The sequence below is a fragment of the Bolinopsis microptera genome, chromosome 3, assembly GCF_026151205.1.
Source record: "Bolinopsis microptera isolate Bmic1 chromosome 3, MBARI_Bmic_1.0, whole genome shotgun sequence".
Lineage (NCBI taxonomy): Eukaryota > Metazoa > Ctenophora > Tentaculata > Lobata > Bolinopsidae > Bolinopsis > Bolinopsis microptera.
The window spans coordinates 18,698,875-18,770,963 of record NC_087074.1 but is presented as its reverse complement, the minus strand read 5'-3'; the positions used below and the strand labels follow the sequence as shown (position 1 = coordinate 18,770,963).

The 72,089-nt window shown below is 38.4% G+C and overlaps 4 protein-coding genes across 6 annotated transcripts in view; 3 read left to right on the top strand and 1 right to left on the bottom strand.

The window, feature by feature from the left end:
• The first annotated feature begins 14,686 nt into the window (after window positions 1–14,686).
• LOC134812740 (E3 ubiquitin-protein ligase MIB2-like) lies at window positions 14,687–48,844 on the top strand. 2 transcript variants are annotated; one of them, XM_063820285.1, is made up of 21 exons: window positions 14,687–14,732; window positions 23,938–24,134; window positions 24,290–24,354; window positions 24,585–24,803; window positions 24,943–25,070; window positions 25,785–25,947; window positions 26,125–26,339; window positions 26,623–26,781; window positions 26,975–27,101; window positions 28,993–29,252; window positions 29,469–29,617; window positions 30,054–30,210; window positions 36,364–36,515; window positions 41,703–41,826; window positions 43,731–43,841; window positions 44,489–44,587; window positions 44,973–45,157; window positions 45,308–45,506; window positions 45,662–45,734; window positions 46,022–46,093; window positions 47,457–48,844. In XM_063820285.1, exons 2-21 carry the CDS (start codon window positions 23,968–23,970, stop codon window positions 47,660–47,662), a joined length of 3,030 nt encoding a protein of 1,009 aa, XP_063676355.1. In that variant the 5' UTR covers window positions 14,687–14,732; window positions 23,938–23,967; the 3' UTR covers window positions 47,663–48,844. The 2 variants fall into 2 exon arrangements, with proteins under 2 accessions (XP_063676355.1, XP_063676356.1); XM_063820286.1 differs by having other exon boundaries at window positions 14,700–14,728; window positions 23,933–24,134.
• Window positions 48,845–51,846: 3,002 nt separating this feature from the next.
• On the top strand, window positions 51,847–54,111 carry LOC134813626 (zinc finger protein 771-like). Its single transcript, XM_063821505.1, has 5 exons — window positions 51,847–52,170; window positions 52,220–52,311; window positions 52,493–52,702; window positions 52,873–53,060; window positions 53,188–54,111. The coding sequence occupies exons 2-5, from the start codon at window positions 52,238–52,240 to the stop codon at window positions 53,985–53,987; spliced, it is 1,272 nt and encodes a 423-aa protein (XP_063677575.1). The 5' UTR covers window positions 51,847–52,170; window positions 52,220–52,237; the 3' UTR covers window positions 53,988–54,111.
• Window positions 54,112–61,007: 6,896 nt separating this feature from the next.
• LOC134812805 (solute carrier family 22 member 15-like) lies at window positions 61,008–61,785 on the bottom strand. The gene has a single exon (XM_063820375.1). The coding sequence runs from the start codon at window positions 61,783–61,785 to the stop codon at window positions 61,066–61,068; it is 720 nt and encodes a 239-aa protein (XP_063676445.1). The 3' UTR covers window positions 61,008–61,065.
• Window positions 61,786–70,799: 9,014 nt separating this feature from the next.
• LOC134812744 (protein downstream neighbor of son homolog) overlaps window positions 70,800–72,089 on the top strand; it is a 17,213-nt gene continuing 15,923 nt past the window's right edge. For both annotated transcript variants that reach the window (XM_063820306.1, XM_063820307.1), the window contains exons 1-3: window positions 70,800–70,958; window positions 71,112–71,249; window positions 71,560–71,613. In XM_063820306.1, coding sequence (XP_063676376.1) covers window positions 70,806–70,958; window positions 71,112–71,249; window positions 71,560–71,613 — 345 coding nt within the window. In that variant the 5' untranslated portion in view covers window positions 70,800–70,805. The remainder of the gene's footprint in view (window positions 70,959–71,111; window positions 71,250–71,559; window positions 71,614–72,089) is intronic.

The following is a 72,089-nucleotide window of genomic DNA, read 5'->3' as shown; positions in this document are numbered from 1 at the left end:
TCTTACCTGTAAAGGGAGTCCATTCCACAGTATATGGGTTCTGTAGAAAAATGATTTTGCCAGTGGGCTATTTGAGGTACATGTGGTGTGTGAATTCTGACTTAACTTAGGTAAAATTGATGACACAATAGACAGACTGTCGAGGTGGCAACGTCTTAGTCGAGAAGTGCCCTGATATAAAGAGAGATAGTGAGGCAGCGATACAGGAATTAAATTGTTAAGAACTTTGTGGAAAAAAATAAGATCATTCAAGTCAAACTTTTGAGACAAAGGGAGAATGTCGACAAGCTTGCACTTTTTGACATATTGCTCAGGTGGATAACTGCAGCCCTCTTCAGACAGAATCCATTTAATAGCTCTCTTTTGGAGACTTTCTAATTTATCACTAAGTGATTTATTACAAGGGCGCCAGATTATGGAACAATTTTCGAATTGGCTACGAACCAGGGAGAGGTAAAGCGCCCGGCGACGTTTCTGATCAATGACAATATGGCCATCTCTTCTGACCATACCAAGTTGTTGGCAGGCCTTAGTATAAATTCTGTCGCACTGACTATTCCAACTTAGCTTAGGAGTAACATCGACTCCAAGATCTTTTTCTAACTCTACATACACAAGAGGAGAGCCATCAAGATTATATGCGAATGGAGGAGATAAAGATGGTTTTCCTGAAACAATAAGCACTTTACATTTTGCTGGATGGAATCGCATTTTGTTTCTTAGTGCCCAGTCAGAGAGATAGTCTATATCCATTTGTAAATTAGTATTATCAGAAGATGAATGTATTTTACGCCAGATTTTTGTATCATCGGCATACAAAACAATATCAGTATTATCCGAAAGGCCAAGAGGAATATCATTGATAAACAATACAAAAAGTAAGGGACCAAGAATAGAGCCCTGGGGGACACCAGAATTAACTGAGAGGGTAGATGACTTTTAAATTTTTTCCAGTCAAGAATATGACCCTCTTCAATAGCTTCATTTAGCTTCCTAAGAAAGGACCTATCTCGAAATTCTAAAAAGAGTGAAATCTTCTAAATGGTCTTTAGAACATATCCTGAAAGTTTCAAGGTGATTGCTCAAAAACTGTAGGAGAAGATAGATTTTTAGACTCGATTTTCAGGGCGCGCGATTGAAAATCGCACTCAGGCCACTCCCAGGGGCCACGCCCATCCCAAAATCAGTGGCGTAACGTAAGGCCCCGCAGACCCCGCTATGCGGGGGGGCGCCGTGAGAGGGGGGCGCCAAAATTCTGCCGCCCCTCCTCATAATTTGGCGCCCCCTAGAAATATGGCGCCCCTGGTAATAAAATACTTGGTATATAAGGTACAAAAGTTGTTAAATATCGTGCTACTGTTTTAAGATTTGTAAAATTCTAAAATTAAATATAGTGCAAAGCAAGCAGCCAGCGCGCGCTAAAAACACGTGGTAAGTGATAACGATATTGCAATTGTTATACAAACGTGGTATACAAAATTCGCGCGTGAGAATGTTTTGATTTTGTGGCAATTTTAGATATCAATGTTTACTTTTAACTTAGATCCCAATTTCATCGGCAGTCACTTATTGTAGTTTTAATGATCCTATACAAATAAAACACCAACATCTAACAGGTAGCAATAACAGATAAAAAACTGGAAATAAAAAACAATTTACATTTTTCAATACTACATAATATTTATATTAGCGTACAGTTCATATTCCAAGCAACTCTCTTAGGTTTGGAAACAGCATCAAATTTGGCCAGCTCTTTCTTGTCAAGTTGTCTTGCTGTTAAGTTCTCGATTGAGATGATGGCTAAAATGTAAACTGCTTAATCTATCGTTTAGTTACCCATTGTGCTTCGGAATTTTTTAAATAGCTTCAGTTTGCTAAAGGATTTTTCAGCACTGCACTGGCTGTACAGTTATTCAGATTGGCACCAAAATCAACTTGAAGGCTGACAAGCTACGTAGCGAAATATTCACAGACAAATAAGATTTAATTCTTCAGTCAGGTCGTGCTTGTGGAGCTGGCTCAGTTGTTTTGCAGCTTTCGTCAGCGTACAATTGACTCCACATTTTGCATAGTATGTACTATGTACATGAAATCTTCCAACGGTAACGAAACCTGATTTGGGAAATTTGATGTTAATTTACAAATAAATCTGTAAACCACTTCCTTCTACAAATTTCACCACATGGCATAATACCTAACATAACTCCACAGATGCCACAATATTAAAGCTATTTACATGATTCAAAATAAACCTCAATACTTACTTCAATGTTTCCAGTCACATCCCAACTCTGCATATACAGTGAGCAACCACACTCCACACATATTGGCATTCGGCATGTAGTTCATATAAACACATGCTATATCCTGGAATTTCATTAATGTAAAGGTTTGTTCATTAATACATTTTTTTAACGTACGGAAACAATTCCTACAAAAAAAGGTCACTCTTTGTAGTTACTAGTTGTGACACCATAGTACAACAGCCATTTCAAATCATTACTACTTCTGGCAGCAAAACAAAGTCGGCTACAACTGCAAGTTCTAACAAATAACAATAATCATTCGAACAACTACCAATAAATAGAAAAGTATACATTTAAATGTTTAACATCATCATCTGGTAACAACCATACTACCATAAAAACTCGCTAACAGCATTAGATAATGGACAATCAGTACAGTGAGTACAGCTCACACACGCACTTTTCAATTGTATAATATATAAGATCACCATTCCCCCGTATGTTGCCATGGTAACTGTCCCAACGGAGCGTCAAGGATATGATCGGTTATAAATCGGTTATTAAGTGTTTCTAAGGTGTGTCCCTTACATTAGTTTACTGTTACACTCAGTGTGTAAATTGTAATATTTGTTTCCTCGACGATTTGCTTAATAACACGAAACCATTTGTGTAAAGATTACATTTGATCATACCAACTATTTAAGCGCCTTTTATCCCTTGAACATGGATGTTAAAACGAAGAGGTCAGTTGATATATTACATCTGTGGAGTCTGAACACCTACCCAGTTACCATGGTGATAATTCCAGAGATATCACGTGATTTGCTAACCAAGTAATGCTATAATTGAATGCGTATAAAGTGCACTGATCTATCTCATTGCCTTGAAATGACGTGGCATACTTGTAATCTAGCGGCAGTAATGTTTTACTGATCAAGCTTGTCAGTAGAATTCTTTAACCATTCCCCGAATCCCCCGTATGTTGCCATGGTAACTGTCCCAACGGAGCGTCAAGGATATGATCGGTTAAAAATCGGTTATTAAGTGTTTCTAAGGTGTGTCCCATACATTAGTTTACTGTTACACTCAGTGTGTAATATTTGTTTCCTCGACGATTTTCTTAATAAAACGAGTAACGTTCTATTATATCCTATTATAGCTACATTATGTTTCTGACAAACTTACCTTCAATGCAGAACGAAATTAACTAACAACCAACATTACATAATTTCTCAGTGTTTCTCAACACTGAAACGCAAACAGTTTAAGAGTACTACCAAGTTTAAGAGTAATACCAATCATGATCAGTACCTATAATATTCAGTATTATTCTATCGATGTACTCATCTACAGAAGTACAGACTACACACATCTAGAAGACACCAACCAACACTCCTCATTGTCATTATCAATAACATATGAATAATATTAACCTGCGACAACGGACAAGTAAGAAACGGCATCGTTGCCTAAACTTCGACTAAAATGAGTCCTACAAAATTGACTTATCTCCACTGAATCAGTTCCTCGTAATAAAGACTGAGCTAAAAGTAGAAACTGCTAAAACAACTCAGTAGTAAATATTGATTGTACACCGCCCAGACTCCCAATGCAGTTCTTCATATTCGACCAGCTGTGAGGATATTTATAATAACATACATTCGCATAATGTTCGCGTAAACTAAGTACAGCATATTTGATATTTTACCCCATTGATGATTACAATTTACATGAACAACCGGTAACCTTAATATAATATAAATTTTTGTAACATATACAGCAGCTTAAAACAGTTCTCCTCGTTAGACTAACAATATGAAACACACAATTCACAAAATTGTTTCATTGTTTATCACAAATTAACAGTAACACCACTAATCAGACAAATGACAAATTACCTAGCGGCTGTTTCGAATGTAATGTCTAATGTCAAACGACAATGAATTATGAAACGCGAACAAGATTCTGACATTGTGTAACCGACTTATCATTAGTGTCCCGTACATGATACATTTATTATTACCATAACGCGTCGTCCCTCTGCATAGTCCAATCACAACCGTTAACAGGTATCACGAGATAATATTTTATCCAACGCGAAAACAATCATGCGCAAATTACTGGCGATTTAATTACAAAATCGCGCGGCTTACATGTAAAATTATTTGCGCGCGGCTTCTCACTTTCCAAATTTAAATTTTATTGGCTCACATTTATATTCCGTTTTAAAATTTAAAAATTGTGATGGCAACGGCCCTCGGACAAATCTAGCGAGCGAAGCGAGCGCGCTCCAGAAAGGGGGGCGCTTTTTGAGTTGAGCGGGGGGGCGCCAAAAAGTAACATTACGCCACTGCCCAAAATTACTGAAATCCAGGTCAAATCAGGACACAAGACTGAGAATCCTTACCCCTGTACGTAGGGGATTTATGTTTCGGGGTATTTGGAACATTTTCAGGTGGTTTAAGGGGGCATACACTGCACCAAAACTAAACAGTGGTTTGTGCCGTCCAACCCAAATGACCTCATAGGCAGTTCAGTGACTATCTAGCGCACCGTTTCCACATCAAAAAAATTATCTTGAGAATACCCATTTTTGTAATCGAGCATTTCCTGGTTAGAGTGGAATTTCCGAAAAACACAATTTGTTTCGTGAAGAGGCTATAAGTTAATCATTTCTTGCGGTATCGGGTTGAAATTTTGCTTGCCGTCTATTCACATCTATTTCAAGGTGTGTGTAAAATTTGATATCGTATCTAAAAAGGCTGGTGTGTTATAAATTTTTTAAAGTTACAAAAAGTTTTTCTTTATTTTTGTTAGTCGGCTGACATCTTGGGTTGTACTGGATGTAACAAGTTTATTATCGGATGTCTACTTATATTTATTATGATATAAATAAAAAATTAAAAAATTAAAAAAAGTCAAAAAGTTGAAATTGTCCTTTTCAGACTTATTTTAACCAATAAGTCAGTCAGGGAAGATTGGATTGATTTGATGGTTGACATAAACTTGTTCTCTGGATTCTGGCGCAGTTTTTTATGCCCTCAAATATGTTTTTACTCATTTATCTTCAGATCTATTGGACTTCAATGCCAAACAACAAATTTTGAATTTAGGCACATTTTTTGTTTTTCATATTAATCCTGGACCAGGCAAAAGTCCTGCTCACATTGGGACACTGGCTAAGTTTCTCGATGTAATCCGACTTATATGACCCTAAATAACACAATTGACTCGGGTACACTTTTTCACCAGTGGGGCATTTCTCGGAATCACGCCCTTTTTGACCGCACCCATATCGCGTCCCCCACTATAAATTATCTCGGCTTCTAATTGAGATACAGACCTCAGCCATGAACCAAAATGTGCCTAAGATGCATGTTTATATTAGTGCTATGAAGAGACTTAAGGCCTAAGAGACTTAGTTTTTGAGAAATCGCCAAAAATCCGATTTTACTATAATACTATCATGATCAGTCTCAAGAGTAACAATTATCACACTTATTTCAAGATATCTCCGCTTCTGATTGGAGCTAAGCGCTCATCTTGGGCATTAAAATGGTCAGAATCATCATATTGAGTGGGGTAGAGCATGGTTTCAAAGTCTTCAGACTTCAGGTTGTTGAGTTATTAGGTCAGATCCAATTTTTACGCTCTCGCGAATAGCGATAGATGCACTTATTTAAAGATATCTCAGCTTCTGAGTGGAGCTAAGCGTTCATCTTGGGCATTGAAATGATCAGAATCATCATATTAAGTGGGGTAGAGCCTGGTTTCAAAGTCTTCAGACTTCAGGTTGTTGAGCTATTAGGTCAGATCCCATTTTTACGCTCTCGCGAATAGCGATAGATGCACTTATTTAAAGATATCTCAGCTTCTGAGTGGAGCTAAGCGTTCATCTTGGGCATTGAAATGATCAGAATCATCATATTGAGTGGGGTAGAGCATGGTTTCAAAGTCTTCAGACTTCAGGTTGTTGAATTATTAGGTTAAATCCCATTTTTAGTTTTACGCTCTCGCGAGTAGTGATTGATGCACTCATTTCAAGATATATCAGCTTCTGATTGGAGCTAAGCGTTCATCTTGGGCATTGAAATGGTCAGAATCATCACATTGAGTGGGGTAGAGCATGGTTTCAAAGTCTTCAGACTTCAGGTTGTTGAATTATTAGGTTAAAACATATTTTTACACTCTTGCGAGTAGCGATTGACACACTTATTACAAGATATCGCAGCTTCTGATTGAAGCTAAGTGCTTATCATGGGCATTGAAATGGTCAGTATGATCATATTAAGTGGGGTAAAGCATGTTCCTAGTGCTAGAGGTTTTAGTGACATTTTACTGATATTTCTTGGCAAACAACTTTTCCCTGGCGATTAATTACAGTTCATTTAATAAATATTTTCACCATTGCAGTGACCATTCTTGCGAGAGCATAAAAATAGGGTTTAACCTAATAATTTAATAACCTGAAGTCTAAAGACTTTAAAACCATGCTCGATGCTACTTAATTTGATAACTTTTACTATTTTAATGCCCATGATGAACGTTTATCTCCACAGCTCCACTCAGAAGCTGAGATATCTTGAAATAAGTGCATCAATCGTTATTCGCGAGAGCATAAAAATGGGATCTGACCTAATAACTCAACAACCTGAAGTCTGAAGACTTTGAAACCATGCTCTACCCCACTTAATATGATGATTCTGATCATTTTAATGCCCAAGATGAGCGTTAAACTCCAATCAGAAGCTGAGATATCTTGAAATAAGTGCATCAATTGCTACTCGCGAGAGCGTAAAAATGGGATCTGACCTAATAACTCAACAACATGAAGTCTGAAGACTTTAAAACCATGCTCTACCCCACTCAATATGATGATTCTGATCATTTCAATGCCCAACATGAGCGTTAAACTCCAATCAGAAGCTGAGATATCTTGAAATAAGTGCATCAATCGCTATTCGCGAGAGCGTAAAAATTGGATCTGACCTAATAACTCAACAACCTGAAGTCTGAAGACTTTGAAACCATGCTCTACCCCACTCAATATGATGATTCTGATCATTTCAATGCCCAACATGAGCGTTAAACTCCAATCAGAAGCTGAGATATCTTGAAATAAGTGCATCAATCGCTATTCGCGAGAGCGTAAAAATTGGATCTGACCTAATAACTCAACAACCTGAAGTCTGAAGACTTTGAAACCATGCTCTACCCCACTCAATATGATGATTCTGACCATTTTAATGCCCAAGATGAGCGCTTAGCTCCAATCAGAAGCGGAGATATCTTGAAATAAGTGTGATAATTGTTACTCTTGAGACTGATCATGATAGTATAGTAAAATCGGATTTTTGGCGATTTCTCAAAAACTAAGTCTCTTAGGCCTTAAGTCTCTTCATAGCACTAATATAAACATGCATCTTAGGCACATTTTGGTTCATGGCTGAGGTCTGTATCTCAATCAGAAGCCGAGATAATTTATAGTGGGGGACGCGATATGGGTGCGGTCAAAAAGGGCGTGATTCCGAGAAATGCCCCACTGGTGAAAAAGTGTACCCGAGTCAATTGTGTTATTTAGGGTCATATAAGTCGGATTACATCGAGAAACTTAGCCAGTGTCCCAATGTGAGCAGGACTTTTGCCTGGTCCAGGATTATATTTACTGATTTTTCTAAAATGTTGATAGGAATGTGCTAGTGACTTTTTGAAGGGCGCAAAATAACTGCAACTAGCACATTTATATATGAGTTATGAACAACAAAACAACCTAAAATGTTTCCCTTTGAAGTTATGGGAGAAAATGTGATTTTTTGGCTTTGCAGATAAAAAATAAGTCTGAAAAGGACAATTTCAACTTTTTGACTTTTTTTAACTTTAAAAATTTATAACACACCAGCCTTTTAAGATACGATATCAAGATTTTACACACACCTTGAAATAAATGTAAATAGACGGCGAGCAAAATTTCAACCCGATACCGCAAGAAATGTGGAACACAGGAGGAGCAAAGTGCAAAGAAACTGCCACAAACTGCTACAAACTGCTACTAACTGCTACAACTGGCACTAACTGCCACAAACTGCTACTAACTGCTACAAACTGGCACTAACTGCCACAAACCATGCTACTAACTGCTGCAATCGCGCCCACGCATTCGCGCGCCGTTTACAGCAGTTTGTTTGTTCACCAACTGTGCTAATGTGAGTGGCGGTGTGGTAAAACCCATTTTAACAGCGTGAATATTTATTAAATACAAGCGCGCTAGCTGCTAGCATACTTGTATCATTTAATTTTAAATCAAATTTATTCGGATATATATTTATTGATTATGTATTGAATTGGTGATAAATAATAAAATTGTCTTTTCTCAAAAAATTGTCTTTTCTGTAGCAGTTTGTAGCAGTTAGTGCCAGTTTGTAGCAGTTAGTGCCAGTTTGTAGCAGTTAGTAGCAGTTGCGCGCGTGTCTTTACTGCGCAACGCACGCTGCGCGCAACTGCTACAAACTGCTACAAACTGGCACTAACTGCTACAAACTGGCACTGACTGCTACAAACTGCTACTAACTGCTGCAAACGGCGCGCGAATGCGTGGGCGCGATTAGATTGCAGCAGTTAGTAGCAGTTTGTGGCAGTTAGTGCCAGTTTGTAGCAGTTAGTAGCAGTTTGTGGCAGTTAGTGCCAGTTTGTAGCAGTTAGTGGCAGTTTGTAGCAGTTTGTGGCAGTTTCTTTGCACTTTGCTCTTCCTGTGGGAAAGGTGCACAGCACATCAAATAATGTTTCTCGCAATGTTTCGTTTATAGATCGGCAATGCACCACTGGGCCACACCGAGCAGCAAAATACTGCTAGCGCTCCCACTGAGTCGATAGCCCAAATGTAAATTACAAAAAGAGCCTGTTTATAAAATTTTCAAAGCATTATTTTTTGATTTTTACTCAGATTCTTACAATTTTATTAATTAATGAAACTATATTTTTTGAGGGTGTCTAAAGAGTTTTAATCTTTTATTTAGAACTAGTGAAACAAATTTTAGTGAAACAAATTTAAAATTTTATCCTTTATTTTACAATCATAATATAATAATATTTATAAGCCTCCGTTTTGAAAGTTTTAAATTTTAATATATTCACATTTCTATTTAAAATTCAATTTAATGTATAAGTCAATAACTGGCCGCCAAAGCCGCGCATTCTTAAAAACATGATTAAATTGTTTATGATTATACGACAAATAGAAATAAATTTAAAATTATCCGTGGTTTAAAAAAAAATAAATTATAATTGATAATCTTACCTAAATCCAAAGCCAGCTTTGTAAAATTTACTATTAGATCAAAATATATCGTCAATTCTAAATATTTACAATGCAACATTTTATTAATTTACATACAAGCGTACTCCAGCCCCTGCACGCATCCGTTCTTATGCGGCGCGGCTCAAGCCGCGCACGCACGTATTATTTTATACTTTTTGCTTTCTAATAAATATCGTGTCAATGTGTACGTCTAAATGTTCATGCTTTGTGTAAACCGAATCCAATTGAGATTAGTGACAAGGATAAGGACCCAAGTGCCTGTACGGCTTTTTCGGACCCATGTGGACCACTACTCTTGAAATCGCTCTACAACTATTGAACATTTATAACTGTTATATAATATATAAGGACACGTTCATTGAAGTTTGAGGATATTGGTAAATTTCTAAAATAGCGTTTTCGACGATAGTGGCTTTATTTTAGCATCTATTAATCTAGCGTGTTCATAAGTTCTGAACATTAGCCACGTGACCCATACTCCCATATGCACTGCTCAGAAATAAAATGTATTGCTTTTAGGCACTATAATGTAAAAAATGTCACATTTTTGTGACATTGTTTACCATAGCTGCCCAATTATCATTCCTTGGTCTGAAATATAGTAGATTAGGTCAATCTAACAATTATGATACAACATTGGTTAAAGGGCACGGATCGAACGGCGTTAAGGCAATATTTCGTAAACTTTGTCACACTCAGAATACGAGACCTCTTTTCTACTGTGAGGTGTCCTCAAAACCCTTTCAACTCATTATTTGATGGTTCTTCTGCCAATCATAGCCCTAAAATATGTTGTTTTGAAAAGTTAGCAAATACATGCACTTGGTTATATTGGGAAATGATGTAAATTCTGTCACATTATATGGAATTTGAAATCCTGGGTGAATTTCCGAAATCATTTATATCTGATTTTGGTTTGGAAGGCGGGAAAACTCTATATAAGGACGATACACGGATACAGTTGATTCAAGTATAGGGCAGTTGATGTAAACATCGTCACAAAATGATACGACATCGTAAATAAGTTAAATTTTGCGGGAAAACTCTATATAAGGACGATACACGGATACAGTTGATTCAAGTATAGGGCAGTTGATGTAAACATCGTCACAAAATGATAAGACATCGTAAATAGGTTACATTTTGCGGGGAAACTCTATAAGTCTATATAAGGACGATACACGGATACAGTTGATTCAAGTATAGGGCAGTTGATGTAAACATCGTCACAAAATGACATCGTAAATAGGTTGAATTTGGAAACAATGATTATAGAATGAAATAGTCTGTGATTAACATATTACATACATTATAAAATGGGCAGGGGTTTTTATATTTCCTGTATCTCTGTATTAATCATTTCGGACTGTAATTAGGACTGTTCACGTGAAAGAAATTGTATCTAAATTTTACAATGACGTACTCGTATGTGACGAAATTTACATTTCTTGCCCCTATTTTGAAGAACCATACCTCGGTTAAAATTCAATTTTCTTCCAGGAATTATTGGTTGGTTATTGTTCAGCAAATTAGAACTCAAGTTTAACAATGCTGAGTTTAATTTTACTAAGTTACTGAAATGTGACGAAATTCGCTTTTTCCTGCCCCAACAGTATAGTTTCAATGTGATGAAAAATTGGCATGGGTTTCTACATTTCTTGTATAAATCCATTCCGACTATAATAAGGACTATTGGTAGGAAATAAAATCTATCTAAATTTTAAAATTACGTATGTGACGAAATTTACATTTCTTGCCCCTATTTTAAAGAACCATACCTCAGTTAAAATTCAATTTTCTTCCAGGAATTATTGGTTGGTTATTTTTCAGCAAATCAGAACCCAAGTTTAACAATACTGAGTTTGATATCACTAATTTACCGAAATGTGACGAAATTTACTTTTCCTGCCCCAACAGTATAATTTCAATGTGATGAAAAATGGGCATGGGTTTCTATATTTCCTGTATAAATCCATTCTAGCTATAATAAGATCAGTTGATATGAAAGAAAATCTATCTAACTAATGCTATGGCTGATGTGACAAAATTTACATTTCTTGCCCCTATTTTGAAGAATCATACCTCAATTAGTATATAATGTTACTTTATCACCATCACTATGTCGATAAATTAGTTATTTTGCCAACACGGAGCAAATAAAGTTATAATATTTTTTTTGTGACGAAATTTACAAATTTTTACCCTGTTCAGGTGTTGAAATTTTGCCAATGTTAACATATCACTGCCATATAATAATTTATATGACCGGCGTATGGTTAAAATATTGTTAATTGATCCATAGTACGTAATATAGGGTGTTTAAGTTGGTATACTAATATTTACTCAATTTCACACATGTTGAGATTTCATACAAATTTATGTGACTAAATTTACCTATTTCTGCCTTCTGTATTTGTATTTGCCTATAACAATGAAATATGTGAACAATTCCAAACACATTCAGCTCACAAAATAATGCTAGACTCTTCGGCATTTCTTGTCAGGATGTCATAAACATCCCTCATATAAATTTCTTAAATGTGTGACGGAGTTTACATGGTGCTACCATTTAACGAAAAAAGTCGCTAAATATGTAGATAATAGTCATATGCAACTATCCTATAAATTTGAAATTCGAAAATTTGGTCAAACACGGCAACAAGGGGTCCATATAAACTCTGTCACATTTTTATAGTGTGACAAAGTTTACAACTCACTGCCGGCCGGATTTAAGCGATATATTATCGTCTGATAAAGATATCGTTATGCGACAAAGTTTATCTAGAGGATGAAACGATTATCCTAACCATTGAGGGTTTATATAGTTTTATAGTGTGACACATTTTACATCATCGTGCCATTTAGTAGGGTCACTAATATTTACCAATATCCTCAAACTTCAATGAACGTGTCCATAACGACATTTGACAATTATTATCATTAATCTATAATCTAGCTGTCTTGCTGAGGGGGAGGAGTAAACGCTTCACAAACTAAAGTACTTACAACATACAAAATTTAAAACCATCAACACGGTTATAGTTCATATCAAGGGCCAATTTGGTATACCTCTATTTCGTTGTAATATCTAGTATATCTTCACATCTTAATACTATAATGAAATACAATAGGATACATGTTTCGAGAAAGAAAGGTTGGTCCGATTATTAACAAAAGTAAACAAAAGTCCATCAGGGACTCCACGGAGTCGAAAAAGGTACACGGCTGCTGTCTGGTGCTGCTAGGCATTTATTGATCAAGATGTTTTATTGTATTGGTTTTTGATGATTCTATTGTTCGTGACTAATCAAGTTCTAAGTGGGGGTATAAAGTGCTGCTTAAGATACTTCGTCATCTCATGTCCAGTATAATGAATAAGATAGTAAAAAATATAGTTTCAGTAGTTTTTTTTTTTTTTTTTGAAACAAATTTAAAATTTTATCCTTTATTTTACAATCATAATATAATAATATTTATAAGCCTCCGTTTTGAAAGTTTTAAATTTTAATACATTCACATTTCTATTTAAAATTCAATTTTATGTACAAGTCAATAACTGGCCGCCAAAGCCGCGCATTTTTGAAAACAGGATTAACTTGATTATAGTTATACGACTATGTAAATTTAAAACTATCCGTGGTTTTTTCTTTTAAATAAATAAGTTATAATTTTACCTAAGTCCAAAGCCAGCTTTGAAAAATTTACTATTAAATCGTAATATATCGTCAACTTTAAATATTTACAATGCAACAATTCATTAATCTGTAAACACGAGTACTCCAGCCCCTAAACGCATAAATTGTTATGCGGCGCGGCTCAAGCCGCGCACGCACGTATTATTTTATACTGTTTGCTCTCTAATAAATATCGTGCCAATGTGTACGTCTAAATTGTAAACGTTCATGTTTTGTGTAAAGTGAATCCAATTGGGACTTGTGACAAGGATAAGGACCCAAGTGCCTGTACGGCTTTTTCGGACCCCTGTGGACCACTACTCTTGAAATCACTCTACAACATTGAACATCTATATCTACTACGTCATTTGGCATTTTGACCCATACAGTTAAGTCCGTCATAACTCACAATTGTTTAATCATCTGTCAATTGTCAAAGTCGTTGTGTGTTTAGTCGCTGAGTTAGCAGTAAGATAAGTTGTTACGCGCGCGCGCGTTTAATCCCGTCGACGTGAGATGAGACAATGAAAACGCTACAGAATTATTGTTTTCGCGCGTTACGTAGAATTTACTAGTGTGTAATACTGGTTAACACTGGGTGTACACTGAGTGTAAGTCGCTAAGTTTCATATACGAGCCGAATATTTCTAATTTTGAGTGTATCGTGAGCATGTTTTACAGTGCAATTGTTCGGTACTAGTGTGTTTGTGTGTATATATATAAATATATCATCTGTGGAGTATGGTGTGTGGACTGTGGTAAATAATGTGTTTAGTTGGAGTGCAGTGGTTGCATGTATGAGGAAAGATAAGTGGTTATTTTAGTAACTCACATTAATCAAAACTTGAGCTTATTCGTGGCAAAATTAAGCTCACACCAATCAAGTGTATCATGCTTGAATTGCAATTCTTGTAAAGCAATTTTCAATGTATTCTTAAACCCGTTTGTCGGAGTATTAAAACTTATCTTACTTGATGTTTGTCGACAGCTGTTCCACATGTAGGATGATTGGTAGATGAATTGTGAGGATGGTTGTGATGTGATGAAATAATCCTCTCGTCGTGGTGACCTGTTAAATGATGAGTACAGTGATAATGGTTCCTCTAACTTATTAATTTTGAATAGTTCTAAGAGACAAGTGTACTTATACAGGTTGTGAACAGTTAACAATTTCTGATTCTTAAACAAGGGCTTAGAGTGTTCTTTTTTGTAAAAGTCCACACCTAGTCTTTGCTCACCAAATGGTCGTGTCCGGGCACAAGTTCTAAATTTTTCTAAGTAAGCTTCTTTATCCCCAAATAGAATTCTTATACACTTTTTCTGTGTTTTAAAGAGAGGTTCGAGTCGGTTGTTGCTAATACCACCCCATACAGATATTCCAAATCCCAAATGTGATTCGAATAAAGTATGGTATAAATCCTTATAATACTGTTTAGGGACAATAGGGACAATTTTAATACTTTCAACACTACTATATAACAAATAATTTGAGGAATGGTATGTTACAACTCCCCCGAAGGGGCGTACTAAGCTAAGGGTCATCTACACTCTATTAGGGTCATCTACACTTTACTAGGGTCATCAACTCTGAAGTCCTAATCCCCTCCAAAACAAAACACTTAACGGGAGCCGACCCCAAGTCGGATCTATTTGGTCAGTATTACTTATATTCGATTTGAGAATGGCATCAAATACTAGGAAGAACTCAGGTACTCCTAAAACATCTAATAGCTTGTCTCGCAACATTTTAGTCGACTCTACAGTGGACAATGAAGATCAGGAAAACAGGAAACATAGGGACAAGAAGAAATGTCCATGTCAACGCTCTTTTAACGGTAAAGTTTACCTCATTGACTGTTCTAAGTGTCATCAAGAGTGGCATGTGGACTGCTTGTCTATGAAAGGTATAGCGAGGTCAGCTATCAACTCCATGGTAGAATGGCTGTGCCCATACTGCTTCGTGGCACCAGTATCAACACTGAAAAAACAGAGAGTTGAATTTTGTTACAGCTGCAGGAACACAAGGGCTTTGCAACAGGCCAACTCAGATTTTGAAGCATCTACAGCTGTTAAGAATCTTGAAACTGTCAGTGCACTCGTGGCATCAGCAAGCTCAGCAGGCTCAGCTCTTGAAAAATTTGACTTCGAACAGTTCTCTAAGAACCTTGACACTCTCTCCCAGTTCGACGTTCACCTTCAACACCTGCTTCTTAAAGAGAACTCCCTTAATGGGCTAAATAATGAAATAAAGCTTCATGATAAATCATTAGAATCAATCAAAACTAATATTGCCGAACTTCAGAAGGACCTCAAACTTCTGTCATCCAGACCATCTACAGAACCCTCCTCACCCTCAGCTTCATCTGAGCAGTTTCTGAAGGACATCTCTGAACAGCTCACTGTACTCTGTGCCAATGAGCACACTGCAGCTGCAGGCATAAGTGATTTGAAACAATCCTTAGACTCATTACAGCCATTGCATAATCCTGGCCCCTGCATTCCTCCCACCTCATTGCAACCAGGACCTCCTACTCAGCACCTTCGGTCTCCAGTGCCTACAGTCCCTGTGCAGCTACCCAATCATGAGCAGAAACCTGTGGAAATGTTCAAAAATGACTACATTGATCAGCAAACAGCAAATGATTTAGGAGAACTTTTTGTTAAGGACAGTGGTCACTTCAAAGTTGAGAACGACCGCTCCTGCCTAACATATGGGGAAAGGTATGATTACCCAGGTTCCAAGTCATCTGAAAAGCCACAGGCAATACCATCGGTTCTCAAGGAACTCATTGACAAAATCAATAATGAGTTCTGCCAGGGTGATCTACCTCAGATCAACAGCTGCTTAGTAAATCGGTTTGAAGGAACAGACAGCAAGCTACCTAGACACTCTGATGATGAGCCAACCATCCATCCAGAGTCTCAAATATTCACTGTTTCGCTTGGTTCTGCATGTCAGGTTTCTTTCTCTGACTCTCACACAGGCACTGATAAGCACAAGCAGCAATGTGACCCACGTTCCTTGTATGTTATGACACGTCGTAGCCAAGAACTGTTCAACCATCGTATTGATGCAGGTGATATAGAAGGGCTACGTTACAGCATCACACTTAGATCCGTGAATTCGTTGAACAGAAATGCCACATGCATCATCGGGGATTCAAACACTGGAGGCTTGAAATTTGGTACTGATCCTGCTAAGTCATTCGGCAAGTGGTTACCTGGCAAACGCATCTTCGCTCCGGTCATTGATAGTATAGATCCTTATGTCACGTTGGGGTATAGAAACTGTGTAATATTGTGCGGGGTCAACGACCTCAAAAACGAAGAGGTCAAGAACCAACATGACATTGAAATTATTTATAATGCATTAGCTTCAAAGATTGCACAGATACAATCTGTCAATCCGTGTGTACATGTTTTTGTTTGTCCAGCAATTCCCTCTAAACGTGCTGACTTAAATAGAAAACTTATATATTTTAACAGTTTGATTCGACGTAGGCTGCTCCCGTCCAATTTTGGTGTCAGTTATGTGGATGGATTTGATGAGTTCTGTGATAGAGATGGTCTACTTGACCGCTCTCTCTCTCGCGACCTCAACAAACACCAAAAACCAGACTTCCTTCACCTCAACTGGAGGGGACTAGCAAAGTTAGGTCAATTTATTCGTAACACTGTTCTTCTCAGGATTAACGGTGGTATCGACAAAAGGAAGAGGAGGTCCACAAGGGTAGACAGTAGATCCTTCAGGGATGTGACTGCTGGAAGAGAAACTGGTCCTGTTGTTCCTGCTGCTGCTAGTCAGGGTCACGTGGATGGCTACCAACCACATGACTCCCCTCATTAAGGAGGTATGTCTTGTCTGTTCTAAGAACATAGTCATCGGCCAAACAATAGTTGAATGTTTCCACTGTGACTGCATAATGCACCATAAATGCTATCGCAAATCCAATACAAATAGCCAATCTAATGAGTTTTACTGTACTCGTTGTATCCATTTAGACAAGGTTAAATATAACCCATTTAAACTACTCACTGACAATGACGACGACGACAACAACCTAGACGAATACACAACCAAAATCTCGAATACTTTAAATAATTGTAACTCATACACTGCATCTGACCTTACCAATATTCTCTGCAACCAAGTAAAGAAACAATCATCTATTCTCTTTCAAAATATTGATGGAAATAAATCAAATTTTGACAACCTTGCCATTGAAACCTGTAGGTACAAAACAAAATTCTCCGTAATAGCCCTAGCTGAAACCAACACTGGGAAAGAATTAAGCAATCTATTTCAGCTCGACGGTTATAATAGTTACTATCAGGACACAGCACCCAACAAACAAAAGGGCACTGGAGTAGCCCTTTATGTTGACGATAGATTAAATGCTACAGTAATTGAAAATATATCACAAGTCACAGAACATTTAGAAATACTTGTCTTATCATTAAGTAACGAAGATCAACCTGTTAATGTAGGTGTTTTGTATCGTCCACCAAGTGGCTGTATTTCCCAAGCTCTAGTTGAACTTTCTAACCTTCTTGATCACATGCCGAAGTTCAGTTATCTAGCTGGAGACTTTAATATCGATCTTCATGATAAAGATAACAAAAATGTACAAAAATATGAAGAAATATTGTTCAGTAAAGGATTTTGTCCGTTAATATCTATTGCTACTCACGAAAAACCAGGCTGTAAAGCATCTTGCATAGACAACATAATTACCAACGACATTGAGAATGTTATTACTTCAGGCACCCTAAAAGAACGAATAACTCACCACTCGCCTATTTTTAACACATTTAACTGGAATGTTGAAGTCAACTCTGGAAAAACTCCTATTAAACAGTATTACGATTTCTGTCAATCAAATGTTAACGGCTTCCTAGTGGATCTTGAAGATGAGCTTAAAACTAAAATAATCCATAACTTTACTGAATTCCATGACACTTACAAAAACTGCATCGAAAAATCGTTTAAACTAGAAACCCCGAAAACCTCTAAGAGAACTGTTAAGGTTAACCCTTGGATAACTCCCGGTCTCATTTGCTCAATTAATAATCAGCATAAACTGTACGAAAATTGGGTTGAGATAAGAAATAGAAAATGTAAACTCGGTGAAACTGATAACAAGGGCGGGATTTGCCAGTGCCCCGAATGCTCACTAAAACGTAGTCGCTACCTTATCTACAAAGAATACAGAAAAGTCCTAAAGAAAACACGTCAAACTGTGAAAACAGATTACTTCTCTGGTAAATTTGCAGAAAATAGCGGGAATAGTAAAAAGACCTGGGAACTAATAAATAGTATAAGAGGAAAACGGCGGCGTGAAATAAAGCCGCTGTTCACCATAGACAACGTTAAGATAACAAACAGGAGGATCATAGCAAACGAATTCAATAAGTATTTCGTATCATTGGCCTCTGACCTAAATACTGCTTACAATGAACTTGGTCAAATGAACATAAACAGTCTACCTAGTTTCTATGACTATTTACCGCTCTCAAACACCTCCAGCATTTACATGCATGACTGCACAACAGACGAGGTTAGCAAAATCATATCTGAACTTAAGAACGGTAAGGCAAGTGATATACCAATTCATGTTGTAAAACAGTCTTCAAAAATAGTCACTCCTCTACTTACTGTACTGTACAATGAATGTATGAAAGATGGCATATTCCCAGATGACCTTAAGATTGGAAGGATTAGTCCAATTTACAAGAAAGATAACCAGGAACTCCTTGAAAATTATAGACCTGTGTCGACACTTGCAGTATTTGGTAAAATATTTGAAAAAATTATATTCAACAGATTATATAGCTTCTTTCATTCACAGAATTCCTTGTATGAAAACCAGTACGGATTCCGTAAAAATCATTCGACTAGTTATGCTTTAAATTACTCAGTTAACCACATAGAATCACGTCTCAAGAAAAAACAACACGTACTTGGAATATTTATTGATCTTAGCAAAGCTTTTGATACAATCTCACATGAAAAGTTACTGCATAAGTTAGAAAATTATGGGATCCGTGGAAATGCAAACAACCTTATAGCAAGTTACCTGTCGAATAGATACCAGTATGTCTCAGTATTAGGTGAAGACTCTGAGAAACTGCCCGTTGTCTACGGAGTGCCCCAAGGGTCCTGTTTAGGTCCCTTGCTGTTTATCATCTATATAAATGACATCCGAAACTCATCAATTTTAGGAACGTTTATACTATTTGCCGATGACACTAACATATTTATTGAAGAAACATGTGTCAGAAGACTGTACGAAAAGGGAAATGAAGTTTTAGCATCTGTTTATAAGTATATGAAACTAAACTTATTACATATTAACATTAAGAAATGCTGTTTTATCCACTTTAGACCGTCACGTGCCAAAGAGGAAGTAGAAAATGACGAGAACATATTAACTTTGAACAATGTTGTCATTAAAAAAGTCCGAGAAGCTAAATTTCTAGGTGTCATTATCGATGATCAACTTAATTGGAAAACTCACACACGGTCACTTAACTCAAAACTTAAATGTGAAGTAGGTAAGTTATGCAGAATACGGCACATTGTCCCTAAACAGTATTATAAGGATTTATATCATACTTTATTCGAATCACATTTGGGATTTGGAATATCTGTATGGGGTGGTATTAGCAACAACCGACTCGAACCTCTCTTTAAAACACAGAAAAAGTGTATAAGAATTCTATTTGGGGATAAAGAAGCTTACTTAGAAAAATTTAGAACTTGTGCCCGGACACGACCATTTGGTGAGCAAAAACTAGGTGTGGACTTTTACAAAAAAGAACACTCAAAGCCCTTGTTTAAGAATCAGAAATTGTTAACTGTTCACAACCTGTATAAGTACACTTGTCTCTTAGAACTATTCAAAATCAATAAGTTAGAGGAACCATTATCACTGTACTCATCATTCAGCAGGTCACCACGACGAGAGAATTATTTCATCACATCACAACCATCCTCACAGTTCATCTACCAATCATCCTACATGTGGAACAGCTGTCGACAAACATCAAGTAAGATAAGTTTTAATACTCCGACAAACGGGTTTAAGAATACATTGAAAATTGCTTTACAAGAATTGCAATTCAAGCATGATACACTTGATTGGTGTGAGCTTAATTTTGCCACAAATGAGCTCAAGTTTTGATTAATGTGATTTACTAAAATAACCACTTATATTTCCTCATACATGCAACCACTGCACTCCAACTAAACACATTATTTACCACAGTCCACACACCATACTCCACAGATGATATATATATATATACACACAAACACACTAGTACCGAACAATTGCACTGCAAAACATGCTCACGATACACTCAAAATTTGAAATATTCAACGGCTCGTATATGAAACTTAGCGACTTACACTCAGTGTACACCCAGTATTAACCAGTATTACACACTAGTAAATTCTACGTAACGCGCGAAAACAATAATTCTGTAGCGTTTTCATTGTCACATCTCACGTCGACGGGATTAAACGCGCGCGCGCGTAACAACTTATATTACTGCTAACTCAGCGACTAAACACACAACGACTTTGACAATTGACAGACGATTAAACAATTGTGAGTTATGACGGACTTAACTGTATGGGTCAACTACTGAAACTGTATTGTTTACTATCTTATTCATTATACTGGACATGAGATGACGAAGTATCTTAAGCAGCACTTTATACCCCCCACTTAGAACTTGATTAGTCACGAACAATAGAATCATCAAAAACCAATACAATAAAACATCTTGATCAATAAATGCCTAGCAGCACCAGACAGCAGCCGTGTACCTTTTTCGACTCCGTGGAGTTCCTGATGGACTTTTGTTTACTTTTGTTAATAATCGGATCAACCTTTCTTTCTCGAAACATGTATCCTATTGTATTTCATTATTGTATTAAAATGTAAAGATATACTAGATATTACAACGAAATAGCGGTATACAAAATCGGCCCTTGATATTAACTATAACAGTGTTGATGGTTTTAAATTTTGTATGTTGTAAGTATTATATTTTAGTTTGTGAAGCGTTTACTCCTCCCCCTCAGCAAGACAGTTAGATTGTAGATTAATGATAATAATTGTCAAATGACGTTATATATTATATAACAGTTATAAATGTTCAATAGTTGTAGAGCGATTTCAAGAGTAGTGGTCCACAGGGGTCCGAAAAAGCCGTACAGGCACTTGGGTCCTTATCCTTGTCACTAATCTCAATTGGATTCGGTTTACACAAAACATGAACATTTAGACGTACACATTGACACGATATTTATTAGAAAGCAAAAAGTATAAAATAATACGTGCGTGCGCGGCTTGAGCCGCGCCGCATAGGAACGGATGCGTGCAGGGGCTGGAGTACGCTTGTATGTAGATTAATGAAATGTTGACAGACGTTGCATGCCACTTTTCGCGCGCGAAGCGCGCGCCGCCGAATACAAATGTTGCATTGTAAATATTGAGAATTGACGATATATTATGATCTAATAGTAAATTTTACAAAGCTGGCTTTGGATTTAGGTAAGATTATAATTCATTTTAAAAAAACCACGGATAGTTTAAATTTATTTCTATTTGTCGTATAATCATAAACAATTTAATCCTGTTTTCAAAAATGCGCGGCTTTGGCGGCCAGTTATTGACTTATACATTAAATTGGATTTTAAATAGAAATGTGAATATATTAAAATTTAAAACTTTCAAAACGGAGGCTTATAAATATTATTATATTATGATTGTAAAATAAAGGATAAAATTTTAAATTTGTTTCACTAAAATTTGTTTCACTAATGTGTCGTATTCTGCATAACTTACCTACTTCACATTTAAGTTTTGAGTTAAGTGACCGTGTGTGAGTTTTCCAATTAAGTTGATCATCGATAATGACACCTAGAAATTTAGCTTCTTGGACTTTTTTAATGACCACATTGTTCAAAGTTAATATGTTCTCGTCATTTTCTACTTCCTCTTTGGCACGTGACGGTCTAAAGTGGATAAAACAGCATTTCTTAATGTTAATATGTAATAAGTTTAGTTTCATATACTTATAAACAGATGCTAAAACTTCATTTCCCTTTTCGTACAGTCTTCTGACACATGTTTCTTCAATAAATATGTTAGTGTCATCGGCAAATAGTATAAACGTTCCTATAATTGATGAGTTTCGGATGTCATTTATGTAGATGATAAACAGCAAGGGACCTAAACAGGACCCTTGGGGCACTCCGTAGACAACGGGCAGTTTCTCAGAGTCTTCACCTAATACTGAGACATACTGGTATCTATTCGACAGGTAACTTGCTATAAGGTTGTTTGCATTTCCACGGATCCCATAATTTTCTAACTTATGCAGTAACTTTTCATGTGAGATTGTATCAAAAGCTTTGCTAAGATCAATAAATATTCCAAGTACGTGTTGTTTTTTCTTGAGACGTGATTCTATGTGGTTAACTGAGTAATTTAAAGCATAACTAGTCGAATGATTTTTACGGAATCCGTACTGGTTTTCATACAAGGAATTCTGTGAATGAAAGAAGCTATATAATCTGTTGAATATAACTCTTTCGCAAATCTTTCCAAAATAGGATGAGATAAGTCTATCAGCACCCGGTGACATGTAGTTTGATTTTCTTCCTTTCCTTATTAAGAATGTTACATCAAAAGATTTGAACACACAACAGCTATTTTCCTGCACCCATACACCATTTAAAGAATTTAAAGATAGTCTACATAATATTTGTATTTCCGCCAAAATTGAGTGCGGTCTTTGATGTTAAGAGTTGCTACTCTGTCTCAAATCCATTCATTCTTTTATTTAATTATGGAATGAACAGTTCAATTTCAAAGCATGCATTTCTAAGGCAAATCGTATGATTAATTGGATTGCAAGGAATTTAGTTATTATTAATGAAAAGGTTGTTATGATTGCTATCTATAAAGCTTCAATAAGGCCTCATCATGAGTATTGTGCCCAATTGTGTTCATAAGAGTTGGGTAATTGTCTTGGAGCTGGAACTAGGCCTGGGTGTATTTGGAATGAGTAGATCTGGTCTTACCCTAGCTTTAAGCAACAGATGTAGTAAGAGTGTGACTAAGATAAAGGATCTTCAAAATTTGTTTCTTCTGGAGCTGCCAGAGGATTTCGTCAAGTTTAAAATAAAATAGAGATTTGATAATATTTAATAATAATTGTATTTGATAAATTAATAATGTTGGTGATGAAATATTTTTTCATACAGTTTGATGATACTTTGTTTGTAGATATGTGTGATAATGTGCTGTCATGATTTTTACTTATATTATATTAACTCTACTTTATAATTTCTCAGTTTAACACAGTTTTCTTGCTTTCAAGTCAATCTTTCCCCTGATTAAGCACCATCTCTAGTTGTGGTGTATTCAGTTGCGCTAATATGATTCGATTTTTAGATTAGAGGGATTAGCATGCGATCAAGCTATCAAGGTGAAAAAAAGAAATTTAAATTTAGCAAGACGATTTAATAATTGATAACTTATAATCGGAAGAAGATAGAAGGTGACATTTTGTTTAATTGCAATAGTTTCATAGTGATAATATAATCAATCTTCAATATAAATATAATTTTAACGTTTCATCTCTTAATGACCACACGATTTAATATCTGCTTCAAAAGGCTTAGCGGTAGTAATATGTAACTGTAGAACTGAGTATGTCTGGACACATAGTTGGATTACGAGTCGTGAGAGGACCAGATTGGAAGTGGGCTGAACAAGATGGTGGTGAGGGGTTTGTTGGAACTGTGGTGGAAGTAGGTAAACATGGCAGCCCCACATCACCTGATAAGACTGTTGTGGTTCAGTGGGATGGCGGCAACAGGTCAGTTCAAACTTATTCTTTTCCACTTAAACCTTGTGTACTCAGATTATCTCTTCTCTTGCAATTGTTGTTGGTGCGATTGTTAGTCGGCCAAAATGACTTTTTAAATGTTTAATTTTAAAAGCTACAGTGTATAAATATAAGAATGCTTGCAGGACTAACTACAGAACTGGATATTTAGATGCGTATGATTTACATGTGTTCGACAATGCTACTGTGGGTAAGTTGTTGGATCAATCTACAATCTATGATCCAGTGACAGTTGTAACAAGTGTAAAATCTATAATATGTTTTTCGTTCAATCAAGGAAATGTTATTCTTGTGAAGAGTCGTGACTTTTTAATCAAGATTTGCATACAATTTAAACATTTTGGAAGACATTTATAGGATTATTTCCAGTGAAGACAAACAAGTTTAGATGATTTGTCTTACATCTTATTTCTTCGCTAGGTGTTGTGTTTCGTACGCGACAGTGCGATTCCTGTCAAACCCGAGCTTTCCCTGGCTTCTGTTGGACTTGTTTGCAGTGTGAAGACTTTGACCTGTGTACTAATTGTTACATGAGTGGTAAACACGACCTGACACACGCGTTCACCAGGATCACTTCAGATGGACTCCCGGGTGTGAGTGTTCCTCCGCGCGAGGCATCTGTTAAACACGTCGCTAAAGGTAGGCACTACACTGCAAATGCACTGACTCAATACTCCTCTCTACACTAAGACAAACACAGTAAACACTAAACATGATGTATCCACGTAGTAGAAATACAATATCGTCTACTTACCAGCTACTCAGTTAACAATTACAGGGATATACGTTGGTGCAGTTGTTAAGAGAGGGCCGGACTGGGATTGGGATAACCAGGATGGAGGAGAGGAAGGCTCCACTGCTACTGGAACTGTTACCTGTATTAGAGGCTGGGACCAGGAGTCCGCTGTTAGTACCTACCTCTCTTTAGACCTATTATTATCCAGCTGTAATTAGATACCTATAATTTTAAAGCTATATTGTGGGATTGTAGACCTATTATTATCCAGCTGTAATTAGATACCTATAATTTTAAAGCTATATTGTGGGATTGTAGACCTATTATTATCCAGCTGTAATTAGATACCTATAATTTTAAAGTTATATTGTGGGATTGTAGACCTATTATTATCCAGCTGTAATTAGACACCTATAATTGTAAAGTTATATTGTGGGATTGTAGACCTATTATTATCCAGCTGTAATTAGATACCTATAATTTTAAAGCTATATTGTGGGATTGTAGACCTATTATTATCCAGCTGTAATTAGATACCTATAATTTTAAAGCTATATTGTGGGATTGTAGACCTATTATTATCCAGCTGTAATTAGATACCTATAATTTTAAAGCTATATTGTGGGATTGTAGACCTATTATTATCCAGCTGTAATTAGATACCTATGATTTTAAAGCTATATTGTGGGATTGTAGACCTATTATTATCCAGCCGTAATTAGATACCTATAATTTTAAAGCTATATTGTGGGATTATAGACCTATAATTGTAAACTATAGAGGTTAAAGCTATAATTTGAGACAAATATAGTTGTAGAGCTAGAAAGAGATGATTGTAGAGCTATCATGTTGTCAATTATTACTAAAGGTATATAATATTTCAGATGAGTGTAGCCTGTGTTAAGTGGATGAGGACAGGTCAGACTAACGTATACAGAGTGGGACACAAGGGTAAAGTAGATCTGAAGTGTGTCCAGGAGGGGATATACGGTAATTACTATCCTAAACATCTTCCTGTCCTCGGCAAGGAGTATTCTCTTCAGAGAAGTATGTTTTTTACTACTTTTACTTGTTAATTACTCAAATTAAACTTTTGAAAGCTTGATCAGTATTCTATCAACGTAGTATAAGTATTGGAATTACTAGAATATTCTTAGTAGTTTGAAGTTGTTCAGTTTTCCCTTATATTTGAAATCCTAAGTTTCCTAATCCCGTCTCCCCCAGTGACCATCCCGTCAGCAGTACAACAGTTAACAGATCGGCCCATCTGTCAGTTTAAACCTGGGGACTATGTCAGAGTAGAGTTGGATCTGGAGATACTGAAAGCTTTACAAGAAGGGCACGGGGGCTGGAACCCTAAGATGGCTCTTGTTATTGGCATGATTGGAGTGGTTCACAGAGTCACTGAGAAGAACGACGTCAGAGTCAGCTTTGAAGAGGTAATTTGAGGAGGAGTTTAATTCTGTTTAGATCGTTTTTTGTGGCATTGTTGATATAAAAAAGGAGCTAGGATGCTTTTTGTGGATCATTAGTATAATATCTAATATCATGTCAGGTTACCTATTTGACACTGTTAGTTTTTTAATCGAGTATCTCTGACTAGTACATTAAATACAGATGAGAAATATTGCAATTATAATTAAAAACGATATCTTCCCTGTCTTGAAATAGATTAATAAAGTTATGTTGAATATTGAAACTATAATAATATGGTGTCTTCAGGCAAAACAGAGGTGGACTTTTCACCCAGCAGCACTGAAAAGAATAGAGACGTACCACGCAGGGCAGTTAGTTAGGATTATAGACGATATGGAGGCAGTTCAGAGACTTCAAATAGGACACGGCGAGTGGACCGAGGCTATGGCAGCCACTTTAGGAGAGGTTCGTGATTAGTCTATAATTGATTAATTAATTAATTAATTACTGTAGGAGCTGAAGAAAGTTAAAACAATTATTTTAAATTGTAGTGATAGCTGCAGATTAAATCTGGCATGTTTACCATATTACCATAATAATATGTACAAGGTAATACTGCTATGATAACACTACCATATAAGGTAATATGTTTGCACAGGTAGGTAAAGTAGTACGAGTCTACCAAGACATGGATCTACGTATACATGTTAAGAACAGTGTGTGGACCTACAATCCTAGGTGTGTTCAACCGCTACAACCCATGGATGGCAACAACATGCAAAATAGTGAGTGTTTTTCAAATATCCTGTCTTTTTTCAAAAATCTTCAAATATCCTCACTTTTTAGTAGGTCTCTCCGGCAGTAAAGCTTTAGTTAGGCTATCTATAGTAGGTCTCTCCGGCAGTAAAGTTTTAGTTAGGCTATCGCATTGCTTGTGGTAGGTACCACTCCTATACTTAAACTTATCCCAAAATGTTTACAATTCTCTTAGAGGATTATGCGCAGACCGACATCCCCTGAGCTGAGTGTACAGCCCCTTCATCTATGCTTATTAGGGGTCGTACCCTCCTGGCTTGCTAGGAGGGATTTTTCAATTCAATCAAAAAATGCTGAACTGAGTGTAGGTTTGAATTACGAAATTTGATACAAGCTGGGTAATTAGTAATTAAAGATACTAAGTTTGATAAAGTCATCGTACAGTTGTTTCTCTGATTGTTTGGTAAAAGTATCCTAGAGACATGAATTACTTCATGGTATCTTCTTGTCGTGTCCACAGACCTTCCCGTACCGGATGTAGTGGTCAAGGCGAGTCTGTTCAGCCTCCTTCTTCAGGTATGATGTATACATTGAATTAATGACACGTGATTTCCTACAGTAGTGCTTGTATTTAAATGTATAATACAGGACCAATGGCAAGATTTTAAGTTCGGGTCAAGGCGAGCTTGTTAGCTTGCATGCTCGTTACCGCGTAACCATGTTCTCGTGTAACGCCTCAATAGTTACTCTGGTGCTTGACAGCATTTTCCCATACCAACCTGGAGAGGTTCGCTGTTTATCAGTCTCATGATAAGATAATGATTCCAGGGATAATATCCGGTAGTAGAGACTAGGTAGGACTGTTTAGGAGTAAACAGTAGTTTCACTTGTCATACCTAGTCTCTACTACCGGATATTATCCGATCCTTGGAATATTTACTAAGTTGTTTAAGTATCGTTACTTGTTTATCTTTACTGTTTATCGTGCAGAAAAGACTTGATATTGAAATCAGACGATCATGTGATACTAAACCTTAAGCTTGAATATTTACTGTCACTATCAGTGAAGTACGGATTTAGTCCAAATATTGTCTAACAAATTCTCTGAGTAATTTTCCTTGCCACACGTTATGTGAAAGTGAAAGTGAATTAATACAACATATGTATTATATATATATATAATACACATTACACACGTTATGTGAATTTACATTATTTTCATAACTTTTATAATCATCGGCTCGTTGACAGACCTGACAAAATGTGGATAATTATGAATGTTAAATATTAGATAACAGTTACAGTCGCTGTACAGTGTACACAGATATATTAGGTAACAGTAACTAATAACCGTATCACGTAGAACAGCTGGTACATTAGTAATGTAAACTGTATAGTCTCATCACACAAATTTTCTGGGTGCGTTGCGATACCGGGATATGATTGGTCAATGCTGCAAGTCAAAAAGAGCTTGTCAAAACAAATAAGGCTGAAACTCCAATATCTGATCCTGGTACACTGAACTAGAATTGTAATAGTATAAACATCACTATTAAGTCACGTGTTAAAAAAAGCTTGCACCGCATGTCAAAACAAATAAGACAAATATCTGATTAGACTGTATATATAAACCAAAACTTTAATAGTATAGACATTTAACAAATAACATGTAGTATGTACGTCTGTCCTGTTAATAGATTGACTAGTTAAACTACAACACCTGAAAACAGCGCACATTTGTTACTCTAAAAACAAACATTCACTGTCTCCCAGAACTAATTAAAGTGAATTGTAAAAGTGAAAGTGAATTGTAAAAGTGAAAGTGAATTGTGAAAGTGAATTGTGAAAGTGAATTGTAAAAGTGAAAGTGAATTGTAAAAGTGAAAGTGAAAGTGAATTAACACAACTCTTTCCTACCAGACCAAACACCGATGAGAGAGATGGCAGCAGACAGAGGAGGCGAGTCCTCCAACAACAACGAGAACAGTAACAACGAGAACAGTAACGACTCAGACGTTAAGATCGGTTCAGACGCGGAGTTAGCGGAGATCCTGGCACGCGTCCCACAACTCCTTAACGAGGGAGGTGAGACTGAGGGCAGTCAGTTCCAGTTGGTACAGGAGGCCGCACAGGGCCGAGACGAGCGCGTCCGGGACATTCTAGCAGCACAACCTCAGATTGTGAGTTTACTGGGAAGTGAGCAGCGTATTGTTAGTTGCTCTTGTAGATCAGCCTTACTCTGTCCACTGTGGCCCATCTGTAGTCTTGATAGCATGAATACTGTCACCAGTGTCCAGTAACTGTCAAGTGTCAGTAGTTATCTGTAATTGTCAAAAGATAGATGATAGGACCTGTAGTTACCGTCAAAATATCCCCCTCTAGCCTTTTCTTCTCAGATCGATATAAAAGTGCAAGGTAAGACAGCCCTCCAAGTAGCATCTCATCAAGGCTTCCAGATGGTTGTGGAGGAGCTGATAAAGGCCGGTGCTAACCTAGAGATAAAGGATGATGATGGTGATAACGCTCTTCATTATGCTGCTTTCGGGTAACTTTATTAAATATACTTAATAATGTACTTTCTTTTATTTCTTAGATGAACATATTATATTATATGTTTATTGTTTACCTGCACAGAGCAATTCAACCTGCACATCCACATTTTTCAAACGTTTTTCATTCAGAAAATATTAACGATGCCCAGTGGTCACATTATACTATCTGCAGCTAATTAACCTGCAGTGTAGTAAGACTTGCATCTAATGCAATATAATTAGACCACTAGCAGCTAACGTATCTGAAGTGTAGTTAGAATATCTGCAACTAAGTTTACTGAAAGTGCATTTAGACTGACAGCTGGCTGTATATTCTAACTGCGCGATAGTCTATCAATCACCTCTTGCGATCCAAATTTACATTTCTCATTGTTAGAATTATGGGTTATGTTTCGCCGCTACTTTGTTCCTAACAACAACAAACCGCAGGAATGAGCCTGGAGCAGCCTCCTTGCTGATCCGTAACGGAGCGGATATAAACGCGAGCAATGGTAACGGCTGTACTTCACTTCACGTGGCTGCTAACAAGGGTCACAAGGACATGGTCGCTTGTCTCATTGAGGGCAGTGCTGACCTCAACTTAAAGGTAAAAACCCGTCTGTCAGCCTGACTCTGTGTGTGTGATTTTAAATGGTATTGTATAATTAATTAAGTCTTTGAACCCAGTTTTCTGTTGACGTATTGAAATTTTTTAGATATCATTGAGCATAAGCAGTGATACAACGTATCTCGGGATGATCCGCAGAGTCTCGACTAGTTTCGGCTTACCGCCATCAACAGGATCGATGAATCATCTAGCGGGAAATTTGAAATCAATTATCAATAAACAACATTCCGAAAGTATAAAAGTAAAATTCAAAAGAAAAAGTCAGTAGGAAAATGTACGAAGTAGGTAATGTAAATAAGGTAACTACTGTGAAAGCATGGAGTGGGCCAAAACAACTACAAAACGTGCAGAGTAAGACTGAACTGAGATAGGAAGTTAAAAGGAGGAAACACGTTCGCAAGCAAAAAGTACACTTTACTGCTAATAACCTAAGAGAGAGTGTGTGTAAGTGTAAAGGGTAAAAAACGCCAAACATCGGACCTAATTCCCGGTAACTTTGCTCCTATTTAACCCAATAATCCTCGCTTTAAATTTCTCGATATAAATATCTTCAAACATGTTAAGTTCCTCTCTACTACATTGTTTAATAATACCCAAATTAAAATTGCTTAATTTCTCAGAAAGTTTGTCTTGGTGCATTTCAGATATGTGCATGGAAAGGGCCGATTTAGTGTAACAACCTGGTTTAAAAGCTGCCCTGTGGCTGTTCATTCGTGTGCTTAAAGTCAACCAGGTTTGGCCGAAATAAAAGCCACTATCGCACAGTTTACATTGGGCTACATAAATCACGTTTTCATTACTACAGTTAAGCCGCATGTCAATTCTGATAATCTGTTTGTTAACTGTCAAAGTACCATTTGCTGTTCCACTAGTTAGCTTGCATGTAAGACAGCGAGGTCTATTGCAAGCTTGTGATGTTATGTCCGCCGTATTGATGGAGTTGGGTGCTGAGTCAGCAGGTGTTGTCGCAAATCTCCGCCTCTTGAACATTTCATCTGCGATGTTGTTGTCCCTTCTGTGAGCTATTGTTATGGATACCTGCTTACCAATGATATGCTCAATAGTTTGTTTCTTATCTTCAAGGAAGCTCCTGATTTCGTTGAGTTCCTTGCAGTACTGTGTTGAGAGGATCAAGTTGCAGTGTTCACTATTTGGCATAGACTCATTGGTATTCTCCCTCGGTGTAAGGCGTTGATCTCGGTTAACCAGACTAGCTTTGGTTAATGCTGCCTTAAGTTCTGCATCCCTGTATCCGCTTTTCTTGAAGTCTCCCATAATCTCTTGTGCTGCTTCCATAAAAGTGTCCTCATCTGAGCATATGGTTTTTGTTCTTAGAAGTTGTGAGTAAGGAACGCTTTTGAAGACATGAGGAGGATGGTGACTGTTCCTCTGTAGAAAAGATCTGTTATCAGTAGGTTTCTTGAACAGAGAGGTAGCCAGAGTTACTGGTGTGTCGTGTTCTGGATCTGTTATCCTGACCTTAACATCCAAGAAGCTTAGCTCTCTACCTCCATCCCCTGTGAACTCTATCCCGTAAGTTGATGACTCACTGTTGAGTTTAGAGACGAAATCCTCAAATTCCTCTTTCGTACCTCTCCATATACCGAAAATGTCGTCGATATACCTTTTCCATAATCTGATGAGTACATCCCACTCTGGTATTTTAGATTTGAGATGTAGTTTGAGAAATTTGAGGAATGTGTCAGCCAAAGGTCTAGATATGGAGCCGCCTGTTGGTACTCCTTTGATGGCTTTGAAATACATGCCTCTGTACTCTAGAGTGGAGTTTTGAAGACAGAATTCGATGCATGGGAGTATGCCGCTTCTGATTTCAGGGGTTAGGGTTCTATCCTCTTCCAGTGCTGCTTTGACTGACTGTAGAACGATGGTCTGGTCCATGCTCGGGTAAAGGGCTTTCACGTCTAGAGTATAGAGTAATTCGCCTTCTTCTATTCCGACTTCTTTTATTTGGTGTAGGAAATCGTTTGTATCCTTGATGTATTCATCACTAGCATAGTTACGTGAAACTTGGCCGAAGTGGTGAGCAAGGAATTGTTCAAGCCTGGTTGTTGGAGATTGGGTAAGAGCGTGTACTAATCTCGATGGGGGAATGGTCCTGTCTAGGATTTGTTGGGGGTCTAGTTTGTGGATCTTGAATAGTGGGTATGGTATTCCTGTCCTTGTCTTAAAACAGGTTTTTCTCATTTTCCCTCCTCTTTCTGTGTACCCCGTAATGGTTTCTAAAATCTTGTTGTTGAAAGAGCCGTTATTGATTAGATTTTCAATAAGCAACTTCTGGTTTTTAAGAATTCCATCATTAGGGTCTTCTGGTAAACTGCTGTAACCATCTGATTTGCTAAGTTCAGCTCTTATAGCTTTATCCACATCCTGGGGGTTCATCACAAGGACACTTCCTCCTTTATCAGCTCTTGTGAAAACCAATTTACCAAGGCGCATCATGCTCTTACACCAGTTTTGGCCTCTAGTTTCCGCTTTTGTCAGGTTGGGGGTGGGTCTGCTCAGTACTATTGTATCTACAAGTTGTTTCATTTCTGTTTTCAGTTCTTCGATTCCTGGTTGTTGAAATGGGGGCCAACCTGTGCGCTTGATGTAGAGTGCTTTAGGAAATAGATCTGTAGGTACGGTGTCTTGCTCTTCCCGATTTTCCTCATCGTTGTTCGTGTTATGATGTGCTCTCCATGCTATATTTCTTATCAGCTCCCTGGTATCGTAGTGCAGTTTGTCCCTATCCGGTTTTCTGGAACTGACGAAACCTGTGCCTTTGGCAAGGAACAGCTTCGCTTCTGGTGGTAGGGTGATGTCTGAAAAGTTTATGACCATGTTGGAGTCATCTATAGTTTTCAGTCTAGCAGCCAAACGTTCCTTCTTTTCAGCTGCTTTACGATGTTTATAGTGTTTCCGGCATCGTTTTTTATACGCCTGCTGGCTAGCAGAACGTTCGGCTCTTTTCTGATAAAGAGGCTGATCAGTAGGTGAAATAGGAGTATCCCCCATTTCAACAACCAGGAATCGAAGAACTGAAAACAGAAATGAAACAACTTGTAGATACAATAGTACTGAGCAGACCCACCCCCAACCTGACAAAAGCGGAAACTAGAGGCCAAAACTGGTGTAAGAGCATGATGCGCCTTGGTAAATTGGTTTTCACAAGAGCTGATAAAGGAGGAAGTGTCCTTGTGATGAACCCCCAGGATGTGGATAAAGCTATAAGAGCTGAACTTAGCAAATCAGATGGTTACAGCAGTTTACCAGAAGACCCTAATGATGGAATTCTTAAAAACCAGAAGTTGCTTATTGAAAATCTAATCAATAACGGCTCTTTCAACAACAAGATTTTAGAAACCATTACGGGGTACACAGAAAGAGGAGGGAAAATGAGAAAAACCTGTTTTAAGACAAGGACAGGAATACCATACCCACTATTCAAGATCCACAAACTAGACCCCCAACAAATCCTAGACAGGACCATTCCCCCATCGAGATTAGTACACGCTCTTACCCAATCTCCAACAACCAGGCTTGAACAATTCCTTGCTCACCACTTCGGCCAAGTTTCACGTAACTATGCTAGTGATGAATACATCAAGGATACAAACGATTTCCTACACCAAATAAAAGAAGTCGGAATAGAAGAAGGCGAATTACTCTATACTCTAGACGTGAAAGCCCTTTACCCGAGCATGGACCAGACCATCGTTCTACAGTCAGTCAAAGCAGCACTGGAAGAGGATAGAACCCTAACCCCTGAAATCAGAAGCGGCATACTCCCATGCATCGAATTCTGTCTTCAAAACTCCACTCTAGAGTACAGAGGCATGTATTTCAAAGCCATCAAAGGAGTACCAACAGGCGGCTCCATATCTAGACCTTTGGCTGACACATTCCTCAAATTTCTCAAACTACATCTCAAATCTAAAATACCAGAGTGGGATGTACTCATCAGATTATGGAAAAGGTATATCGACGACATTTTCGGTATATGGAGAGGTACGAAAGAGGAATTTGAGGATTTCGTCTCTAAACTCAACAGTGAGTCATCAACTTACGGGATAGAGTTCACAGGGGATGGAGGTAGAGAGCTAAGCTTCTTGGATGTTAAGGTCAGGATAACAGATCCAGAACACGACACACCAGTAACTCTGGCTACCTCTCTGTTCAAGAAACCTACTGATAACAGATCTTTTCTACAGAGGAACAGTCACCATCCTCCTCATGTCTTCAAAAGCGTTCCTTACTCACAACTTCTAAGAACAAAAACCATATGCTCAGATGAGGACACTTTTATGGAAGCAGCACAAGAGATTATGGGAGACTTCAAGAAAAGCGGATACAGGGATGCAGAACTTAAGGCAGCATTAACCAAAGCTAGTCTGGTTAACCGAGATCAACGCCTTACACCGAGGGAGAATACCAATGAGTCTATGCCAAATAGTGAACACTGCAACTTGATCCTCTCAACACAGTACTGCAAGGAACTCAACGAAATCAGGAGCTTCCTTGAAGATAAGAAACAAACTATTGAGCATATCATTGGTAAGCAGGTATCCATAACAATAGCTCACAGAAGGGACAACAACATCGCAGATGAAATGTTCAAGAGGCGGAGATTTGCGACAACACCTGCTGACTCAGCACCCAACTCCATCAATACGGCGGACATAACATCACAAGCTTGCAATAGACCTCGCTGTCTTACATGCAAGCTAACTAGTGGAACAGCAAATGGTACTTTGACAGTTAACAAACAGATTATCAGAATTGACATGCGGCTTAACTGTAGTAATGAAAACGTGATTTATGTAGCCCAATGTAAACTGTGCGATAGTGGCTTTTATTTCGGCCAAACCTGGTTGACTTTAAGCACACGAATGAACAGCCACAGGGCAGCTTTTAAACCAGGTTGTTACACTAAATCGGCCCTTTCCATGCACATATCTGAAATGCACCAAGACAAACTTTCTGAGAAATTAAGCAATTTTAATTTGGGTATTATTAAACAATGTAGTAGAGAGGAACTTAACATGTTTGAAGATATTTATATCGAGAAATTTAAAGCGAGGATTATTGGGTTAAATAGGAGCAAAGTTACCGGGAATTAGGTCCGATGTTTGGCGTTTTTTACCCTTTACACTTACACACACTCTCTCTTAGGTTATTAGCAGTAAAGTGTACTTTTTGCTTGCGAACGTGTTTCCTCCTTTTAACTTCCTATCTCAGTTCAGTCTTACTCTGCACGTTTTGTAGTTGTTTTGGCCCACTCCATGCTTTCACAGTAGTTACCTTATTTACATTACCTACTTCGTACATTTTCCTACTGACTTTTTCTTTTGAATTTTACTTTTATACTTTCGGAATGTTGTTTATTGATAATTGATTTCAAATTTCCCGCTAGATGATTCATCGATCCTGTTGATGGCGGTAAGCCGAAACTAGTCGAGACTCTGCGGATCATCCCGAGATACGTTGTATCACTGCTTATGCTCAATGATATCTAAAAAATCTTAAGATCCTAACGTATTTTATCTTGGGAGGATTGCGGCTAATTAACACCCTTGCTGGACAATCTCTACTTTCCTTAACGTCAGCGAAAGCTTTATCAATTTGACGTATTGAAATACCACACGAAACAGTTACCAGATGTTTCTTATCAATTTATATATACAACTATATATAACTCAGGCAAATTTTGAAAAATGAACTTGAAACTTCGGGAAAGGTTTTAAATTATCAAGCCAAATGTGTGCAAAAAAATTTGGAGTTCTTAGCTTAAAGCGTTCTCATTTTATGAAGACAATAGTGAAAAAGAGGGAGTGTCACGCCACGCCCACTGTAATTGGGCGTGGCTTACGAAACTTTCAGGAAATCTAAGTTTGACCCATATCTATAATCTCTGAAATTTTGGTGCAATTTGGAGACGAATTACGTGAGTTATTAAGAGGTTGCGTGTGGGTAGTCACTTTTGGGCCACCCTGTAGATATCTAGTATACGGCACTTTAGCTTTACATAGACCATCTGGGGCCTAGATAATTGTTACAAATTAACAAAATAAAATCATATGTTTAGCCTAATATTTTTAAAATGTTCTTTTAAAACGTTTTAATTTTAACCAGGACGCATATGGAGACACACCACTACATGATGCCATTGCTAAAGAACGGAATGAGATTGTAAAGTTACTGATAGACGCAGGAGCGGATCTGAAAATCCCTAACGATAGAGGCTTCAACGCTCTACACCATGGCGCTCTTAAAGGAAACTCTGGGTTAGTACGCTTTACACTTAGAAAAATATAACACTTTAGAACACAGTACTATAGCACACTATAGGTAACACTAGACTATTAAAAGCTTAAAAGTAATATTAGGTATTAGGTAACCTATTTGATCACACATAGCTTGCTTGGTACGTCAATTTAAGCTTCAATCTGGTAACTCGTAGGAGTACGTAATGTAACAACACGTTGTTGAAGAGTGTGCGTGCTGTAATTAGTGGGGTAATTAATAACTGTGCAGAACAGTGTAATAGTGTATAGTTGGTGCATTGAGCACGTACTACACTTTAATTACACTACTACACTTTTAATTATAACTACTACTACACTACTACACTACTACACTACTACACTACTACACTACTACACTACTACACTACTACACTACTACACTACTACACTACTACACTACTACACTACTACACTACTACACTACTACACTACTACACTACTACACTACACTACTACAATACACTACACTACTACACTACTACACTACTACACTACTACACTACTACACTACTACACTACTACACTACTACACTACTACACTACTACACCTTCAGCAAGAAGCTCAATGAGTTGAGAACTTCCGGTTTAGTTTAGACATTAGTAATTTTGTGCCCAGAATTAGAAAGTATTAGCGATATTAGCGATAATTAGACCTCTATTTTTAGGGCGTGTGAAGAAATCGTTCTTAGTAGTTAGCATACACATGTTGCGCAATGTAGATATAATATTTCCAGCAAAGTAGATATATATCTCCCTAATACGTGTTCCTCCATAATGTATATATATATATTACAACACAGCAACTGACATGACAGGGGTGACTTAATGCACAATTACAGTCCATTGTGCGCTACAACTGAGAGACAGTGAGCGAGTAGTGACACAATCAGACACAGCACTTTAGTAGTGGTTCTGTAGTGTGTTCGGCAACAAAACAATACATTAGATAGACACATTTAGATGATATCACCATGACTGCACCTGAGTGTGATCTGTGTCAGGTTCTACTGTCGGGCAACCCCCCCCCCCCCCCCCCCCCGGTTATTATTCAATCTTAAATCGTAACTCTTGAATATTAACTCTAGAATCTTGGGTAAATTACATAAGTATTGAATAGCTACCCGGGGGGGGGGGGGGGGAGCTACATATCCATGCTATTAAGGTGGTTCTCACCAAAATTAGCCAACCCAAATGACCTCACAGGATTCCTGTGACAGGAAGTTCAGTGACCGATTCCAACTCACAAAATTTGATTTCGAGAAAACTCATTTCTGTAATCGATCATTTCCTGGTCAAAGTGCATTTTTAGGAAAAACACAATTTGTTTCATGGAGAGGCTATAATTTAATCATTTCTTGTGGTATCAAGTTGAAATTTTGCTCGAAGTTTATTCATATCTAGTTCAAGATGTGTGTAAAATCTTGATATCGTATCTGAAAAGACTGCGTTTTTATACATTTTAAAAGTGGGGGGGGGGGGTCCAACCCGATGTCCGATATGAGGGTTGATGAGGCCAAAATCGGAATCGGAAAAATCGGAAAATTGAGAAATTTTAGAGAATCGATCTCTAAAACCTCTCAGAAGTGAGGAAGTGATAAAAAACCCCTACATATGCTATATTGTTATGAGAAAACGAACTAATTGGACATTCCAATAGTATGTTTTATGTGTTTTTCCACTGCAGGGGCTAGTATGCTCACTACTAGTTGGAGTTGTCATGTACTCCCAGACCCGAGTGCTTTGGCCTCTTGACGTGAGATTGATTGTTTCTGCTCATTAATTTTATCCCTGTTACTTGTTATTATGTATTAGTACAACACTAGGGTTATATTTTGTGGTCCGGTCTTTAAACATACCATAATATCACTAGTACACTGCACCTTAAATGTATAGTCAAGTACATTTGTATCGTAACACATGCTTGGCTGGGGGATCATGTTTTGTGTCCGTTCGGTACCCTGTATTTTCAAAACGGACAAAAAGTAGGGCGGACAAAAACAGACAAAACATTTAGATGTCCTCCTCCTCCTAAGTCTTCCTCCTCCTGAGTCCTTCTCCTCCTCAGTCCTCTTCAGTCCTCTTCCTGACTCCTCGTCCTCGTCCTCGTCCTTCTCCTCAGTCCTCCTCACCCTCCTCCTCAATCCCCTTCTCCTCCTCAGTCCTACTCCCAGTCCTCCTCCTTCTCCTTCTCCTTCTCCTTCTCCTTCTCCTCCTCCTCATCCTCATTTCTCCTCCTGATCCTCCTTCTCCTCCCCATCAGTTCTCCTTAGTCCTTCTCATCCTCCTCCACCTCCTGAGTCCACCTCCTGAGTCCTCCTCCTCAGTCCTCATCCTCCTCCTCAGTCATCATCCTCTTCCTCCTGAGTCCTCCCCCAGTCCTCCTCCTCTTTCTCCTCCTCATCCTCCTTCTCCTCCTCATCAGTCCTCATCCTCTGTCCTCCTCATAATCGTCCTCGTCCTCATCCTCGTCCTTAGTCCTCCTCCTCCTACTCCTCCTCCTCCTTCTCCTCTTTCTTCTCCTCCTAATCATTCCTCCTCCTCAGTCGTCCTCCGCCTCCTCCTCGTCCTTAGTCCTCGTCCTCTTCAGTATTCCTCCTCAGTCCTCATCCTCCTCATCCTCCTCCTCCTCCTCAGTCCTCCTCCTCATCCTCCTCCTTCTCCTCTTCCTTCTCCTCCTAATCAGTCCTCCTCCTCAGTCGTCCTCCTCCTCTTCATTAGCCCTTGTCCTCATCCTCCTAGTCCTCGTCCTTAGTCCTCGTCCTCATCCTCCTCAGTCTTCCTCCTCAGTCCTCATCAGTCTCATCGTCCTCATCCTCCTCCCCAAGTCCTCCTCTTCCTCAGTCCTCCCCCAGTCCTCCTTCTCATCCTCCTCATCCTCTTCAGTCGTCATCTTGTTCCTCCTCAGTCCTCCTCTTCCTCCTACTCGTCAGTCCTCCTCCTCCTCCTTCTCCTCAGTCCTCCTCCTCCTCCGCAGTCCTTCTCCTCCTCGTCAGTCCTCCTCCTCGCCAGTCCTCCTTCTCCTTCTTCTCCTCCTACTCCTAAGTCCTCCTCCTCCTCCTCAGTCCTCCTCCTCCCTCTCATCCTTTTCCTCCTTCTCCTCCTTCTCCTCCTACTCCTAAGTCATCCTCCTGCTCCTCAGTCCTCCCCCAGTCCTCCTCCTCATCAGTCCTCCCCCAGTCCTCCTTCTCCTCCTCCTCATCCTCAGTCCTCCTCCTCATCATCCTCCTCAGTCCTCCTCCTCCTCAGTCCTCCCTAAGTCCTCCTCTTCCTCAGTCCTCCCTAGTCCTCCTTCTCCTCCTCCTCATCCTCAGTCCTCCTCCTCAGTCCTCCTCGTCCTTAGTCCTCCCCCAGTCCTCCTTCTCCTCATCCTCAGTCCTCCTCCTCAGTCCTCGTCCTTCTCCTTTTTAACAGTCCTCCTCCTCAGTCTTCCTCCTCGTCCTCGCTCTCGTCCTCCTCCTTCTCGTCTTCCTCCACACCAATCCTGCTCCTCTTCCTCAGTCCTCCCTCTCCTCTTCAGTCCTCCTCCTCCTCAGGCCTCCTCGGTCCTCCTCTTTCTCCTCAGTCTTCCTCCTTTTCCTCCTCCTCCTCATTTCTCTTCCTCATCCTCCTCCTCCTTCTTCTCTTCCTTCTCCTTCTAATCAGTCCTCCTCCTAATCAGTCCTCCTCCTCAGTCGTCCTCCTCCTCGTCCTTAGTCCTCGTCCTCATCGTCCTTAGTCCTCGTCCTCATCCTCCTAGTCCTCGTCCTCATCCTCCTAGTGCTCGTCCTGGTCCTCTTCAGTATTCCTCCTCTGTCCTCCTCAGTCCTCCTTCTCCTCAGTCCTCCTCCTCCTCCTCATCAGTTTACACAATTTATTGTTACTAAAATGTTTTTAAACGCATTTGAGTCTGTAACATATTGACATGTTACTGTTACTGACTCAAAATGTGCCCGAGAATTTTTTTGTTTAACAGAGTTTTACTCTCCAGTACTATGGAAAAGTTGTTACATGATAAATAAAGATTTTGATAAATAAAGTGATTTTCATCCCTTTTAATGTTATTGAAAATTGTGTAGACTATTCTTTGTATCTAACTGAGGATTGGAAGTTTGAGAAAGGACCATAGTCATTAACCGTGCTACCCATTTCTGCAGATAGCCTGTTACAAATTGTGGAGACAATTGATATCAAAAGTTACTAAAGCGTTCGCTATTTGTTACGATTGTTATTACCAACCGTACCTCTTTCAATTGTGGACCGGGGTGGATGTTTCTGTCAAACAAGAGTTGGTACGAACTACGACATTGTGTTGTTTTTCGGACGAAACGATTCTTGTTTGGAACAAGATACCGTTTTGGGGTTCTGGGACCACCACCAATCGATTTCTTGTCATATTTAAGTACAGAAATAGCTACCTATATCGCCTAGAAACCTTAGAGGGAAGATTTAAATTTTCCCGATTTTTCCGATATGAGGGTTGATGAGGCCAAAATCGGGATCGGAATGATCGGAATTGATCGGGTTGGACCCCCCCCCCAAAAGTCAAAAAGCTGAAATTGTCCTTTTCAGGCTTATTTTGACCAAACAGTCAGTCAGGGAACATCGGATTGTTTTGATGCTTGACATGAAATTGTTCTCTGAATCCTGGCGCATTTTTGGATGCTCTCAAAAATGCGTTTATTCAACTGGAAAGTTGATCTTTTGGACCTCAAAGCCAAACAACAAATTTAGGCACATTTTTCGTTTTTCATATTTACAGATTTTCCTAAAATTTCGATAGGAATGTGCTAGAGACTTTTAGAAGGGTGCAAAATAACCGCAACTAGCACATTTATATAATATGAGTTATGAACAACAAAACACGCTAAAATGCTTCCTTTTAAAGTTATGGTTAAAAAAGTAATTTTTTATCTGCAAAGCCAAAAAATCACTACACAGGACATGTTTCCAGATAGCACACTCCAATAACTATGATTATTAAAAATATAAAATTGCACTGCTAGTGGTAGGGAGGTGATGCTAACTTAGTACTTACTAATATCTGACTAATTACTGACTAATTACTGACTAATTACTGACTAATTACTGACTAATTACTGACTAATTACTGACTAATTACTGACTAATTACTGATTAATTACTGATTAATTACTGATTAATTACTGACTAATTACTGACTAATCTCAGGGCGGTTCAGCTGCTCGTACAACATGAAGGTTTGGTGGATATAAAGAAGGAGGACGGTTTCTCGGCTCTACACCTAGCAGCTCTCAACAATCACAAGTGTGTCGCTGAGATCATGATCAAAGAGGTAACATCTTTTATGAGAATACTAGTACTTACCATGCTGTAATATCCGGATAGGAAACATTATTATGAGTCACATTGTTGTGATGTTTAGAGTTCTATATTTCTGATAATTCCGTACATGCAACCAAGGGATAGTGCTATTTTTCAGGTAAAGGAAACTGTTCAACGTTTCAATGTCACTACATCATTTAAATACTTTTAATATTTCCAACACTAAGTCTATATTATAACAAATAATTTGAGAGCATGAATATGTTGTTACATTGGAACGTTAAACAGATTCCTTTACCTGAAAAAGAGTAGTTTCCCTTGGTGACTTGGTCGCATTATATACAGAATATCAGAAATTGTGAACTCAAAACACTTCCCATGCTAGTACAATGCTATTATATTGTAAATGTCTACTCAGAATACTAGTGTATATACTTATATAGTGCCATTGTGCAGCGAAGCCCTTAGCTGTCAATGTCGTACATTTAGTTTTGTGAAACGTCAATCTATAGTTCTGGCTTTTGCCCTATTTAGAATACACTAACGTCATGTAAAACTAAAGTTTCACTACACAATACACACTCTACACTTTGCTAAGGGATTATATTACGATATCAATACCAGAGCTCGACCGGGATACCGGCCGGGATTTGGCATTTTTGTCCCGGTCCCGGCCGGGATTACCGTTTTGGCCGGGATATTAGCCGGGATTTAAAAAACAGAATTTCGATCTTTTTAATCCAATTTAGCTTCAAATTCATATTTTATTACTTTGACTTAGACAAATGAAACGACTGTTAAGAATCGAACTAATCGAGATAAAAATCGGAACTCGAAGGATTGATTAGATTTCAAGCTCATCTTCATCCGAAGATATAATAATGAAAATATACTTGTAGTTAGTACTTATTACATTGGTCAATGGACCCTTTATACGAAGCTGAAGGTTGCTTAAAATGTTCCATTTCAACATAGAAATATCGTGAAAATCCCGGTCCCGGTCCCGGTCGGGATTAAGCTGATCCCGGTCCCGGCCGGGATTTCAGTTTCATCCCGGTCCCGGCCGGGACAAAATTCCGATCCCGGTCGACCCCTGATGAATACTATTTGTGTAACACTCATGTATTTTTAAAAGTTAACAATTGACCTATATTTAAAATTTAAATAACCTTAAATCTGAAGAATACGCAACTAGCAAGTTTGTAAAGAGTTTCCACAGTGGAACTCATACTATTGGTATCCTCACTATGACTATAGTTCATGATAAGGAGAATACCACATTACAATATAATATATACTTATATGATATATATACTTATATATATATACTTATATATATATATTATATATCCATAGACATATTATATTATATATTATATGCTATTATTAGAGAGCCGGTCACGTACTAATTAGAGAGAATGTCATCAGCATACTGTACAACTAACTAGGAATACGCAACACCATGATATAAACACTGTATATAAATATAACACTAGTATATTTATATAAACACGCCTTAGTGACACTACCGTGACTTAGTGACACTACCGTGATTTAATGCGTGTGAAAGTACTTACTGAGTAATACTCACCAAGTACATTCAGCAGTAAGTTAGTTTCTGCAAACAAACCTTGTGTAATGTTAGAGTGTAATGTTGTGTAATGTTGTCCGAGTGTTTTGCTTTCGACAAGCAAAAGCCGGCCCTGTGACAATCCAGCAACTCAGACTACAGTTAAATGTAAATACACAGTAAATACACAGTACACAGTAAATACACAGTAAATACACAGTACACAGTACACAGTACACACTGAACTGTACATTAAACGTGTGTCATCACCAGTTATAATACTCCATTATAGAACTCCTCGTGTATTTACACTGAGTCTCACACTTATGCCTCTCTTTTTTCAGGGTAGCTGTGATATAAACATCAGAAATGGCAGACTCCAAACTCCGCTTATATTGGCTGTCAGCCAGGGACACACCGCTATTGTGGAGCTGCTGGTCGAGTTCAGCTGTGAGGTACGTTTCGAGAATACTGTGCTCTGATTAGTTAGTTTGTGTCAAGTTTCGATAATACTATGCTCTGATTGTGTAAGTACTCAGCTACTATTGCCTACTGGATATATATTTATTTTCGTCACTTCTGGTCTATATGTAGCTGCGTACGTGATTCCTAGAACTGTAACCAGTGTGTTAACAGCTGGCTGGTCAAGATGTCGTGAAAATACATCACTGAGATGTATTGAGAACATTATATAATATATATTACATAACGTACTATTATATTGTTAAGTCGTATTATTGTATTAATCTCATACATTAATGATATGTACTGTGTACACGTGCTTAATGCTTCAAATGTATATAAAACACACATGCACGGACACTAACAGTGTAACACAGTTATTACTGTGTAACAGTGTAACAGTGTAACAGTAACTGAGTAACTGAGTAACACAGTGTAACACAATGTAACAGTCACTGAGTAACACAATAATAACAGTGTAACACAGTAACACAGTGTAACACAGTAACACAGTGTAACACAGTAATAACAGTGTAACACAGTAATAACAGTGTAACACAGTAATAACAGTGTAACAGTGTGACAGTAACTGAGTAACACAGTGTAACAGTGTGACACACGGTAATAACACACTGTTCAGGTGGACGCGCGGGACGAGGAGGGCGACACAGCGCTACATCTCGCACTGGTGCGACAGAGTGTTAGCACTGACAGTAGCGCTTCAGACACCATGACACGGGTAACTACACTCTTCTTACAGTGCTAATTAGTTAGTTCTAATTAGTTCTTACAGTGATAATTAGTTAGTTCTAATTAGTTCTTACAGTGCTAATTAGTTACAAGAGTCTTAGTTAAGAAAATAGTTGATTAATTAAATTGTCTTATTTTTCAAGTGCTGCCCAATCTGTTATCTCGTTTAACATGATAGGATTACACATGATTACATCGCTTTGTTTAGGATCTGCTTTATATCTATAGTGGAGAATAGTGATGATGTTTAACTTATATTCACAATCATACATAAGTAACATAATAAAACTAAATTATTTTTATAATAAACGATTTAAAAAGCTTAACTAATTGATTAATCTAACCAATAATGTAATCATCAAACAACATCTCAGATTCGCACTCATCTGGGAATGGAAAGTAGTGACGGTAACACTGGGGAGGCTATAGCTTGTTTCCTCGCGCAGGCGGGAGCTTCCCTCATCATCGCCAACAACAAGAACAAAACACCCCTAGATCTCTGTGCAGACCCCAAACTCAGAACGATCCTCCAGGACTATTCTCGAAAGTTCCGAGAAAGGTGTGATATTCTTCAGATTTGTTCTTACTTTCACAATTTTGTAATATTTTAATCATATCAGAGTGATGTGTGTTTATAACAAAATACCAACGAAATGAGAGATAACATAGCGATGATGTCATGGTAACCCTTGGCCCTCTCTGTTTGCAGGATGGAGGAATGCGAACAAGCCGCAGGAGTGCCCACTCCCGACACTCTTTGTACACTGTGTGAAGAAGCTAAAGCTAACTTGGAGTTTGGGCCTTGTGGACATGTCATTATGTGCGCGAAGTGTGGCGAGCGGATCAAGAAATGTCTGGAATGTAAACAAATCGTTGAGAGCAGGAAAATCATTGATAACGACCCGCAGGTATGTTGGGTCTCCATTCCTATGATCTATAATCGAATTTTTAAATCCAGTGTTACAAATATGTCTGGAAATAGGACACTATTGATATTGCGTCACATAAGATATCAGTGCAAACTGTAAATTTACACAGTAAAGTGTAATCTTTGTTAATTCAGGTATGTATGATATGCTCTAATGATACAGCAGAAGTGGTATTCCAACCATGCGGCCACAAAGTCTCGTGCTCAGGTATTGTTTTCTTTGCTCTGCATCTTAAATTAGGTTCATTTAATTCCGTGAATATCTTGCTGCAATGCTTGCATCACAAGGAACCTTATTCTGTCTGCTAATATCTCCGCGCGGCGCACAGAAAAGCATATAATTCCAACATTTGCACCATTCTCTTTATGAAAAGTGACCATAACGTAAGTAGCCAGTATAACCACGCTCTTTCCTAAGCGCGCAGCTGTAGAAATAACTAATTGCTACCTTCACCAGTTTACATTATACCTTACAGTAACATTAACATTCCTCAGCATGTGCTAGGAGAACGAAAAAATGCATCGCATGCAAGGCTGTAATATCGAAAAAGACAGGTCTCAAGAAATGTAAGTGTACAGACCACCACTACCTTATCTAGGGCTGGCGTCCATCGAATTGGTGCTGATTTGAACTGTATTGAAGTTATGATCAGTAATGAGAAGCCATAAGTTACGTGATGTATGTATATACACTGTGCGTTACAACGCAGTGTTCTAACTTTGACTTTTGTAAGGAGTGAGACGTGGCAGGATGGGTGAGTTTCGTGTGAGTGTGCGTATCCAGATATTATCTAGTTACTATAACTAGATATTATCTAGTTAACTATGGTTACTATAACTAGATATTATCTAGTTACTATAACCAGATATTTTCTAGTCACTATGGTTACTATAACTAGATATTATCTAGTTACTATGGTTACTATAACTAGATATTATCTAGTTACACTCCGTTTTTTTATAAAGATGGTTAATTACGTCGAAGGCTTCAGCGTCTTTAATTTTGACCATTTTAAAGGCTTCACCATCTTTTAATTCATCGCAACCCCGTCTTTAATTTTCAAAGTGCAAGAATCCTACGCTTACATTACAAACTTCAGTAATCAATATAAATGAGCATAATAAGTGTAAGAAAGTCAGTTAAGACAACTCTAATCAATTTTACCAACAATTGTCATAATGAGAACATGAAATCTGCTTTATTACATCCGATCTATTTTGAGACCTGTTGTGGCGTCTTAAATTTTTCGATTTTGAAGCGTTGCCGACTTTTATTTTATTTCATTTGAAGGCTTCGTCTTTATATTATGAAGGGCATCTTTATAAAATAAACGGAGTGTACTATAGTTACAAAAACTCGATATTATCCAGTTACTATGGTTACTATAACTAGATATTATCTAGTTACTAAAACTTTAACGAGATTTCATCTAGATACAAAAACTATAATATCTAACAGTAAAGTAACTACAGTGCCGTTACTATAGTGACTATCCAAGTTACTAAAGTTACTATAGTTACTATCCTAAACACATTCTCTTTGATATAACTTCAATACAGTTACCAGTGTCTATAATACTACGTGTAAGCATCCTGCTACAACCTCATATAACAACACGTGTATACACTTCATATAACACGTGTCACCAGTGTGTTTCTTTGCATGTGATTTTAAAAAGCATTGTTCATGAGGGAATGTCGAACCTCCTCACAGCAATATCTGTTAGCTTTTAATGAAATCCATTCTGAAGATTTATTCGATTACTATTCCTTAAGCTAAGCATTTATCTATGTTTATCATCTGCTAAACACTAACAGTACTACATTTTGCTCACTGTGTACCAACATGGTTTAAGTATCGTACCACTCTCTTGTGCAATAAGATAACCATATAAGGTAAAGTAACCATGGTAACCCTCCTTAACCCCAGGTAAAACCAGTACATCAGAGTCAGAGCCTCCAGGAGGGGAGCTGAACGTATCAGCCGGGGAGGAACAGAACTGTGGTATCTGCCTGGAGAATCCAAAGAATGTGGCCTTCATGTGTGGACACAGAGTGTGCGACAAGTGCGCTCCTCAACTGAGAGATTGCCCCATGTGCAGAGTCAAGATAACACACACCATCAGACTATATTAGTGGCCATAACAACGTGTAGCCATAGTAACCAATGGTTACTCACCGTAGTAACCAATGGTTACTGATCATGATAACCACGAACTTTCTCCATCTGACCAGCATCTTACGTGATGACACCAAGACTCAGAGCTCATCAAGTTTATTAGCTGTTTTCTATTTAATTTTGTGTGCAATGAAAGACTGATTTGAGGATTAAATTTCTAATTTTTAGTGCTCACCATGTTTGCGTTTATAGACGCGGGGATATACATTTTCTCAAGAAATCCAGTAAGGGATACCGTGCTCAAAAAGGTGGAGCGAAATGACCAGATCTGTAGACAGTTTACAGCACGTGCTTATTTAAAGAGTTCTTCTGGTTACGATATTCTCCCCACCATTACTTACGGTTACAGAAACCACCGTATGTAACACCGTCAGAGTTATCTATAATAAAATAATAAGGGGCGGGGATTCTAAGAAATAACAAGCATCCTGTGTGAATAAATTGGATGTTAAGTGTGAATCTTTGGTTTTAGTCCAGGTATTTAATAGTGAGGAGCTTTGTAACGCACATCGTGACGTAATGTGTCACGTGACGTAATGTGTCACGTGACGTAATGTGTCACGTGATCAGCCACGTGACAAGATGGCGGAGATTTCAGCTTTTTATCGCTGGTTTTAATATGAAAAATGAAATGCGATAGATGTAATACTGCAGACTACTAGATGCAATTAGGTCTGTTAACTAACTTAGCACACTGACTTAAAGTTGTAGTAGCTAGTCTAGTTAGTAACTAATCACCGCTAATTCTTAATTACTGCCTCCTTTCTCCCCAAAGTGTCTCATATTTTTGTGGAATTATATTTTGTTAGTGGGAATGGTTAGAATTGCTGATTTTAGTTTCTTATAGTTACCCCCCTTCAATCAGCGCACATGTACGACTTGTACCATGTACGTTAATTTTCGTTCAATCTTCACTTTTTACACGTTAATTAGCGGAATAGCGATCATGTTATTATTTTTATTGGCATACTAGCAACATGAACTCATGAATTAATTGTTGAGCGTGCGTCCCCTTATATGGAGCATTTTGGATTTTCAATCTTGTGGTGAATCTTTTTGTTGACTGATTGATTACCAAAAGATTGTCTTTAAGTTGAACTTGTAAAAATAAAGATAATTTAATGATATTTTCCCATATACATTCTGTGTACAATTTGTTAAACCATGACTAATTTATCTGATAGAATTACAGCCAGGATTGCTTTAAACAAGCAGATAACATGAGCAGATGTGCTTGTTTTACAATAGAACTAGTAGTTACACTTTAACAGCAGGACTGCAATGTTAATAATCGAGCAGGATTTTCATTTGATAGCAGAGGTCTGTAGCATAGAGTATGTAATATCCGGATCGGGCCCTTATCAGGATAAGGAAAAGAGAACCTTGTCGCAATGAACGGGAACACTGCAAATTTTGTCCCATCATCATAATATTCATAGCTGAGTATTATAATACAGAAATCTCTGGATTATACTCATGTAGAACAGAGTGTCCATTAAGCTCTCTTATTGTCGCAGTGAGGAAGTTGATCTTATAGTTATATAGATGTGGATACTGGCGGGGAGGTGATAATTGTTTGTTTACATTTTAGGTCGAGTACATGTTCAGCAGGCTGAGGAGGTGATAATTGTTTGTTTACATTTTCGGTCGAGTACATGTTCAGCAGGCTGAAGAGACGCTTGTAACGCCTTCTTGTTACCCCCCTTTGAGGGCCCCGAATTATTTTCTGAACGAAAGCTCAAAAATAACCGAGAAATCGACCTTCTTATTAACTTATTTTGAGGACCGTTTCTAGCCTAAAATTGCACGAAAAATCGATTCAGCTAGGATTCAGAACCTATAAACACTTCCTTATCCCTCAAAATTGATGTTTTATAGTTTAGAATGCGAGCAACAAGCAACATATATTTTGATCCTTCGGTTATACAGCTCTTGACCTAGGACTGAAACCGAAAGATCAAGGCAATCCTTACCTTAACTGATCGAACTTGAGCAAAGAGCAGAGTACGACAAAACACAGCAGGTAAGCAACTCATTTTGGTGACTATTCCTCACCTGTAGTTGTACAACGTTGCACAAGAAATCGATTTGAGATGGTTTTACAGCCCAATAACGCTTCCTTATTCCTCAAAATTGTTGTGTGTCTCAAACAAAGAACATGTTGATTCTGCAACGAAAGAACAAGGAGCAGTGGCGTAACGAAGGGCCCCACTGACCCCGCATAGCGGGGGGGGGGGGGAGGGGGGGCGCCTTCTAAGGGGGGCGCCAAATCGTTGCTGAATGTGGGACAATTTCGAAAACTTAACTTAAGTACTACTACTAGCAAAACTGCGCGTTTTGCTCTAGACACTCACTTTTTTAGAAATTTTACCGGCGTATCCTCTAAAATCACCTAATTTGTTCAATTTTAGGGAGGGGCACCAATAGGGGAGGGGGGTGCTTTTTCGGCGGGGGGGGGGGGGGGGGGCGCCAACAGGCAACGTTACGGCTACGCCACTGACAAGGAGATTGTCTCGTTAACAACTCGAACAGGTTCTATCACAATTTTCAGAGCAGAGCACGATAGCTAAGTCAAAAGAAACACAACAAAGGTAGGTAACCAACACCATGATAGAACAATCGTACTATCAACTCAATTATATTTATATTTATTTTGAACGTACGGGCAATGGGCATGGCCTTGCACTCCGTGTTCCCGACCAATTGTAATAGAAGTGTTCTGTCGCGTGACGCTGATCCGTCCAATCACGAACAGGAAGTGTGACTGTGAGCAGAGGTATATTATCGTATGTTTACTTTCCTTATCTGTATTTTACACTGTGTTGACATTGTTATCTCTACCACAGCTTGGCAATTTCAAGGTGCTCCTATCTGCACCGAGGTACACACGCCATAATTACATCATGCAGAACTAGAAATTGTGTGATCCGTGATCGTTATAATGTAACCGTGCCCACTGCCCATGTACAATGCAAACTGTTGGGGTTGTTTACGATAGTCAAACAATCTTGATAGTGTGTTGGTCTGTCCCCCAACTGACTGTGGTGCTTATCGTCCAGTCAGGAACAGAATATTAACATAATTTTTTAGTTATAGTATGTCTCGGTTGAACTGCGGAGATTAGTAATATTCAGTTTGCTGTACTATGTGGTGGCGATTATCAACTCAGTGGAATTCCAAATGATGAACTTTGCTTTAAGTTTACCCCAACTGGAACCAAAGGAATATACCCATGAGTGCCCCCTAGCTTAACTTGGACGGTAAGTGTTTGACAACAAAAACTAGGACACGAATTCTCTGACAAGAAATGTATGTTACAGGAGCAGGCAATTGCGGTGTACACAAGCACGAGTATGGTTTTACACATAATTGAAGTACCAGTTCAACATGGTGCAGTTCATTTTCAACAGGTTAGACAAATAACTCAGAATATCAATTTGTGTGGTGCAATTAGTTATTGGCGTTTTAAATAATATGTAAACTTGGAATCAGTCTTAGAATTGTAATAAGAGTTTGTGTAACTTTAAATGTTGCACTTGCCCTCAAAGGCAATTGCATTTATTTTGTGTGTGGGGTGTTTATTTTAGATGAGATAACACGGAAGTATAACGGGTAATGGGTGCGCTGTTGCTATGGTTTGAGTTCAATGGACCCCTCTTTAGTTCGTTAACCAGCTACATTTTATTTCGGTTCATGGGTTAGAGCTTTGCTGTACGCCATTAAAATTTCTATTTAAAATCTACTTGTACTGAATGAAACTGGCAGATATTTTAGCTAGTACCGTACACATTCGTGTCGTTTTTTCCTCCTCCTCCTCCACCTCCTGCTCCTTCTCCCCCTCCCTCTCCTCCTTCCCCTCCTCCTCAGTCCCCCTCATCCTCCTCCTCCCCCTCCTCCTTCCCTTCCTCCTCAGTCCTCCTCCTCCTCTTCCTCCTCAGTCCTCCTCCTCTAAACTATACTAATAATCCCAATAAATGTGTTTGTGTTTATGTGTTTGTGTTTATGTGTAGCAGTGTACTGTCTGACGCAGCCAATAAGAATATTCTCTGGAAGTCGGTGAGTGGTAAAGTGTGCAAGTGTGTCCATCAAATCAAGGTTTTAAAAATCTTATTCTGGTATCTTAACCATAAGCTCACAATTCAGATGAGATGTTGCTGAATCGGTATGAAGATGGATCGATAAAACTGGAGGAATTTGTTAAGGCTGATCCCAGATACCCCTCTGACAGTGATACGGACAGTGCTCCTGAAACGAGGAACAAGAATGTAAATGGTGAATCGGATTTTGCAGAATGTACAGACGAACGAAAAGTTAACCAGTACTCTGTTAACGAAGAAGCTGATGCTCCTGAAGTAGAGGATCTAGAGATTTTCCTACACTCAGAACCTGAGTCTGTACCAGCATTGAAAGATCTATTTGTCAACAAGAATTTAACTTCTCATCTCGGAGAAGGTCCTGTAGATATGTGTAAATTGATCGCAGAAAACCCTGAGTTTACACATGAAATATGTGAGGCTAACATAGACTCTCTTATGCCGGATGAGGAGTACTATAAAATTACTTGTGAGACTTATCCTGGTGGCTGGGAGAAATTCGTGGAGGACATGTTAGTAACACTGTCTACTTATATAATCTTACTGGATAACTTAAAACTTGACCACAATCGCGTTTTGGAGCTTTAACTTGTGTTCCTTATTTGCATAAATATTTGTCAGAGTCCAAATTCTATTTAAATTTTAAACTTAGCAATCTGTTATGATATGTTCAATGGGTAAGCTACTTTTCAGGGAGAACGGAGAGTCCTCAGATGAGGAGATCGAGAGAATTGAGCTGCCCCCTGATCTCTACAATGAACTTATATCAGACAAGAGTAATGTTGTAACTGACGATGATGAGGAACGGTTTAAGTTTGGTAGAATAAACAAGGATCAAACAGATACTTGTCTTGATCGAGCACTTGAGTTGTATGATAACTATCATAACATGACGCATGACGAGTGAGTTTTGATACTGTGTTATCCTAGTTCGTATTAAAAGTTTTCTTTAAACATACTGTAATGGCTTCACTTAACCGATAGTTTGCAGCATATGTTTCGCAATTGTAGTTGATCGCGTGGTGCTAACTGTACTTTTAAGATTGCTAACATACCAATTCTTCATCTCGCAGGTATAACAAAAAGGTGAAGACGGTTCTCAAAGACAGGGATAGGATTATCGTTCTAGATGATGATGGTGACAACACCAGAGGAAGTACTAACAAAAGTAACATACCACAAACCAAAGACTGTGTCAGAAAACCTGAATCTGATGACAACTTACCTTCTTGTAGCGGTGTACACCACGATCTAGAACATGGTGAGAACAATCTCTAGTAACATTTAAGGAAAAAGGAGTCGTAAATGGTCAGTTAACACAAATTTATACCTTCATGCACGAGGCTGTGCAATTTCATTAGATAGTTCCTAACTTTAATTAAGTACAGGTCAACAACATCATTGCACTGCAACCGGTTGTCTGAAGCTGTTTAAGACGCAGCTAGAGCTGGAGACACACAAATGTGGGACGACTCGAGAAGTATCAAGAAAGGGGAAAGAGAAAGTACACAAGTGTGACACGTGCGGGAACATGTTTGGTTGGAGGAATAGTCTAACAAAACACATTAGAACAGTACACGATAAAGTAGCGAGACTCACCTGTCCTTACTGTCAATATAGGACTGATCATCAGCACCACCTCACCCAACATATTTTAACACACACGGGGGATAAGCAGTACAGGTGTACACATTGTGACTATACCACTGTTCAGAAAAATACCCTCACTACTCACATCTACCGTAACCACACAAACAAGACACACAATTGTCAGTATCATGAGTGTGGTGTTAAGAAATCCTCTGAACAGGAACTATATGATCATATCAGTTTAGAGCATGCACTACAACAATACAGATGTGATGTGTGTCCTATGTCTTTCAAAAAACCTGATGGTCTTAAGAAACACAAGCTGACACACGGCGATGATGAGTTCAAGTTCAAGTGTAGGTATTGTGGGAGACGGTTTCTGCGAGCAGACAACCTAAAAAGACATACTGTGATACACACCGGAGAGAGAGCACACAAGTGTGGTGTGTGTGGTAAGCAGTTTACTAGAAACAGTAATCTCACAGTGCATATGAGAGTTCACACAGGAGCAAAACCCTACTCCTGTACTCACTGTGGTATGAAATTTAATGTAAGTAGTGCAAAAAACAGACATGAAAGTAGCTGTAAATATAAATAACATTATAATATAATATTGTTTGTCTCAAACTTTATTCGAATACATTTGCTGAATAAGGAAAGTGTAGATGCCGATTGCCGACTCCTTTTTAAATTTGCCGAACTGCCCAGTTGTATCAATTGTAACACTGTTGAGGAACACCTGGAACAGTCACCAAAATGAGTTACTTACCTGCTGTGTTTTGTCGTACTCTGCTCTTCGCTCAAGTTCGATCAGTTAAGGTGAGGATTGCCTCGATCTTTCGGTTTCAGCCCTAGGTCAAGAGCTGTAGAACCGAAGGATCAAAATATATGTTGCTTGTTGCTCGCATTCTAAACTATGGAACATCAATTTTGAGGGATAAGGAAGTGTTTATAGGTTCTGAAACCTAGCTAAATCGATTTTTCGTGCAATTTTAGGCTATAAACGGTCCTCAAAATAAGTTAATAAGAAGGTCGATTTCTCGGTTATTTTTGAGCTTTCGTTCAGAAAATAATTCGGGGCCCTCAAAGGGGGGTAACAAGAAGACGTTACAAGCGTCTCTTCAGCCTGCTGAACATGTACTCACCCGAAAATGTAAACAAACAATTATCACCTCCTCAGCCTGCTGAACATGTACTCGACCTAAATTGTAAATGGTAAACAAACAATTATCACCTCCCCGCCAGTATCCACATCTAGAACACGTTTTGATTTTTGTAATAATATTATTATTTACCTTTATTTTTAAATCACGAAGCGGCGTCAACCTCCATGTGTCCGCCCAATCTAAGATCGGAGCTGTGGTGAAGCGAAAGTCCGGAAGTCTAACGTTTAAAATTAAATCAGTTAAACTTAAAGTTAAAAACATTTATAAGAAAATAGACTTGTCGAGATGAAATGTATAACTCAGCACTAACTAGAACTAGAACTAGAAGTAAAGTTTTGGTTTTAAATTTTGGTATTTCTCTAATTTCCTATTAGTATTAATATTATTGCAAATATTTTATCACTATTTGTTAATTTTTATTTCCGACTCAGATAAGTTTTCAATCAAAACAGTCCGCACACACACACCGCACAAAGACCCGCCACAGCAAAGCCCGCTAGCTTCTCCCCACACACTACAACTACAAGACCGCTAGCTTGTACGTCTACTCAGACTAGAACCGCAACCAATCCCTGGGTCACGTGACAGAGCTGCTACTTATCGAAAACGTTATATTCAAAAACTGCCCGCTAATCAGTGGAGTGTAGTGGTTAGATTGAGGACACCTTTAAAAGCAGTGGCAGTGTGCTTGCTAGCAGTTAACGGACATTGTATTCTAGCTCCGGGCTACTTCTGAACTTCTAGAGCTTCTGATTTGTAAGAATGTGCGGCCACCGACAGTTTTCAATAGCATTTGAGTGCTTTTTTCGTTTTAGTTGCTTTGATACGGGAACGTTCGGATTATCTCAGTGCTAATTTTGTGACTGCTTGTTTTGTATTTTCATTGAGAGTTTAAGAAGATATTTATTGGTTCGATTTTTAATCTGCGGATCTGCCTTGAATTCGATTTTGAATATTATTATTTCAAACATTTTAACATATTTTCTGGCCGGCAGCCGAGGCACAAGGCACAAGGGCAAATCAAAAGGCATGCAAGCTCTCATCTTAAAATGTGTATCTGAACGGAACGGAGCATAAACTATTAACAGACCGATGAAGGAGAAATATCAGAGCTTAACTGTAGCGCTAGATCACGTGACTAGCACACGTGATCACGTGACTAGCACACGTGATCCGTCTCCCAAAACAAACACAGAACAAAAACAACGAGATGTAGTCCCAAATCAAAAGGTTACTAAAAAGGTGACTTTGCTAACTGCTGTTTTATTTAAGACGAATTTGATTGTTAGAGGAATGTATTATACAACATTATGTATAATGATCGTTGTCAACACCAGCAATCTGAAATATGCCCATAGTAAATGTAATACTGTAATAGCTTTAATAGCTTCCACAGTTATCATGGTTACACTTATACTTATAGTGTAACGTAATAGTTAACATTTGATAACATTTATCAGGCAGGTAAAAAGGGAGGAGAGAGGTTTGACCTGTCCAAAGTGGGAATAAAGAAGAAGTTCACTCTGAAGAAGATCAGTTCCCAGATCAGAACAGATCAGGAACGATCCGTTCAACTGAGAACAATTGAGCTGAAGAAATATCTTGCTCATCTTACCACCAAACACACCGCTCAAATCCTAGCTTCACAGGTACCTCGCTCATCTTACTACCAAACACACTGCTCAAATCCTAGCTTCACAGGTACCTTGCTCATCTTACTACCAAACACACTGCTCAAATCCTAGCTTTACAGGTACCTCGCTCATCTTACCACCAAACATACTGCTCAAATCCTAGCTTCACAGGTACCTCGCTCATCTTACTACCAAACACACTGCTCAAATCCTAGCTTCACAGGTACCTCGCTCATCTTACCACCAAACACACTGCTCAAATCCTAGCTTCACAGGTACCTCGCTCATCTTACTACCAAACACACTGCTCAAATCCTAGCTTCACAGGTACCTTGCTCATCTTACTACCAAACACACTGCTCAAATCCTAGCTTCACAGGTACCTCGCTCATCTTACCACCAAACACACTGCTCAAATCCTAGCTTCACAGGTACCTTGCTCATCTTACTACCAAACACACTGCTCAAATCCTAGCTTCACAGGTACCTTGCTCATCTTACTACCTAACACACTGCTCAAATCCTAGCTTCACAGGTATCTCGCTCATCTTACTACCAAACAAACTGCTCAAATCCTAGCTTCACAGGTACCTCGCTCATCTTACTACCAAACACATTGCTCAAATCCTAGCTTCACAGGTACCTCGCTCATCTTACCACCAAACACACTGCTCAAATCCTAGCTTCACAGGTACATCGCTCATCTTACTACCAAACACACTGCTCAAATCCTAGCTTCACAGGTACCTTGCTCATCTTACTACCAAACATACTGCTCAAATTCTAGCTTCACAGGTATCTCGCTCATCTTACTACCAAACACACTGCTCAAATTCTAGCTTCACTGGTACCTTGCTCATCTTACTACCAAACACACTGCTCAAATTCTAGCTTCACTGGTACCTTGCTCATCTTACTACCAAACAAACTGCTCAAATCCTAGCTTCACAGGTACCTCGCTCATCTTACTACCAAACACATTGCTCAAATCCTAGCTTCACAGGTACCTCGCTCATCTTACCACCAAACACACTGCTCAAATCCTAGCTTCACAGGTACATCGCTCATCTTACTACCAAACACACTGCTCAAATCCTAGCTTCACAGGTACCTTGCTCATCTTACTACCAAACATACTGCTCAAATTCTAGCTTCACAGGTATCTCGCTCATCTTACCACCAAACACACTGCTCAAATCCTAGCTTCACTGGTACCTTGCTCATCTTACTACCAAACACACTGCTCAAATCCTAGCTTCACAGGTACCTCGCTAATCTTACTACCAAACACATTGCTCAAATCCTAGCTTCACAGGTACCTCGCTCATCTTACCACCAAACACACTGCTCAAATCCTAGCTTCACAGGTACCTTGCTCATCTTACTACCAAACACGCTGCTCAAATCCTAGCTTCACAGGTACCTTGCTCATCTTACTACCAAACACGCTGCTCAAATCCTAGCTTCATAGGTACCTCGCTCATCTTACTACCAAACACACTGCTCTAATCCTAGCTTCACAGGTACCTTGCTCATCTTACTACCTAACAAACTGCTCAAATCCTAGCTTCACAGGTATCTCGCTCATCTTACTACCAAACACACTGCTCAAATCCTAGCTTCACAGGTACCTCGCTCATCTTACTACCAAACACGCTGCTCAAATCCTAGCTTCACAGGTACCTCGCTCATCTTACTACCAAACACACTGCTCAAATCATAGCTTATTCAAATTCATCTTATAACTAATTACTAAACATACCGCTGTCAAAAACCATTCATCTTTTAAGATGTTTAACATTTTTTTCTTCCCGCTGTTTTCCGTCCAAACCTCTACTTTGTTGACACTGACAGATGGTTCACTCATTAGATTGCTTGATTTATCAAGCATAACGCACTTTTCTAAAGTATTCAATGATTTTATTCAAATCTTACAATCCAGAAAGTAGACACTCTATTAAATCACAGACCTATTGTTTACCATAATTTAATACTAACATCATATTTCATTTATATGTTGCATAATTTCGTAAGCAAATGCAATTGTGTGGTTCACAATGTTATTGCAGAACATAAGCTTAAACTGAGACTTAGAGAAAGTTATATAAAACTAAAAGGCTGCCATATGGGTTCGAGTTTTCCATTGCCTTCAATTTCACTTTAATTTTCAGGGGAAAAATACGACCGATTACAATGGCAAGACCGGAATCTCAACTAAGAAGCCATCCTTTAACTCAGTTAAATTCAAGCAAAAGCAGTACAAGGTAACCTTAACTTCGTGTCTTATGTCGAGTTGATAGTAGTAGTGTAGTAGTGTAGTAGTGTAGTAGTGTAGTAGTGTAGTAGTGTAGTAGTGTAGTAGTGTAGTAGTGTAGTAGTGTAGTAGTGTAGTAGTGTAGTAGTGTAGTAGTGTAGTAGTGTAGTAGTGTAGTAGTGTAGTAGTGTAGTAGTGTAGTAGTGTAGTAGTGTAGTAGTGTAGTAGTGTAGTAGTGTAGTAGTGTAGTAGTGTAGTAGTGTAGTAGTGTAGTAGTGTAGTAGTGTAGTAGTGTAGTAGTGTAGTAGTGTAGTAGTGTAGTAGTGTAGTAGTGTAGTAGTGTAGTAGTGTAGTAGTGTAGTAGTGTAGTAGTGTAGTAGTGTAGTAGTGTAGTAGTGTAGTAGTGTAGTAGTGTAGTAGTGTAGTAGTGTAGTAGTGTAGTAGTGTAGTAGTGTAGTAGTGTAGTAGTGTAGTAGTGTAGTAGTGTAGTAGTGTAGTAGTGTAGTAGTGTAGTAGTGTAGTAGTGTAGTAGTGTAGTAGTGTAGTAGTGTAGTAGTGTAGTAGTGTAGTAGTGTAGTAGTGTAGTAGTGTAGTAGTGTAGTAGTGTAGTAGTGTAGTAGTGTAGTAGTGTAGTAGTGTAGTAGTGTAGTAGTGTAGTAGTGTAGTAGTGTAGTAGTGTAGTAGTGTAGTAGTGTAGTAGTGTAGTAGTGTAGTAGTGTAGTAGTGTAGTAGTGTAGTAGTGTAGTAGTGTAGTAGTGTAGTAGTGTAGTAGTGTAGTAGTGTAGTAGTGTAGTAGTGTAGTAGTGTAGTAGTGTAGTAGTGTAGTAGTGTAGTAGTGTAGTAGTGTAGTAGTGTAGTAGTGTAGTAGTGTAGTAGTGTAGTAGTGTATTAGTGTAGTAGTGTAGTAGTGTAGTAGTGTAGTAGTGTAGTAGTGTAGTAGTGTAGTAGTGTAGTAGTGTAGTAGTGTAGTAGTGTAGTAGTGTAGTAGTGTAGTAGTGTAGTAGTGTAGTAGTTACTATCCATAAAGTTAAATTATGAAGTTTATTACATTTTACCTCAAGTAGTTTGTGTCTTATAGCCTGTCGTACAAACTCAAGTCTTCCTCCTAAAGACATATCCCACGGGCAGTTTCTGAATGAGTGTAGTTTCAGGTGACCCACTCGTTACCGCACATACCAGCTGCAACTGCAGGAGACCTCCAAACTCCCCTTCACTCGCGCCGCTCTGTCAGACTGGACAGTGAGGCACTGCCGACTAGACTCACTGCATACGGACTAGCTTCACTGCAAGAGAGGGTAAGAGGACCTGGGGACATTGTTAAAATCAGGGTGGAAACATGTTCTTGATGAACGTTACTCACAGATCAACCTTGATTCCTCTTCCAACTTTCAGTCATCTTATTATAATTTTGTATTAAGTATTGACATCTCACCCTTCACAGATATACAAGATAGATACGAGTTACAGACACGCCCCTTTCACCTACCACTCCAGCTCTTACGGACACCCCTACGTCTCAGACGAGTTGTTTGAGCGGATTACAGAATGGATCAGAAGAGTGAACATCAGTGTAGATTGGGCTAGTGTGGTCCAAAGTGCTAGTGATGAGGCTCTTAGTTTTCACGACTAGGAGCTAGTGTGGTCCAAAGTGCTAGTGATTAGTCTCTCAGTTTTCACGACTTGGAGCTAGTGTGGTCCAAAGTGCTGGTGATGAGGCTCTCAGTTTTCACGACTTGGAGCTAGTGTGGTCCAAAGTGCTGGTGATGAGGCTCTCAGTTTTCACGACTAGGAGCTAGTATGGTCCAAAGTGCTAGTGATGAGGCTCTCAGTTTTCACGACTAGGAGCTAGTGTGGTCCAAGGTGCTAGTGATTAGTCTCTCAGTTTTCACGACTTGGAGCTAGTGTAGACCAAAGTGCTAGTGATGAGGCTCTCAGTTTTCACGACTAGGAGCTAGTGTGGTCCAAAGTGCTAGTGATGAGGCTCTCAGTTTTCACGACTAGGAGCTAGTGTGGTCCAGAGTGCTAGTGATGAGGCTCTCAGTTTTCACGACTAGGAGCTAGTGTGGTCCAAAGTGCTAGTGATGAGACTCTCAGTTTTCAGATTGGTGATGGGGTTCTCAGACTAAGTGCCGCTTGGGCATTGAGCTAGTCAGCATTTTTTGATCATATAAGTTATATTATATATGATAAAACACCGTCTTAAGTCTTAATGGTATTGTAAAAGTATTATGTGTAATAATGTTGTTATCACATAATATTATAATCGGTCATTTATCTCAATTTCAAATTGTTGGTCGACACAAAAAACGGCCGGCATGATTTTTGACTTAATGTTAAATGTCTTTAACTTTTGTAGTTTAATATAGTGTTTATAAAAACTGCGTTTATCACACGTATAATTGATATCAACATTGTATTTTTACAATTGTTCAGATCAAAATTTAAAAAAGTAACGAGTATTATATGGAGTAATAGGTCCCGTTCAGTGTAAAAGTCAACGAAAGTGGAAAATTTAATAAAATATCACGATTCAAATCTATTATCGACAAGAAGTCTATTATATCACTTGTTACATCACGCGTTATATCACGTGTTATATCACTAGCGATCTGTTCAGCTCTCTCAAGCTTCCTCGTCATGGTTTGGAACTTGTGTCCCGTTCTCGACCTTCTGGTACTCCGTCCCAGATGTCAGATCACCCGGCACCTCCGGTATCCTCACCCCAGTAGTGTCCGGCAGGAAGAAGACCACAGCCACGCCGATAAGGGCCATTCCACCAAATACCCCAGCAGTCACTCTCCTATCCGTTACCTTGTAAAGTAAACTAATATAAGGCCCAGCGAAACTACCTAACCGGGCACAACTGGAGCTGAGGGACATTATCATGCCGCGATGTGAGGTGGGGGCTAGCTCGCTGGTGAAGAGATACATCAAGATAAAGGCAGCGAGGACTGAAATACTGCCGATCAGACTGGCAACGTAGTTCAGGGTCCATTTAGCAGAAACATTGACATCTGGCATCGCCAACAGATTTGCGAGAACTACGATCCCGAAGAAAACAAGGCCTGATTTCCTTCTACCAATCAGATTGCACGTTGGTGTCAGTACAGCAAACGCGATGGTGTTCCCAATAGCCGCAAAACAGTACGCCGTGTAAATATTGGAGCCAATTTTGCTCCACCCAAAGGAAAACCCGTAAAATAGTGCTCCGCACATGAACCAACAAATACAGCCCAGCAATGTTCTCTTCAGCATAGCGGGGTGAGTCTTGAAATCTTTGATTTGCTCCCAAAAGTTCTGCACTCTGTCCTTGTACACCAAATCCACAGACTCCATCGACATCTCGTTACCGCATATGGTCAAGTTCGGAGACAACCTGTACATAAAATCAGTCACTAATTACACTCATTTCACTGCCATCAACGGTAAAATTAATTATAATTCCTCTGACAGTCCAAGGGGTACAGGCTCTTCAGATATTATACTCCTAACCTTTCTATAATTATATCTGGGTTCAAAATTTAAATAACTCAACCTTGGTGGAGACAGTGGCCACCTGAAAATTACAAACATAAAGGAGCTGTAAATCACTTATGAAAAAAATATTTACTCCAAATTTCACAATTTAAAGTTACGTAAGACAGGTGGGTACTCAAAAAGTGCCGGTTGAGTAGGTTTGTCTGCTCAACACAGGTGGAGCAGCTCACTGACTACATGAGCTAATATAAGTGACTAGAACTAACCCTCTCATGCTTTTTAATTGCTCCAAAGTCCTAATATTTAATATTATGGGTTATACCAATCATATTTCATAGAATAGGATCCTCAGAATCGGCTCAACCGAGGTGGAGACAGCATAACATGCAGTTCAAAATCTGCTATTCTGTAGTTTAGGAGCTGTAGAGTGACTGTGGCAGTCCATTTGCAATACCAATGATTCTAAATCATCTACCAACTCATATTACAAGGCATCCTTGCTAAAACGTACACTCAACATAGGTGGAGACTCAAATTTGGCAAATTTGGGCGTAAATTTGACCTCAGAAGTCAAGGTTCTCCACCGCGGTTGAGTGGTTGATGGCTAGTTTGATGAGTTGTATACATGCTAAAGGGTCACCAAATGTTATTTCTTCCAGAAATCAACTGCCTAAGCTCAACTCAACCCGGTGGGGCCAGATTTAATGCATTTTTTAATGTTTTGATGTTTAATCAACAATTTCTCCACCTTGTTGAGCACCTTTTCACAACTTTGATAGTTTTTTCATTTGCTAGAACACTTTGCTTTAAGACAGAAGGGGTAACAGTTTTATGATCCCCTACAGTAGCAGTTGACAGAGCAGATTAGAATTAGTGATAAAACTAATGAATTTAGGCATGTTTTGACAGGCTTTTTACTGTTTCTTAATGAAAGATCTCCACCCTGTTGAGCGTCAATGGAAAAAACAAAATTTAACGGGAAGTAGAAAAGGCCGAGACGCAACTTTCTAGCTAACCTAGAACTCTCTAAACCTTTCTCCGCCCCCGGTTGAGCAGCTTTGAAAAGTGCATTTAATTTCTCCACCTAGGTTGAGCACTTAAATAAAATATTGATAAAACCATCAGATTGCAAATTTGATGTAGTTTGTGTTACCAATAACCTTTTCCACCTTAATCAAAAGTTTCTTCAACCAGAGCCAGTCTCCACCTTAAATCTCCACCTTTTAAGGGTTTGTTTAATACCACCTGTATCTGCTCAACCGTTCAACCTTTTAATTTTATTTTTTTACTCAGAGAAAGTCCTGAAAAATGTCTTGTCAGCCATATAATCAGGGAGTTTCAGTCTGTGTTGAGCTGGCTCCACCACACACTTCTAAAAAAGTAAAAAATGTACAGGTTGTCTCCGAACTTGACCATATTCGTGAGTATGATTGCAGGATCTCCTTAGCATCTTCATCACGTCCCTGGACCAGTGCAAATCGTGGGGATATTGGGTAGATAAAAAGAGAAATGATACACACGAAGTTGATAACAGCAGCGGCTAGGAATATATACTGCCATGTTGTGATGAAGTAAGCCAAGCCAACCATGAGGAAAAAGCCTAAATTCCAAGCAAAGATGGTAATGGTGTTGATGTTGCACCGGAGGTGGCTAGGTGCAAATTCAAGTATCCAGCAGTAAACCCCAGTGAAACTCATGAACGAACCGTATCCCTGGACTATCCTGATGGCAAGCAAGACCTCATAATTAGGTGTCCATACCCCTGCTAATGTAGCTGAAGCTGAAATGAAAGACCCAACAATCCCTCCATTTCTTCTCCCAAACTTATCAAATATTGCAGTAGAAGTCAGCAATCCCAGAAGAGCCCCAATGAAGAACAAGCTGGACGCCAGGGAGAGTTTAGACTCAGTACCACAGTAGATGCCCCAGTCTATAGAGAAAGTAGTTCTCGTGCTCGTCCAACTGAAGTCAGTCCCAGCAACCAGCTCATTATCACACATTGACTTCTCAGAGTAGAAGGAGTCGGAGATGTTAGCTGCCACATACAAACTCTGACACGTTTCTGAGACACATGTCCACTCCGTGTAGGGAATACGACCTGTGAACACTGTTATGTAGGTCTCAGCCGCTGTCACATACATAACCGCTACAGCCGTCCAAAATACCAGGAACAACTTGATGGTTGGGCCCTGGTATATTTTGTCCACAACTTGATCTATTGTCAGGGACTCTTTCTCGTTTAGGTCGTCATCAGGAGTGACGAGAGCGAGGCGGTTGTCCGACCCGTAGTCCAAGCCCATTCCTTTTCTGATGAGGGTTGTTATATGAAATGGTGAGGTTGTTCTATATCAGAATTGTGAGGACGTTTATCAATTTTTCTAAACAATTCGAGACAAGGTCAAAAGGAAATCGCGGCACGTGCAGAATCGCGATTTGTCCCATTCTCCGCGACAAATCGCGATTTTTGACGCATTTTTCTTTAAATCTGAGGACCAAATTTGCGCATTCTCCTTTAAATCCGAAAGGCCAAATATCACGTTCTTTATAAAGTTATAAGTATATGGAACCAATCACATCCACAGCCTTTCGAATGTAGGTACGGACTTCAGAAGGCCGAAAAATATTTTCAGTTCATAATGATCAGAGCTACTGCTAGTTGCATGAAACATGAATAAAAGTAGTTTCAGTCGAAAAACTTCCAAAATCGTATTTCGAGAGGTAGGTACTACTACTAGATACTAAGTACGGACTTCAGTAAACCGAAAAAAATATTTTAGTATCATAATGATCAGGGTAGCATGAACCGTGGAAAAATTGGTTTCCAGGAATCCACTTTCACAAGCATTTCTTAACCCATTCGTCTGCTGACGTAACATTGTTAACCAAAAACTTCCTAACTTCCCTAAAACTTAGACATAAAAACTTAGACCACTAGACATAAGTTTACCACTAGACATAAAGTTAACCACTAAACACCCCAATCAATGTCTGGAAACTGCAAACATTCAGAAAACGATTATATACAGAGGCCCTCTTATGAACAAAGGCAAAGATGAGGAAATAACATAATACGTAGGTGATGTAAAATGTGTTCGGCATAAGGTTAGTTAGAAGTTAATTTGTTAAGTGAGATTTGGAACAATGTATGTATTGGTTAATGAGAACATTGACCAATTGTTAAGACGATTAATCTATATTATAACTTTATAACATACCTTTGCCAACACAATATGGACAAAAGCTCATGAGGGTAAAGGAAATATTTCTACGAACATAGTGATAGTGAAAATGTTATACAATTACAAAGGATGCCACAATGCTGGCAACATGCCGCCACCTCTAAGTCGCCCACAAAAAGCCACTTAGCTGCAAAACCATAATAATAATATGCCGTAGGACTATTTGTTCCAGAACCACGTGCCTAAGAACAATTTGTTCACTTGAAAATTGATAATAGAGGCTCTTACGGGCATTGTCTGCTAGAAACGCTAGGGACCCCAGTTACACCTTACTAGACGTATTTTTGAACGTAGAATCGATTAAATGAAGAACCGTGGAAATTTTTACGAATTCGCCGCGATTTTCGATATTTTCGCCGCTATTTTCTTTTGTCCTTGTTTCGAGATAAGAATACTAAAAGTTCAACATCAAATGCAATTTAAAAGATGCTCTTATAATCCATGTCTACGACAGAGTAAGAAAGTTAACAGGCAATATGTTTTACTTTTAAACTAGATCAAAATACAAATCCATTAAATGTATTGAAATTTAGAGTCTGACTATAACGTTGAATATCGTAACGTGACAACCAGTTCCATTCATTTAAGTGGTATTAAAACATAATTCTTACTGAGACTTAACAGAAATGTTTGCCTAAAGGGTACAAATTAAGTATCGGATGATTTTAAACAGGTCCAAATCTTAACATTGGTAAAATGGACAATCTTGAACAATAAAAATTTCGCGTTTCTAATGAACTTCGTAATTGAGATTTTGCAGAAACGGAGAGTCAAACATTCAAACTAGTTACAGTAACTAGTAGTTACTTAATTGACGATGTCAATTCATCGCAGCTCGGCGCGGCACAGTAGCGCATCTCGCCGATCTAGCGAGGAATTGATGAATTGCAGCAAAATACGCGCCAAAAGACGCGCCGTTACGGAGTGATGTCAACGATTACTTTAAAATTAAACACACTGATGTCATACTCATTATAATTCATAATTTGGCGTGACCGGTGATAGTCTGAAAAGGAAAACACATGCTAGAAATTACTAAATTACTAGACAAGTATAATACGTTTACAGGATTGACTTCGTGCAAACTTTCGAGACGGTAATCACATTAGACTGAAAGAACCTGTTGTTATATTGTCATACGTTGTATGACCCGCCGCGCACGAAGTGCGCGGCTCCCCCTGTATCGTCAGAACGATAGTGAAACGACCGTGGGGGTCGCAACGTGATACAATTGTTATATATATATTATGGATTCGTTCTGACCCATGATATACATTATGCTTTTTCCTGATCAAAAGTGTACACACGAGACCAGTTAATTAACCTAACACAAGTTAGCACAATACCTTAATATAATTAGGTAGTGCGCCATCGACAGTGAGCCGCGCGTGCCGACTGTAGGATGGTTTTTTAGCGCTAATTTCGGCCAGCACAAAATTCTTGAAACAAATGCGTAATGAGTAACCTTCCCTTGATCCAATTTTAACAAAAATTGGTTAGCTTAATCATAGACTTACAAGGAAAGTGTCTGAAAAATTTAAAGCATATCCAAACATTATTTTACAGCTGAAGAAAGCAGCGTATTTTTCCCCATTTTTTCCCCATTTTCATTACTATATCAACTGATCCGATATCTATCAAATTTTTCGGACAGTTGTGAAATTTCTATTGGAAGGTCTTCACCAATTTTCAGAATGATCTAATTCAAGGAACCTTGTTTCCTAAATTATAACAAATAATTTTATTTTTATTGCGATCGCGATCGTTTGCTATTCCACTGCTGACTGCTCCTTTCCCATTTCCAATGCAATGATGTATGACGTGACACATGAATATAAAATTAAATATAATTATAAATTCATCACTAGGGGGTGCACGATAAAAATAAACTTGCTCGGATTTTAAAAATTTGTGTACCATTGTTTTCTAGAGACTGTGAGAATTTTCACAATACCAAATTTGTCATACCTTTTTGGAAAGATCAGTGAGTTTCGCCTAGGTGCCATATTTAATGGTGCGCGGCTTTTGGAGCAAAATTAGCTGTAAAAAGTGCGTAATTTGACCAAATTCGTTGATTTTTGTCGTATTATTCGGATATATCTTCGGTTCCTTGAATGAGATCATTCTGAAAATTGGCGACGTCCTTCCAATAGGGCTTTCACAATTAACTGTTCGAAAAATTTGGTGGATATCGGAGTTGATATAGTGATCAAAATGGGGCAAAATACGCTGCTTTTAGCTGTAACATAATGTCTTGCTCTAACCAGAGCCCTCTCGCTTGCAGTAGCGCGCGACCGCCGAGGGCGGCAAATATATATATATATATTTAACTTGTGAAACAAGCGCGTCACGCAGTACGCGTATACAGTATACACATGGCTATGTGAACATAATGTCTGATGGTTGGATAAGCTTTAAATTTTCCGGACACTTTCTTTGTAAGTCTATGAGTAAGCTTACCAATTTTTGTTGCAATTGGAGGTCGGGAAGGATACTATACTCAATATCTATTTGTTTGAAGAAAATTGTGCTGGCCGAAATTAGTGCTAAAAAACCATCCTACAGTCGGCACGCGCGGCTCACTGTCGATGGCGCACTACCTATCATCACTCATGAAGAATCGAGCAACTCTAATGTCTAATTAAGTGGAAATCATACGCGTATATAGTAGGGAAGGTACTATGATACCCTTTACCTGGGTACCTCAGGCTATCTTACTGGGCCGCGCTTAGCCTGTCATTCCGCCTAATCTCTATTCTATGTTTATGAACATGATAGCATGAGGTCCCCAGGTAATCACGCCACTGCGGGCGCGCTACCGCGTTACTGCAACATGCAAACTCAAGTTTACGTGCTCTGCTCTAGAAAGAGCAAAGATTTATATCTTACTATATATAAAGCGAGACGATATAATATACATGGATGGAATTGTGCAATTTTACTGACACCACGGCATCAACTTTAACGCGACTTTCCGCAAAAACCGTAAAAGATATACAACTGAAACTTTTATGACTGGGTCAAATGCCTTTATGGCCTTCAAATTTGTAGGTTTACAACCTACCAGGACGCGCGCCGAGTTGGAACAAATATTTTACGAGTATCACCCGTTAACTTTCAAATCAGCATGAAAAATAAAATATTGGCCAAGGAATAAGAATTTTAGTACCCAAAATTTGGACCTCCAAGTGGTGTCAAAAACGCGAATTAAATAGATATTAATTATTTTAGTCTCTTGAGTCTTGTCACCATGCCACTTTAGGGTTAGACGGGTTCCTGCTAGTTATATTAGTGCATGGCGGCGTTGATTGATAATGTCAACCCTTCTATTCCAGATCGTTGCTCTGCAACCATCTTCGATACGAAGCAAGAATGCTAGTTTGCGTGGCGCGTCGAAGCGTCGAAGTCCTCCAAATGGCGTCGAAAATGATGTCCATTGTTAACGGACTGACCGGGCGACCGGCGCACGTCGGCAATGATGATATGAGTGGCAAGCAGGAATGAGGGACCAAAACACTTTAGGCTAATACATAATAATTGCCCGTCATAATTAACATCGTCAATCAACAACGTGGTTGATCAAACATAACCATATTGCATATAGAGCGGAAGCAGTGTGTATGAAGTATGAACCTGCACAGAGCGTTTTTATTTAATTATAATCGCCACGACCCAGCTTTATTATGCCTTTATATAGTGTATATGGGACTTTAAGCGAGCCCAATTCTCAAAAAGCTTAAGTTTTGGTGCTATTTTGCTAAAAATTTTGATAGATTTTCATTTAAATTTTCAAAATTATTAAATCAATGGCATTGTGACTGTGTGATGTAATGTGAGTGATTTTCTTTCTATACGATATATATATAATGTGTAATGCTGCAATTATGATGTTGGACGACTGAGTTTGAATTACCTGTGGACCCCAGGCTATAATGTTCATAAATATAAGATTCGGCGGAATGACAGGCTGAGCGCCGCCCAGTAAAGTTTGAAGAATGTCATAAAAGCATTGCATGTGGTATGTATACAAATTTTTAAATGCCATAATGTTATGTTGTTTTAAAACCCCTGTTTTCTGGGAACCCCTTCAAGGACATCGTCGAAGGGGAAGACCACATCTCACATATATTGACATTCTTCGGAAGGACAGGGGGCTTGACGACAGCATGGAGATTAACAAACTCATGCTGGATAGACAGATTTGGAAGAAAACTATCTCTGTTCGGACGTTGAAGCCGCCCTAAGTCGAGTAAGTCGAGTGTTTTAAAAGTGGTTTGAAAATGTTAGAAACTTTTCCAATGTCTATTATGTCTGACTCTGCTTCATAATCATCCAAAAGCTCGTTTGCAGTGCTTCCGGGCCAGCTAGATGCTGTCCTAAGGAGTGCTGCTTCACCCCAAACTATGAATTAAGTAAGTAAGTAAGTTTTGACGGTCCTTCTTCATTTAACCCCTGATCACAGATTTCCCGGTTATATTAGCCGGTAAATTAGCCGTCTACAGGGGTATGGATGGACCTAACGAAGTCCTTAGAATAATGTTAAATTTATTGCATTTTTATTCACCTGTGCACCCAAGTTCACTTGCCCTAAGGAAACATTAGTCAAGTAATTATTTTATTTTTTCCCGTTCCATGACTCAAAGTGCCGAAGGGCAAGGGTTAGCAAACAAGGTTTTTTTGTATATGTTAGCTTGCGACCGTGCGTGCGAGCGTGTGTGCAAGCGTGCGTACATGCCCTTGCCCCCAGTTATCGCCCACGTTTCTGCCTGCGCAAAGTGATTTTCGCGATAATCTGAATTAATAAATTGTTGGCGCGCGGTGCTGAACTGTTCAAGTACATTGTATTTGTTAATTTCACCATGTACACATCCCGCTAGGGACTAATTGATAGCATATTATTATTATTTTGAATTAGTATTACTATTTTGCACAGATCCGTGTCAGGTTGCATAAACAATAAACATATGGTAACATAATATACACGATACACGATTTTCAAATTCAATATGGAATTATATTAACTGGGCGGTGCTCGGCCTGTCACTCCGCCATATCTGCATGCTTATAAACAGTAAAGACTCAATGAAACAAGACATTTTTTCAATGAAACAAGAAATTTAATTTTAGCACATTTTACAGAATAAAAAGATGTAAAACAATTCATAAAATATAATGCCCATTTGGTGTATGACTGGGGTCCCCAGGTGGTATGGAATATGATAAAATACGCCATCACGGATCGGGAAATTGAGCGGCCATCCACAAAAGAAAAGCGGCCGCATTTCTTGTTTACATTGGGAGTGTACTGAAAAATCTATACAAGAAAATTATAAAATGATACATTCATTCAAATTAAGTGATGCAATTGTCAGCAAAGTCCATCGATTTTAAATTTTCTTTAAAATTATATATGCAGATAATTTCAGCAATGGTCATTATTCAACCATGAGGTTAGATTTATGAATCAATTGATAAATTAATTAAATCTGAAAAATAAATTTGATTTAAAGACTGATAAATTCAGTCCAGGATCGATACTCTTTAAAGATATCTGAACTAAATATTCTGAAACAATGAGTGGAGTCCGTTTAACTCTTTGAAAATGACATTACTTTATTGATGTGATTTCATCTTAGTCTGAGATTCATGATGAGTAACAACAAATGTTTGAAACCTCCAATGATGATGAAACTGAAACGGAAGAAATTTGGTGCTTCCCAGCGAACACAATGTGACCCGTATGTAAAGGAAAAGAAAGAAAAGAAGACTGTCAAGAAAAACTACTGTCACGGTGATGAGGTTTGTATAACCAGTGTCCTGGGCACTTTAGTTAATTACAATGCAGTTTATATAAGTCAATTCTAAACTTGTTTTTGCCGGTAAAGTAATAATGTTTCATTTTTGGCAAGCTAAATTAACTTTATAGTATAATAATATTTCTGTTATCCTCAGATTTGCAAACGACAACTCATGAACCCGTTTCAAAGTGTGAGAAAAACACAGAACTTACTAGACATTAAAGATAACACCGGTTCTACACAGCCGGATAACATTTTCAATATGGTTCTTAACAAAACGCCATCTTCACAGGTCAGCTGAATAAAATAATTGTACATACATAAAATACGATGTATGATTCTCTCAATTTGAAGAGTTACTGCCAGATAGTTAAACTTGGGTGGTATCCTTACACTCAGAAATACTATGCACTTTGATACTTTGATTGACATAACATTGTAACATGATATTATTGGTATTTTCGGACGACTAAAAACATATACTTACACTGACGTTTTACAGCAGTGTTAATATGATACTTTAATATTATGATACTTCATCACACTTGTTGATTATTGATCAATATAATATAGATTATCACTATCATTGAATCTATTTTCAGGGTTCAAGTGAATCAAGCTATATTTTGCCAGAACTCACTTCAAATTCACAGCCAGTAAGTGTTAAATAATATATAATAAGAATTCATTTTGACTGTTACAAGTAATGGCCTTAAAGGGGGGTTTACCCTGATTTTGTTTGTGAAACTTGTTTACAAAATAGCAGTTCAGTTGACCAACAAACTAGGACCAACAAAACTATGCCCATATTTGGTCCAACATGCCCAAAACCCAGATTTTGTTATGAGTCAAAACCATAATATATGCCGATATTTGAGCATACGCAAAAAATTTGATGCCATCTCTAATCTCTTAAGCAAGTATATTATTATTATATACACATTAGTTAGCCACAGAAGTCAAAAAAACACGCAAGTGAACTCAACTGCCGGTCATGTAAACCTTTACAATCATGATAATATCTTAAGAATGACATACATTTACTAACATTAAATTAGTAAATTTAAAAAAGCTTAATTAATGCCAAAAGTTGAAAAGTAACAAAAATCACAATCGTTTGTTGTAAAGAATT

Bases quoted from the DNA above. Each gene is read 5' to 3' on its own strand.
- LOC134812740 (XM_063820285.1), top strand. From the start codon at position 23,968: ATGTCTGGACACATAGTTGGATTACGAGTCGTGAGAGGACCAGATTGG. The intron at 25,948-26,124 runs GTATGTTTTTTA...CGTCTCCCCCAG, and splicing joins GGAGTATTCTCTTCAGAGAA to TGACCATCCCGTCAGCAGTA. The intron at 43,842-44,488 runs GTACGTTTCGAG...CACACTGTTCAG, and splicing joins TGGTCGAGTTCAGCTGTGAG to GTGGACGCGCGGGACGAGGA.
- LOC134813626 (XM_063821505.1), top strand. From the start codon at position 52,238: ATGCCGGATGAGGAGTACTATAAAATTACTTGTGAGACTTATCCTGGT. The intron at 52,703-52,872 runs GTGAGTTTTGAT...TTCATCTCGCAG, and splicing joins CATAACATGACGCATGACGA to GTATAACAAAAAGGTGAAGA. The intron at 53,061-53,187 runs GTGAGAACAATC...AATTAAGTACAG, and splicing joins ACACCACGATCTAGAACATG to GTCAACAACATCATTGCACT.
- LOC134812805 (XM_063820375.1), bottom strand. From the start codon at position 61,785: ATGTCGATGGAGTCTGTGGATTTGGTGTACAAGGACAGAGTGCAGAAC.